At 39.2% G+C, this 72,089-nt stretch overlaps 1 long non-coding RNA gene across 1 annotated transcript; it reads left to right on the plus strand.

The window, feature by feature from the left end:
- The first annotated feature begins 30,010 nt into the window (after positions 1–30,010).
- Positions 30,011–53,108, plus strand: LOC130071979 (uncharacterized). Its single transcript, XR_008804060.1, has 4 exons — positions 30,011–30,246; positions 40,251–40,394; positions 48,493–48,564; positions 52,886–53,108. It is a non-coding gene; the product is annotated as an uncharacterized LOC130071979 (long non-coding RNA).
- The last annotated feature ends 18,981 nt before the right edge of the window (positions 53,109–72,089 follow it).

The following is a 72,089-nucleotide window of genomic DNA, read 5'->3' on the forward strand; positions in this document are numbered from 1 at the left end:
TGTTACTCGCAACCCCAATACTTTTCTGGTTTTTATTTAGTTATTTTTTTTAGATAAATAAATGTAATTTTGATGTTTATTTAATGTTTGTCAAAGTCACACAAATCATAATAATGAATAGCAAATACAAATACAACAACATTTATAATATTTACAATACTTCTTTTCAATTGTAACTTGTTAAAATAAATCTATGTATACATATTGTATAAACAGAAAACAAATTTAAAATATAAAAATATATATATATATTTGAATTTTTTCACCCTGTTGGTAGAAAGCGTCAAATTAATTTGTTAGAGAATCAAGAGTGTGTTATTGTGAGTGTGATGTGTCATTCCAGGCCGTAATTTGTAAAGCAAAACATGTGAACCGAATGAACCTCCAGTCTTTCTCACCACCGGCTGGCTGAAAGAATGGCCGGTACTTCTACGTCTCATCTCTGTTTTGTTATGAACGAAATAGTGACTTTTACACCCAGTTAACGACAGTTTCCCAGCAGTGGCCGCATGACACTACCTCCTCAACCACGGCCTCAACGGTTTTAACCACTTCCACATCCTCTCTGCATGCTCTACCTCCCCCCAGCCTGCGTGTTTTGGATGGCGCCTGCTAGCTCAACGCAGCTGCCAGGACTGATAGCATCGTGCTGGGTAAAAATCGCTGCCAGCGTTTATGCTAGGTGGCTTACGCTTCACATGCTAGAACGTGTTTGGGGGTTTGTCGAGTTTTAATAATAGTAGACAGGCGGCAAACCAAGATGAGGACTTGCGTGTGGACTTACAAATAATCTGGTTGTCTTCTTAATCATCTAGCGCTAGTGAAAGTGAGGGCTAACGTTAAAGTGAATTGTTTACATTTCGGTTGACGTAGTAATACAATAAAGAAGCCCTCACAGAAACAGCTAACAACACCTAAACAACTGTTTTCATGAAACACAGGGACGTAAAATGAGCTAGCAAATCAACACCACCTCCGTTTATCCATGAACACCCTGCAGTTATCTCAGTTAGTCTATTTGCATTGTCATGCGAAGCAGACATTTCTGAGTAAGCAAGTTTGGAAAGATGACTAAGTTCCACTTTACTGCAATGAATGATTCACCATCTTGTTTCGTCTGAGAGTGTTAAGCAGGAAAGAAACTGATATTTTTTATCCGAATCTAAATTCTCTTTGTTACTGGAAACATAAGTGTAACTAGCATTAAATGGATTATTTAAAAATTCAGTTTATGTCCCATCTCAATACAAGTTAAGCTCAATCGAGGTTACGATGACGTCGAGGTCACGATGGCGCATACAATAGTCAATTAGGCCAACATTTGCAAATTTAAATGAAGAAATATGAAGTTTGTTATTTTATAAAAGCACTTGCATTTATTCTTCTGTTAAAACTTTGGAAGCTGGGAAGTTGTTCTCAACAATTTTATAATCGCTTTTTAGGTTTTAGGCGTTAGGCGTTATGTTGTCATGACACCGAAACAAAATCAAATATAACTACACAGAAAATTTTTGTAAGCATTCTTTTTCAATGTTAACACACATATTGTTTACATCTCGTGACTGTACTATTGAAACAGTGAGTATTTTAACGTTTATAGTTTGGCCCCTTTTATTTCCATTATAAGTGCCTCACAGTAAAACAGATTCAAAAATAAATTTAACCACATTTTACTTCAAATGTTGCTGTGCTACATTGTGCACTGTGCTAATTAATGGCTATTACTTTACCACATTATAAAAATATTAGAACACAATTTTTTATTTCATTTTTTATTCCCAACTCTATTTTATCAGGAAAATTCATTAAGTACAAGCCTTATGCTAGAAAATATATAGTTTCTGACATGTTAAACTAAAAGTATGTTTACACAACAACAATGTACTCAAACAGAAAAGTTTTTCCTTTGCATTCTTGAAAAGTTTGCGAAAACGATTGAAAACGCTGTATTATTCATGCCAGGCCAGTAGATGGCGATGTTACTTTGTAAAGACACCATGCGTCTATAGACCGAACACTTTAAATGCATGCGGTCACCGTTTTCACAAATTACCGTTTTTGTAGTTTCCACAGAGACGTAAACGGTATAGTTTTTTGGGGTTTTTTATGCTCTTTTAAACCCATTTTCAGCCTGCGAAATGCTATTGTCGTGTAAAGGAATGGACAAGATGCATAAAGTTTTCTGTTTTTAGTTGAAACGATAGTGTAAATGGCCCCTATGGTTAATAACACATGTATTTAGCATGATAGCTGTTACCATATTACGTTTTTGGCATATCCACTTTATTTTTAACATAAGAGTGGGCGTGGATGATTTTAACTTGAATGCTTGAATGCTTTCGATTTCAGTCGCTTACAGTTATTTAATCTGTTCAAAAACAGCCAGTTATGCTGATAGATGTTGCAAACAGGTACTGTATGTGTTATATGATTTTACATTTATTATCATAATCATAAGCACACTGGTTCGCAGTGCAAATAGTATTTTTTTATAACAACTTTGTTATTCTTCTAGTTAGCGGCTTATGAAGTCTCGCACATTCACAGCAAATCGCTTACTTACATTGAAAAATAAGGTGGATATAACTGATGCTAAACCAAACAGCATTTAGAAGGAGAATTACACATTGTATAATTAATAATATTGTCAAATCCACTTGAATATCACAAAAAATGTACAGATAAAGATTACTGTAACGCATCATGCTTGACAATGAGTATATTTTTCTGCACCACATGTGATTTTAATTTCTTCGGGGCGCAGCAGACTGAAATATTACATTACTCTGAATTTCTCAACTTCCCTTTATTGCCTCTCTGTTTTTTTTTTTTCTGTGGTGCTTCCTAAAGACCACAGATTCTATTTTTGCCCTCCTATTTACTTTCATATATTTTAAATGGAGGCGCCCAGAGCCCCTCCCTGTTAAAGACCCAGCCCTGGTTAGCAAACCGGACGGCGTGACACAGTGCTTCCATTCTTCAGGGGAACTGTGTGTGTGTGTGTGCGTGTGTGTGTGCGCCACGACCCCTCCTTAACCCAAACCCCAAAACCAGCACTGACTGTATCCAGGGTACGCTGTCATTTCCTGTCACGGGAGCCTGTCGTTCAGTTGGTTAGGGTTGGGATAAGTGATCTTTCTTCAATATTGATGTGGATCTGAAGCAAATGAGCTCCATCATTAAATTACTTGTACTGTGTGATTAATTATACAGTATGAGGGAGCTGGGGTCTTTTTGTTTTCATTTTTGATCAGCCACTTAATGTATTCACCTAATGGCAGAGACATACTGAAAATTCATGAAAAGGAGTCTTTGATGGTCAGGTCATTAAAAGTGCATGTACTTGTATTCTATCCAAATCGACATCTTTATTCATTTTTATGAATTGGTTAAACACTATCAGCTCAAATAACGCTTCGGCAAACCACTTTAGCTGCAGGTGCTATTTGCTAAACATGGCGATTATTCCATTGCTAAACAACACAGTCTGTCGCTCACGCTAAAAAAACATAATGTTTAGTCTCACGTGTCTACGTTATATAAAAATTCTATATTTTATCTGTATTTCAGACTGACTAATCATAGATATGGCATCATGACAGGAATTCACGACTATTACTGTTTCCTCATATTTCTTAGACTGTCATCGTTTCACACCAGAACTTTTTGTTTGCACAGAGGGGGGCAAGAGAAATGGTGAAATGAAATGACAACATGTACTTGAGTCACATAGCGCCTTGTATATGGAAAGTAATTGCAAAACAATAGTTGAGAAGAAGACTATCTGTATGAACACTATTTTGAACTGCTCTCAGCTTGTGGTGAAATCAATTAAAACTCACGCTGTTTATTACCAATTGACTGAAATTAAGTGTTCTTGCAGTCGGAATGCGAGTCGATTCAATTTTTGGGGAATGAACATGTGAAATGAGGCATTACTTTTACAACCATCTGATGTGAAAGAGGCATCTGGCTCCTTCAGAAAAGAGATTTAACCAGAGTAATGCTCTGCCATTTATCTACTCCTCCACTTTTACCATCAACATTATGCTAATAGGACGACTCAGTTGCTCGTTACACACTCCTCGTGAAAATCCGTGCCGCGAAATCCATAGGATTCGTCGAGTTCCTATTCTCCGGATTGCCTGTGCTCACTCTCCGGACGTATAGATCTGCTTTGAGGTTCTTATCTGACTCTCCCAGCTCCCGGCGTAATGCGTTCACTTACCAACCGCACACACTCGTTCTTCAGGGGGAAAAGACAGAAAAGAAGGACTGACACTACAGTCTTAACTTCACAGTCAGCTCAGAGGAAAGCACACAGCTCTAAGCCGCCCCTGTTGCTGCCTGCAAGGTGGAGATATTACAACTCTGTGTAGGACAGATGCAAAGATCTGAGCAGCACTAGATAACCTGCGCCTGTCGTGCTTGTTTCCACACTTCCAAAATATTGAGAACATGGGCTTGATTTGAAACCAAAGAGAGACATATTTTGCTAATGTTGGTTATTGTGACATAAGGATTTAATGTCATTCAATGTCTTGACAAAAAAGTTTGTAACATTGGGCCAAGAAGAGAAGACAAACCTTCTGATATTTGTGGCTATTGGTTTACAGTGTTAGCTTTGAAGCTGTCTATATGCTAGTCTATAACTTAATAATAAGGCCTTTTCACACTTGAAATGGTTAACAATGGTTCATTGTAAACCTCAGGTAAATCAATGGAATCCTGGGTTATCTTCACGTTTCACACAGTGGTTAACAATTAATCCTGGGATATTCATAAACTGACGTTTCACAACGGACATTCGTAAACCATGGGTTACTGTCCTTATTTGCATATATGCTGTGTCATTGTGACTGATTGGACGAACGGCGTACGTCATGTTTACATATTGGCTCTAGCATTCCACATCCTCGCCTATATATTGCCGACTGTACTATCAAGTTTATTCTGAACTGACTTTTCGGACTAGGCTATATGAAAATCATTCTTCACTCCAATTGTCGAGTTTTCTTTCACCATTTTACATTTTTCTCCTCAAACGCTAAAAACTACGGTTTATTCAGTGTGCGGCGTTTCTGTGACTGTTCAAAGCATGTGAAAATGAGGCACGCGATTGGTTTCGGTCGCTAAGCATCTGCCGTATAACTGTCACGGTTGGTAAATCCTATGTCTGCTCCTTGTCTCGTGGTTCTGTTATTGTATGTGTTGTGTGCTGATTAGAGGGGCGTGGCCGCTCATCAGCGCTCGTCAGCAATCACCCATCATCAGCTGCAGTCTATCATTCATGTGTATATATTCTCATCAACTTCTCATCTCCTTTGTCAGATCGTTGTTTGTGGTTCCCGGTGTGTGTGTTCCCAGTCTCGTTCAGTCGTGTGCTTCTCTTGTTCCGGTTCTTGTTCGTTGGATGTTGGATTACTGTTCGTCGTTGGATTTTCACCACCACTACCACTACACGCTGCACTCTCTTCTGACCATTGGAGTCCCTGCGCTACTAACCTGTTTGCCTGGACTTTGGACTGCCTTTCTATTCCATCATTTCAATAAAAGAGTTAACTGCAATTGCTTCCGTTTGATTACTCATGACAGAACGATCTGACCAAAGCATGGAAGCAGCAGGAAACTCCTCGAGCTCACTGGACGATTTTGTGAGTAGCAGTATTCAACGAATGGACATTCAAGAAGATAATCTCAACGATACTGCTCGCGCTGTCCAGGCGTTAGTGGCGCAGGTGTCCGGGCTCACCCAACAGCTTCAACATCTTCGTGTTCCCACCGCGCCACCCCCGCCGCTGATTCCCCCATCACCACCAGCGGACCCATCCCAGTCAGAGCCTCGTCTTCCGGTCCCCGAGCCTTACTCAGGTGAAGCAAACTTCTGTCGAGCATTTTTACCCAGATGTTCTATGCATTTCTCCCTGCAACCCAGGACGTTTCACAAAGAACAGACCAAGGTGGCATTCGTGCTGACGCTTCTGACTGGGAAAGCGGCGCTATGGGGAACAGCGGTGTGGGAGAACCAAGACGAATGCTGTTCCTCGTTCCAGAGGCTCTCCGAAGAGATGCGGCGAGTCTTTGACCGGGCCGCGTCAGGAAGAGAGGCTGCCAGGGTACTGGCGGAACTTCGCCAAGGAGAGAGGTCCGTATCTGACTTTTCTATTGAATTCCGAACCCTGGCAGCCAAGAGCCGATGGAACGAGGAGGCGCAGTGGGACATGTTCCTGCATGGGCTGGCTGACCGCGTCCAGAAGGAGATCTACGCCCTGGACCTGCCCACCGGACTTAACGATCTCATCGTGCTGGCTCTGAGAGTGGATGCACGGCTGTCTCGAGTCAGCAAACGTTTTCACCCTGATCGTTTTCCTGGAGGGATCGAGGGGCAGCGTCCAGGAGGCGAGGGCGCGGTCAGCCCCATCCACGATCACGAGCCCATGCAGGTGGCTCGAGCCCGGCTTTCCCGGGAGGAGAAGGAGAGGCGGAGATCCCTGGGCCTTTGTCTATACTGTGGTGGAGCGGGACATTTCGCTTTCAATTGTCCGATTAAAAGGCCCAGCCCGGCAGTAAATATGAGGCTACTGTCGGGTGGGATCTCTGCCGAGAAGACCTCATCGACATCTACCTTCCTCCCGGTAAGGCTCCGATGGTCAACTCACCTCCACGATTGTCGGGCACTACTGGACTCAGGGGCGGAGGGTAATTTCATGGACCATTCATTTGCACTAAGATTTCAAATTCCCCTCAAACCCCTTTCACACCAGATCGTCGTTCACGCCCTCAATGGACAAAGACTCCCCACGATTTCACTGATCACCGAAGACATCACACTCATCACATCCGGCAATCATTCTGAGACTATTTCCTTTTACATTCTGGACACTCCACTAGCACCCATCGTTCTTGGTCACAACCCCAAAATAGACTGGCAAATCAAATCGGTGGCATCATGGAGCAGTTTTTGTCATAAGTCCTGTCTTGTGTCTGCCTGTCCATCTGTTCCTGTTCATGTGTTACAGGAGGAGACAGTGGATTTATCAAACGTGCCCACGGAGTATCGGGATCTGAAGGAGGTGTTCAGTAAGTCTCGGGCTGATTCTCTTCCTCCGCATCGTCCCTATGACTGTGCTATAGACTTACTGCCAGGTACGTCTCCGCCTAAGGGCAAGTTATATTCACTCTCTGTCCCAGAGAGAGAGGTCATGGAGAAATACATTTCTGATTCTCTAGCAACGGGATTCATCCGCCCTTCCTCTTCTCCAGCGGGGGCCGGGTTCTTTTTTGTGGGGAAGAAAGATGGATCGTTGCGACCTTGTATTGATTACCGGGGGTTGAACAACATCACGGTAAAGAATACTTATCCTTTGCCGTTGATGTCTTCAGCTTTCGAGAGGTTGCAAGGAGCATCTATCTTCACAAAACTGGATTTAAGGAATGTTTATCATTTGGTCCGCATCAGGGAGGGGGATGAATGGAAGACCGCTTTTAACACCCCTAGGGGGCACTTTGAATATTTGGTTATGCCGTTCGGCCTTTCCAACTCCCCAGCGGTCTTCCAAGCACTTGTCAATGACGTGTTGCGAGACATGATCGATCAGTTCATATATGTCTACCTGGATGATATATTGATTTTTTCTTCGTCTCTCCAGGAACACGTGCAACACGTTCGACAAGTGCTTCAGAGGTTGCTAGAGAATGGGCTTTTTGTCAAGGCGGAGAAATGCGTTTTTCATGCACAGTCTGTTCCTTTTCTAGGTCACATCATCTCGGTTGAGGGAATGCGCATGGATCCTGACAAGGTTAAGGCTGTGGTGAATTGGCCAAGTCCAGATTCCCGTAAGGCCCTACTGAGGTTTCTGGGGTTCGCCAATTTTTACCGGCGTTTTATTCGCAATTTCAGCCGACTAGCCACGCCTCTGACCGCCTTGACCTCCCCCAGAACGACGTTCAGGTGGTCCGACGCAGCAGAAGCTGCGTTTGCCAAACTGAAGGGTTGCTTCGTTTCAGCCCCCATCCTGATAACCCCTGATCCATCACGTCAGTTCGTGGTGGAGGTCGATGCGTCAGAGGTGAGGGTAGATGCAGTGTTATCCCAGCGCTCTCCTTCAGACGACAAGATGCACCCTTGCGCATTTTTTTCGCATCGTTTATCCCCTGCCGAAAGCAATTATGACATTGGCAACAGAGAATTGTTGGCGGTCAAGTTAGCTTTGGAGGAGTGGCGCCACTGGTTAGAAGGGTCAGGGGTACCTTTTATCGTCTGGACCGACCACAAGAATCTGGAATACATTCGTACTGCTAAAAGACTTAATTCCAGGCAGGCTCGGTGGGCTCTTTTTTTCGGACGTTTTGACTTTACTCTCTCGTACCGCCCGGGTTCCAAAAACATCAAACCCGATTCTTTATCGCGCATTTTTGACCGTTCCGATCGCCCGTCTACTCCCGAGTGCATTTTACCAGAGAATCTATTCATCTCTACACTCACATGGGAGGTCGAATCGAAGGTCAAGATGGCCTTAGAAGGGGTAACGCCTCCAACTCGTTGCCCACCGAACCGTTTGTTTGTGCCGGAGAGTTTACGGTCCAGCGTCATTCAGTGGGGTCATTGTTCCAATGTGGCTTGTCATCCAGGAGTCAATTGTACTATGTTTTTGGTTAAGCAACGATTCTGGTGGCCTCTCATGGCTCGTGACGTTCGCAGTTTTGTATTGGCTTGCTCAGTTTGTGCCACGGGTAAGACTTCCAATCAACCTCCAGATGGGTTACTCCAACCGCTGCCGGTGCCTTCGAGACCCTGGTCCCATATCGCGCTAGATTTTATCACCGCCCTCCCACCCTCCCAGGGTCACACAGTAGTTTTGACCGTGGTGGACCGGTTCTCGAAGGCGTCCCATTTCATTCCCTTGCCCAAATTACCTTCAGCCAAGGAGACAGCGTTGGTTGTCGTCGACCACGTCTTTCGGCTTCATGGCCTCCCGACAGACGTGGTTTCTGACAGAGGACCCCAATTTGTGTCCAAGTTTTGGCGAGAGTTTTGTAAACTTCTGGGGGCGACTGTCAGTCTGTCCTCTGGGTTCCATCCCCAGAGCAATGGTCAAACTGAGCGAGCCAACCAAGATTTGGAGAGAACGATGCGATGTTTAGTGTCCAAGAATCCTTCCTCCTGGAGTCAGCAATTCTCTATGGTGGAGTACGCCCACAACACGTTGCCAGTGTCATCTATTGGCCTATCACCATTTGAGTGTAGTGTAGGTTACCAGCCACCAATTTTTTCTAGTCCGGAATCCGAAGTCGCAGTCCCCTCCGCCCACGCCTTCGTCCAGAGGTGTCACCGCACTTGGACTAGAGCCCGTGAGACTCTACTCAAAGTGGGGGCGCGCACCAAGGCCAAAGCCGATCGCCACCGGCGGAGGCCTCCCGTATACGTCGTCGGTTCTAAAGTGTGGCTTTCTACCAAGGACATTCCTCTCCGCTCCGTTTCAAATAAGCTCGCACCTAAATTTATTGGCCCATTCTCTGTCACCAAAATCATTAGTCCGGTGACAGTCCGCCTTAATCTTCCTCCAGTGTACAGGAGGATTCATCCCGTCTTTCACGTTTCCAAAATTAAGCCCGTATTTTTTGCTCGTATTAATCCGCCTGTCCCGGTTCCCCCCCCCCGCCGCGTCTCGTAGACGGGGAACCTACTTATTCGGTCAATCGTGTTCTGGACTCGAGACGGAGGGGGCGCGGATTCCAGTACTTGGTGGACTGGGAAGGTTACGGTCCGGAGGAGAGAAGTTGGGTACCGGCTAGAGACATCCTGGATCACTCCCTTATCGATGATTACAATCGGCAGGTAAGGGAGTCTGGGAACGCCAGGAGGCGTTCCTAGGGAAGGGGGTACTGTCACGGTTGGTAAATCCTATGTCTGCTCCTTGTCTCGTGGTTCTGTTATTGTATGTGTTGTGTGCTGATTAGAGGGGCGTGGCCGCTCATCAGCGCTCGTCAGCAATCACCCATCATCAGCTGCAGTCTATCATTCATGTGTATATATTCTCATCAACTTCTCATCTCCTTTGTCAGATCGTTGTTTGTGGTTCCCGGTGTGTGTGTTCCCAGTCTCGTTCAGTCGTGTGCTTCTCTTGTTCCGGTTCTTGTTCGTTGGATGTTGGATTACTGTTCGTCGTTGGATTTTCACCACCACTACCACTACACGCTGCACTGTCTTCTGACCATTGGAGTCCCTGCGCTACTAACCTGTTTGCCTGGACTTTGGACTGCCTATCTATTCCATCATTTCAATAAAAGAGTTAACTGCAATTGCTTCCGTTTGATCACTCATGACAATAACATTCTAACACCGCATCGTTTCACACTGTACATAGCAAGGTTACCAGTGCAGAGGAAGTGCAAAAACCCTGCAGGGTTTCATAACCCCGGGTAAAAAGCGGCACTAACCCTGCTTCTAAATGAGTGTGAAGTGTGAAACATTCCTTAGAACGACGATAACCTGGGGTTAAGCACACTGTGAAAAGCCCTATAGAGTGCAACGGTTGCTGTGATTTTGCCAAGTAAGACATGTTCCTGTATCAGCATCTATTGTTGATCCTGAAATGACATTCCTGTCCAAAAACATGGCCCCAGCCCTATCCCTAATTCATCCATAGAATCAGAGGAAATTGATGGGTGAATAAGAATGGTGTAGAATCCGCTGGTTGTAAGCCTAAATTGACTAAAAAAATATCTATTTTTTAACTAGAAATTATTATTAACCTCTAAAGACAGACCTACTGTGAGGTTGTTAATCAATGCTATATGCTTTTGTTGAAGTCGTCAGTATGCATTACTTCAGCAGATGTTTTAAATCGTGTTTAACAGTAGAATTCCTAGTGAAGAAACCATGATTCTGCAGAATAATCTCCACTAATCAGAGAATCAAAACAAGCAGACTATGCCAGATTCACCAATAAAAGCGTTAAGTACACAGTCTTGTACTTTTGCCTTTTGGTCGGGTTTTCAAATACTTTTTTTAGTTCAAATCAAAGTTTGTAATGTGATTCACCTCAGCTGGTTGGTCTGGTTCATGGCTTAACTTTTTGATGAAGACTTTTTAACAATCCTAATGGAAAAAACTTTGGGAACCAGTGGTAACCACTTGGGAACCAGTGGGATCGCACTGTTGCAGTCTATATCACCTGATGCTGACTAAGGGTGTATTCACACCTGCCTTGTTTGGTTCGATTGAATCGAACTCTAGTTCGTTTCCCCCCTTGGTGCGGACCTTTTGGGCAGGTGTGTGAATACAGCAATCGAACTCGGGTGCGGACTAAACAACCGAACCGAGACCCAGCTGAAAAGGTGGTCTCGGTACGGTTCCAAACGAACTCTGGTACGGTTCGTTTACGGTGTGAACATGAACCGACCCAATTGCAAGAAAGCACTGCGCCTTTGAGTTAACAGGCTTCCGTAGTCGGAGATTTTGGCATAATGGTTTGTGTTATTGTTGTTCAAGTGCGAAAGAGAATTCCATTCCGGCGCGCTGTCTGGCCACACGATACTGTTGCGCGTCTTTCTGCGCGTCGTGTGTGCATCATTGGAATGGAATGAATGAATGAGTGTGTGCATCAGGACATTCACATACAGAGCGTTCTCTTTAGTCTAATCGCGCATAGATGCAAAAAAGCTTTTGCAGTTCATATAATGTAACGATAGTTACAATACAAGGATGATTCTGCGTTAAACTGGACAAACGTAATCGCAAGCTTTAACATTGACAGCACTTGTTAGCAGTATATACAGGTCCTTCTCAAAAAATTTGCATATTGTGATAAAGTTCATTGGTGACCGGACCCTGAGGAAGATTGTGGAGAAGGACCGATTCCAGACCTTGGGGGACCTGCGGAAGCAGTGGACTGAGTCTGGAGTAGAAACATCCAGAGCCACCGTGCACAGGCTTGTGCAGGAAATGGGCTACAGGTGCCGCATTCCCCAGGTCAAGCCACTTTTGAACCAGAAACAGCGGCAGAAGAGCCTGACCTGGGCTACAGAGAAGCAGCACTGGACTGTTGCTCAGTTTTGCATGTCATTCGGAAATCAAGGTGCCAGAGTCTGGAGGAAGACTGGGGAGAAGGAAATGCCAAAATGCCTGAAGTCCAGTGTCAAGTACCCACAGTCAGTGATGGTCTGGGGTGCCATGTCAGCTGCTGGTGTTGGTGCACTGTGTTTTATCAAGGGCAGGGTCAATGCAGCTAGCTATCAGGAGATTTTGGAGCACTTCATGCTTCCATCTGCTGAAAAGCTTTATGGAGATGAAGATTTCATTTTTCAGCACGACCTGGCACCTGCTCACAGTGCCAAAACCATTGGTAAATGGTTTACTGACCATGGTTTTACTGTGCTCAATTGGCCTGCCAACTCTCCTGACCTGAACCCCATAGAGAATCTGTGGGATATTGTGAAGAGAAAGTTGAGAGACGCAAGACCCAACACTCTGGATGAGCTTAAAGGCCTGTTCACGCCGACGTTTAACGCCTCGTGACTAAACAAAGGGCGCCAATGTGAGTGTGCACACCGACACGAAAAACGGCACGCGTAAAAGCGTCATTTTTTAAAAACCGCCTCGGGTTCATTTTTTTAGTTTGACGCGCCGCATCTATATCCGACCAATGAGATTGGCGCTTTTGCTCACGTGTCTGGAGCTTCTGAAGTTACAGTAAAACACAACTTGGGGGCGCTCAAACACAAAACAGTCTTGCCGAGCACACATACGTAACGGCGAAGAAGATATACGCCAAGTAGCGTCTACACTGCCGGGAAGAAATAAGACGAGGAAGATGCAAGGCAAGATTAATGTAGAGCTGCTGGTCTCGTTGGTCTCGGAACATAAAGAACTATATGACAAACGCGACAGCGACTACAAAAAGAGAATGTTATGGAGTGGTATTGCAGAGCAAATGGGCGCCATCTAATATCAGGGAATGAATTTGCATGTTCACTCGGCTCATCGTCAGCGAAAATCGCTTGGGTGTGAACACAAAAAACGCGTTGAAAAACGCTGCCGAATAACGCGCGCCGATATTCGTCCCGGTGTGTCGTCCCGGTGTATCGAAGCATCCTGGGCCTCCATAACACCTCAGCAGTGCCACAGGCTGATTGCCTCCATGCCACGCCGCATTGAAGCAGTCATTTCTGCAAAAGGATTCCCGACCAAGTATTGACTATTGAGTGCATAACTGAACATAATTATTTGAAGGTTGACTTTTTTTTTTTTGTATTAAAAACACTTCTTTTATTGGTCGGATGAAATATGCTAATTTTTTGAGACAGGAATTTTGGGTTTTCATGAGCTGTATGCCAAAATCATCAGTATTAAAACAATAAAAGACCTGAAATATTTCAGTTGGTGTGCAATGAATCTAAAATATATGAAAGTTTAATTTTTATCATTACATTATGGAAAATAATGAACTTTATCACAATATGCTAATTTTTTGAGAAGGACCTGTACAATAAGAATCTCATTATTTAAAATGTGTGAACATAGCCCCACTCTCTATGAATGAAAACTTTATACCTTATCCGTCTTCTGCGCAGTTTCTTCATATTGCGTTTGTACAGAATAACACAAAATTAGTAAAATAACAAATATTGCAGTACGAAATATCTCCATGCTGAGCCTTTTTTGCACTTCCTGATTTCCCTACTTGAGAATCCTTGTCCAATGAATGAACAACCTTAGCACACGTGTGGATTTGTTTACAAATTTTGGTTCACTTGCAAAAAGAGCAGTGTGAAAGCGAACCGTACCAAAAAAAAAATAATAATAATAATATTTGGTCCGGACCAAAGCAAGTGAACTATCGGACTTTCCTGGTGTGAATACACCCTAACATTAGCATGTAGCAAATGGCTTAATTCAAAATAGTGTATTACTTTTACTACTATATGTATGGCAGATATGGTAAAAGTAGTATGTCAGTACTATGCTCATTGGAATTCAGCCTATGTGCTACTTGCTAATGTTAGCATAAAAATAAAAAAACCTTCGATATGCCTCATCAAACTTCGTGTTCCAATAGAAAATACGTCAACACAGTAAACAAACTTCTCTTGAGTTTAGGAATAAAATAATCAAATGACTTGGCAAGCATCATCAAGAATTTTTTATTTGCATTTCCAAATGAATATACAAAGCAAAATAAATCTAACATTCCAGGTGGTTCCGGCAGGCTGAATCTATAAGGAGATCATGACTTGATTTCAAATGCACTTTCATGTGGCTTGCCATTTAATTATACATTAGTTTAGGGCCTCGGAATGAGACCCCGTCACTTCACAGGTACAAACAGTTGAATTATTGAGCAGCGTACATGCTGGAAATGCAGCAGCGTAGCTGTTTCGGTTCAAAAACGGGAAAGACTGCAGGGTGATGTATCCCTTTATTCTTACACTTCCAGAGTTACTCTCAGCTCTTTGAGTCAACTGAGCCGCTTTTCTATCACATTCGGCTCTGGAGGGGTGCGATTAAACTTGGTCAGACAGCCTCACATGGATTTTTGTCGTTAGCATTTTGGTCTTGTTCTGTGTTGCCTGAATATCCAAGAATTTTCAAAGCACTGAAGCAGAGACTTCGAAAATGTAAGACAAAGCCTTTTGACAGATCAATTATGAGGGTACAGCTTGAAGTGGCTAAATGTGCCACTGACTCTAGCGAAATGAGATTTAATTCAGTTCCACGGTACTATGTGAGTGTACAGCTAAACCTACAGTAAATACAATTAAATACCCTGGGTATATATCCTATTGGATACAGACCTCAAGGAACTGTATGCAGAAAGCATTGACATGGAATTTAAGGATATGAAATGTGGAATGTAAATGTGTAATTTAAAGCTGAAGTGTGTAATTATTTTTTGATGTTTAATACTTACTCCTACCCATATGTAGAGACAACTATAAGTAAGCCATTTGTAGGTTGATTCACACTAAAAGTGTAAATGCTGCAGTGTTATCAAAACATTGCACTGTTTGTTTCAGCATCCCAATCAGCCTGGCATAGCAACTGTGGCTGGACCAATGACATGAGCTTGGGGCGTGGCCTTTTGTTTGCAGATCCATTTAGCAAATTCTGTGATAGTGGAGCTGAAATTACATACCGTTAACTTTAGAACTTTAAATGTAAGTTTGAAAATGACATTTTAACTTGCCAAGAAAATTCCAACTTAAATGTTTGCATGCATCTATCAGAAATTCGTGAGCTTAGAATTATAAGGTTCTATCTCCACTATTGGTCGCAATTGAGTTTTTGACATAATCTTATCCATTAGGTGTTTATTAATGCCTGTGTGGTGTTATTTTTGTAAAAAAATATTTTGTTAATAATTATTAATAAAATAAAAAGGTTCCATCTCACAAAACAGCAGGGATGTAAAAACTTTGATGCTCAATATCTCAGAACTACCCTAAACAGAGATAGAACTGTATAATTGTCTATTGAGAAAATGCACTCTTAAAACATGGTTGACTGAAGCCATTTTTGGAATGTAGCCATTGCGGATGCATGTCTTGAATGCTGTCTCAAAAATATAATCGTAAGTTAAATCAAGGCCATTTTAAATTGCCAATATACAGTGCATGTGCAAATGTGATTTTAAAGTCCCTGTGAATTAGAAGTTGCAACCAATTTTACTTTACTTAGGTATTTCCAAGGGAAACGGAATATTGAATAGAGGGCAGGTTTTATTTTAGCACACCTCCTCTCCATCCCTCGCTCATAGCCAAGCGGCAACCTTCCGATCTCTCTCTTGAAACCAACACGGAAGTGAATTAAACTGTGATTCATCAACTGGCCGCTAGAGATAGGCTCCAAAAGAGAGTCAATCCCATAGACGCCCCATTTTAAAATGCCCTACTTTACAGCAGGAAAAAAAATATGTTTACAGCCTGGTACAAAAAGTGGTTTTGGTCTATAAAGCTAATTTTGTTCTTCATGACAACTGTGAGGGGGGTGAATTTTTTTATAACTTATATTATATATTAAAGTCCCACTCCGATCATATTTTGAGCTATTTTTAAACATTCCCAGTGGTCTTTAAATTATGATTATGCCATTTTTAGCCAAAATCACAAAACCTGTGCCGTTTTCTGGGACTTCGCTTCAGCAGAGCGGCAGTAGCTCATTAGCAATTCGCCTCTGCGTTGTGGGCGGAGATCATTGGTTTGGCTCGTGACAGAAAAGCGCCACTTTGGCCGCACTGTGCTAGCAAACAGGCGTGATCGTTGAACTAGCTCCCGACAGAAAAAAAAAATAAACTTACCGGTAAAGACACAGGCTGTCCAGTTTCAAAAACAATTTACTGACGAAGCCCATTTTTTTCTCCTGCCAGTTGGTGAAACAGTCTTCTGTGAAGTGCTGACCGCAAACCGATGTGTGATTTTTAACATTGCCGTGACCAAGGAACGTAATCCATCTATCTCTCACAGCAACATGTTTTGGTAAAGCATGAAAGCTAATACCACTATCTCTCCTCTTAGCATTGCAACCCGCTACCGCACATAGGTGTTGATCCGCCATCGTCTTCTCTACTCCTCAGAACCTGAGCGCCGAGCGGGCGGGGCGGAGGGGAGTATGAGCTTGTGGCCCCGCCCAGTGGAGTTACTACGTCACAACTCCAGTCTATTTTAGCCGGCATTTTAGCGTCTGCTACTGATTCACAGCCATTTGAATGTAGAAATACTCAGAAATACAACTTTGAGCTTATTTTTCTCAAGATATGTCCTCTAACATCAGAAAAATGCCACAAGAACATGTTAACACCTAGAAAAACATTATTTTCATCGGAGTGGGTCTTTAAGCCTTAAAGTTCTGCATAATTAAGGGCGTGGCCACTTGAGTTACAGGTGGATTGCCGCTGCTTTCACTACCAGCCGTTTGTAGCCGTCACGTCACCTCAGCTAATCCCACCTCTTTGCCCATTTTCGTTTATCCGGGAGTGACGCGTGGTGATGCTCTGCCAAGATGGCGACGGCCAGCTCCTCTCATTTTCTATGCTCATAAGTCTATGCTCACAGCAGACTGATGGGTGGAGGGGAGTGGTTAAGGATATTCAACCCAAGCATTCAAACTGACGTCATCAGAGAAGAAACACCATTCCAGAGCGGAAGCAAATTTTCAGATTTCGATCAAAGATTATTAACAAGAGTAATTAAACAAAGAGTAGCCTATAAACCTTCACCACAAGACTAGTAATGTGTGCTAGCACAAGTAAATGGGGTCCATTTTGATTTCATGCCGACTTTAAATCATTTAAATTGTGTTGTAATGTTTTAATATGTGACATTATTTTGCATTGTGCCTAACTTTTAAAACTGGAATTTTACATTTAAATTGTAACCTCTTAGAAAAAGAATTATGTCAAATTTAAATGTAAAGTACACTCTTCAAAAATTTACTCAGTTGACTGAAGACATTTGTTTGGAATGCAGCCACCCAGGACACATCACTGTCTTTAATTTACACCTCCCGGGCTTCAGATGTGCGATATACAGCTGATTGGGTGAGGGGAAAAATAGAGAGTGAGAGAAATAGAGGGGTGTAACAGAAGCTGACAGACTGAGTGTTTTTCGAAGCCGGATACGCATGAGTGGGCTGGTTAAGTTGATATCTACTGGGGGTGGTGGGTGAGGGGCGTGCGTGTGCCAGGCAGGAGGCCTTATGCCCCATGACAGGTGAAGCCTATTACTACAGCTGAGACCTCGCAGCTGACCTGGATCTACTGTGGATCCTCTCTGCAGAACACATGCCATGTTCCCAGGATTACGACAAGCCCTTTGAGACAACAGTATGCAGCTCATGCTTTAAGAATGATGGCAAATTGAAGTGTGCGTGGTCAGCCCCAGAGCTTAGTTTTAGCATGATGCAATCGTTAATAAAACTACATCTTACTTTGAAGTCAAAAAGTCAGCCTGAAGCTTTGCATCAAGTAGGTCGGCTTTGAGGTGCTTAAAATCTGGAACGTGACATCTTCTTGCACTCGTTTCTCCCGAGCGCTGCTCAGTGTGACATAAATGAGCACTTGAACACCTTTCTATCGTTGACGTACTGTAAGTGCTTTTGAAGGTTTATCCCTTTTAACCGTACCTATCCTCTGACTGTACGACTACAGGTTTAACCTTCTTGGAAATATTCAAGGCTTCTCCACAAGGCATTAAAAAGGAGACCACCGAAAGTTCTGCAGATCAACTCAACATTGAATAAGCTCTAAAATCTGATTGTATGAGCCAGTTCGAAATTGCCATTATAGTCACAGCAGGGATCACCCCTCAAATACATTTTATAGTAATGTGGCAAGTTGCGATATCTCTTTGTACTCTGCTTAAATTTCTTGGAAATCTTCAGGGCTTCTCAGCAAGACACCAATAGATAAAAATAGCAAACAACCCAACCTTACAACTGGTTTTGCAAGGTATTAAAGAGTCTCTTGAATGTGGTCTCAAAAATATGATTGTGTGTTCGAAGCCTTTGTAAATTGTCAATACAGGGTAGGTGCAAACGTGACCTTATATTCCTATTAAATTAAATTGTATAGTAATGTGCCAAGTTGCAATATCATTTTGCATTGCGCCTAACTTTCATGCAGATCTTCTCTGCAAGGCATCAAGTGACAAAAGAAAGACCAACAAAAGCTCTGAAAGCAACCCAACCTTATGGTGTTGAAGGGTCTCTCGAACACTGTGTCGAAAAGATTATTATATGTTCGAAGCCATTGTAAATTGCCAATATACATATACAACAGCTTGGAACATGCATGCAAATGTGACCTTAAAGGGGACATATCATGAAAATCGGACTTTTTCCGTGTTTAAGTGCTATAATTGGGTCCCCGGTGCATCTGACAACCCAGAAAACTTGAAGAGACAACCCAGTAACTTTGTTTTAGTAAGCCTTTATTTGCAAGCATGACAAAAAATAAGCCGATTAGATTTCGCTCCCCTTCTGACGTAGGAAGGGGATCTTATTATAATATTACCGCCCCTTGATCTGCACATTTGCACCCACGGCGGCGCCATTTGGTTTCGCAAGCCACAACAGTGTAACCAGTTCTAACGCAAAAGTATGAGCAAAGCATGCAAACTGTTCAGTCGTTGGCTGTACAGACGAGCACAGAACACTATTTGACCAAAAAATGTCACAGCTGTCTTATAAAGATCTCAGGGAAATGTGTCAACTTGTGTAAAAGTTAAAGATGACAGTACACCGATGAGATGGATTAATGTAACTCCACAACAACTAAATAAATGTATCCACTAACTATTCAGAAATGTCCAGGTGCAGTCTAATGGCTCGTTTCCACTGAGCGGTACAGTACGGTACAGTTCGGTACGGTACGCAATTAATTGCGTTTCCACTGTCAAAAGTTTGCGGTACGGTACAGTTCGGTACGGTACGCAATTATTTGCGTTCCCGCTGTCAAAAGTTGTGAATGGTTCCAAAAAGCCGAACCGTACCGTACCACTTTTTGGGTACCCTTCCGTTGGGGTACCTAGCACAGTGGTACGGTACTAAAAGGTGGAGCTAGACTCACTGCAGAACAGTGATTGGTTGACAGAGTATTGTCACTTGCGCGTGCTACAAGGGCATTAGAAGCGCCATTTTTTAATATACAGTTGAAATATAATACTACTGTTATTGTGTCACGAAATGTAGTTTTAAGAGTTTTTCAGGTGAGAATGTAGTTTTTTAAAGCTCAAATCTGTGGTTTATTTATAGATTTATGATAATTTGACTGAGATCCATTCCAAGCAATCACCGGGCACTCGGCGCTCAAGTACCCCGCCTGGAACAGCGTTTCCCCGGCTAGTAGTTCTGATGTTTGCCGCTGACTCTGACGTCTCTGTAGTGGTTAAACATGAGATATAATTCGTCATGTATAGACCTAACAGGCGATCTTTGGTCTCGTGAATCTATAATTCGTTCCCTGGCCAATAGTTTTGGCAGAAGGCTAAGTGAAGTTTCATATATTTGAGCGCTGAATTTGTTTATTTGACTGAATTGTTTGCTTTATGTTATTAAAGCTTTACTGTATAGCTTTTTGTACCTTTTACTTATACTTTTATAATGGCTATTATTGATAAAACTGAAATTTAACAAAAAGAGAGACGGTTGAGTTTTGTCTTTTTTTTTTTTATTACAAGACCATCTGTAATGTTGTTTATTGCAACATTTGTACCAATGCACATATTGCCTGGAATATGTTTAATATTTTTAAATTTAAACGAAAAGAGGCAGGGTTGCGTTTTATATTTAGTTTTGTTATAAATATAGGCTACATACATGCAGTCTGAATTTAAATCAATAGGCTATGCATTGCCTGAACCACATTTGTGTGCTTATAATGTTTAAAATGTATTTAAATGAAATTGAAAAGAAGCAGAGTGGTGTTTTTATAACATATTTCGTTTTATTGCCTAAAATGTACATACAGAGATAACCGGAATAGCAGAGCGAGCTGAGTGGCGCTTTCAAGAACGCGCTGTTCCATTAGCAGAATTACTGGACTCGCGTCCTCGGGAGTCATTCTTCTGAGTCGGACTTTGCGTAGGCTACTTGGTATTGAGAAACTCCTAATGCCAGCGCTTGTTTCTTGTGACAAACATGCCGAGAAGCAAGAACAAGATCTGCAGTATGTCATCCATAGTTGTTTACTATGTCGCTTTCTTCTTCGCGCGAAAATGACGTCGATTGCTTCTTTCCGGCAAACACCACGCCTATCAAGTAAGGGTACTGTTGGCGGTGGAAACGCTAGCCGGATCATGGTTTACAGACCCGAACCGTACTGTACCGTTCGTACCGTACCGCTCAGTGGAAACGAGCCATAAAAGTTGCAACCTCTACCTGAGTCTCTCTGTAAGGCTGCACTCCGCTACTGGTTATTTCTGAGATTTTGCATTATCCGCATGTTTTGTTATTGCCGGAGTATCCGAAGCTCGTGTAAAGGATCGGCCGTCTTCTGAACGGAGGCGGGACAGCAGCTCATTTGCATTTAAAGGGACACACAAAAACAGCACGTATTTGCTCACACCCAAAAAGGGGCAACTTTTACAAGCTATAATAAATGATCTGGGGGGTATTTTGAGCTGAAATCTCACGGACACATTCTGGGGACACCAAAGATTTATATTACATCTTGTGAAAATGGGCATAATATGTCACCTTTAAATCAGTTAAATTGTGTAGTCATTTGCGCATCCAAGTTGTTGCATCGTTTTGCATTGTGCCTAACCTTCTTGGAGATCTTCTAGGCTTCTTGCAAAGCGGGGGTAGAAAAGTATGCAACATAGGCCCTTTACACCTGGTATTAAGATGGCTTTCGTTTCTGCTCTGATAGACACAAGACCACGGCGGACGCTGTGAGTGTGTGTTAGAAATCAGGAATGGTGTGAGAACATTGTGCTTGGTGCATTTTTCGTCTTCAAACCAAACTTGGGTCTTCAGTCAACAAAGTTTACATCATTTCTGGCTAGAGTGCTTCCCGTAATGTATACGCATTAGGTCAGTAGGTGGAGAGACAGTGTTTTGTGGTTGCTCAAACGCATTCGACCACATGCGAGTGTTTACACTACGAAAGCAATCCGGTCGAATACTTTTCTAACTACCTCTGGAAGTGGTCGAAAATGGACAAGCTCAAAATGTTTTAGACCCCGTTTACACCTGTATTTAGTGTCATCCACTTGTGATCCGATTGACGAAAACGCTTCTTAATACCAGGTGTACACAGGGCCATATGTACTGCATAGGTCAGTAATTTGAAGGGGGTCCAAAATCGTCCAGATCTCCCACTCCATTCAGCTTCTCCCTCAACATATCCACCTGATATTGTACTATTACTGCGCTTGGTGCTTGTCATCAGGATACGGGGACCACCCAAATTTCTGCAAAGCAATCTAACCTGGTTTTGCAAGTTGTCAAAACCTCTCTTGGAGCCCTTCCTCTAAATTACAATTGAATGGATGACTGATGTTGGAAGCTGCTGTAAAAGTTTTTGTCTGAATTGTTAGGTCATTGAAAATGCTCAAAGATCCGGAGAACTGCCCCGAGACATTGCAGAGTTAAATCTATCTGCCTTAACTTTTTTTTTTTCTCATTTGGCCTGAAATTGGGAACACCTTGCGCTTCGACTCTCTGAGAATGATGATTTTCAGTTCCCACATGTGAATCATCATTCGGTGTCTTTATGAAACCTGACTGACCCAAAATGACAACCGAAACCTTTAGCTCCACTTCGTCATCCATCAGTCCTACCGAAATAATTACAGTGGCTGCCTGAGACCCAAATCGAGGGGTCGAATCTAATAACCTCCATTAACTCCTCAGATATCTCAGACGGCAAGTGCTGCGTAATGAGGTTAGGTCTCCTGCGTACCAGATAATGCTCGGTCTCAAGGCATATTGAAGATGCTTTTAAGGCCCTGGCCGTTTTTCTGGAGAAATGGCATTCTTTGAAGGTGTCCACAGGCAAACCCGGGTGGATATTATCAGCATCTCTCAGCTGAACCGTGATGCCTGCCAGGGTCTTCAGTGGGGTCGACTGGCAGGCTGTCGCTCTGAGCAGTAGGGTTTTTCTTTCCTCTTGTTTTGGCACGGAGTCCGGGGCAGATGCCACACTCATCCCTCGGGGTTTTGCGTGCTTATGTGTGGATGTGTTTGTGTGTTTGGTATGAAACCTGTGGCTGCCGTGTCGTAAGGCAAAGGAGGCAAGTGTTAAATAGCTCATCTTTGGCATCGTGGCAGCAATAGTGAGGTCTTCACAACAGATGGAAAGAAAAGCAGACGGTGTAGCAAACCTCCGTGGAGTAGATGTAGGGAATGTTTTGCACTCAGGATTGGATTAAAGCAGACAAATTTGTGTGGAAACAGTGCCATTTTCCTTTCTTCATCTCCGATTTTGAGTGAAATTGCCATGGGGCACTTGCAATACATACTCAAATCTTGAGGTTTGCCATGGAAGTTCTGATTTTGACTCTTGGTGTGTCGGTTTAAAAAAAAAAAACACGATTGTGTTTGTAGGTGTTGGTACGGAAAGTGTGGTTCTGCCACACATACATTTGTTGCCGTTCCGAGAGGCATTGATACGTTCAATATCAACATGGATAGACGATTTCTAATGTCATTGTTGTTTTTAACTTGAGATATGTATACAATATGCGTGTTTCACTTGTATATTATAGCTAGTGAGCTTACATTGATTGATGAACCCCACCTGGATTTCATTTATAAATCAATTTGCCATTTAAAAAGCTCTTCCTTAGACAGAAAAGTTTCTGCATCGTTGTCGTGCGTCTTCAGAGTATTAATAATAACGATTTTTATCTCTCTCTCCAAAGTTTTACATGCTGTACATAAACGTTTGTTTTATTCCCAGTCTGTATGTTGATATTGTAGGTATGTATCCTAATGTACAAAAATGCATAAAAATACCTATGTACAGTCACGGCCGCATTAACAATAGGGCTAGGCGGGGCTAAAGCCCCGGGGCCCGAACAAGGAGGGGGCCCTTGATTGGCTGTGGAGCAGATACTACTACCCTTCTGATTGCCAAAGCCTTACCACGCAACGCCCCCCACAAATTAGCCCTGTTATTTAGTAGCGCTTTGCCGAATATTCCATGCATTATCATGGAATCATTATCATTAATATTATAGTGACCGTTCGCAAAGACCCGCCTTTTTTAGTTACTGTGTGACAAGCCAGGCGGCTCTCACGAGTCACGCACATTCTCACTCATGCACTGAAAAATACATCGCGGGGCAAAGACTAACGTTACACAATTGACTACGAGAGAGAGTTCAGAGCAGCTTACTGTTGATATGAAACAAAGTCTCAACTTTCAAATATTGTAATTTAAATAATTTAAACCATACCGTTTTCAAGTTCAAGTCCACCGACGTTAATCTACTGACAGCTTTGTTGTCTGACAAAATTGCGTATTCGGCGTTATGATTGGCCAGGTCGCCTGTCAATCAAACCCCCGTGGGCAGCAGGACAGGGCATGGTGAAATGAAACGTCACGTTTTAATTTAACATAATACATTTATTCTATATTTAACTTGTGAACGATCGACCTGCTGCTGCACATAGGCCTATAGATGGCTGCCTGGAGTGCCTGCGCCTTATAAGAATATAGCTACGCATCAACCAATAAATCGCCTCCACCCTTCACTTCATTCTAGAGTCTAGACTATTTTTTAAAACACAGCGTCATCGTCGACCCCACAAATTTTCGGTAAGTTTGATTATTAACTTGATGGATGTTTGATCTTGCTTTTTGTGTTTGATCAAACTCTATATTCGCCTAAAGGGCTGGCGATAATATATCCGGTAGAAATATGTAAATTTTGCTGAGACATCATGATGTAAGTTTATAAATTAAACACGTTTTTAATAATTGTGGTTTGGAAGGATACAAATTATTTTAAATGATAACTTGAGGCGGTTTTGCACAGCGCACTTGAGTTCCGACCCTGAGGTCTTAAAGTGACAGTAGCTGCTAATAAAGCTACTGTCGCCATTTGTGTAATGTTAATCAAACATCAGAAAGAAAGTAATTTACTGCCCTTGAATGAATCACTTTTGTAAAATTAATAAGAATGAATGTTGAATTTATACTGAAAACTATGTTTTGTATATTTGATTACTTTATACAATATAATATTATTCAGTGCTTTAAATTTTTCAAGGTCGATTTCTTATGTGCCTTTGTTCTATTGTTATTTGTGACTCTTGTCATCGGTAAGCTTGAGATTCTTTTCTTAAGTTACTATTATTGAAATTGGTCACAAGAATTATGAAATGTTAGTCCCATTAAATTTTGATATGATAAAAAATCGTTTTAAAAGTAATATAACTTAACTGTGAAGTATATCATAGATGGATAAAATGACTCATAATGATAGAACATTTAGCTCATGTAGTTGGTGACCTGTAGTGGTGGGGGGCCCTGCAGTAACTCATAGCCCCGGGGCCCAGTGAGCTCTTAATGCGGCCCTGTGTACAGTATATAAACGAGATCCACCATTTTTTGCATTCATATTTTTAATTCCCTTTCACATTGTTTCCATTGAAAGAACTGAGGTTTATTTGAAATATGAAACTGCTAATTTTAGTTCCAGATATCTAGATATTTCTCAAAGGGAAGATGCATATAGCACGAAACCTATGCTGCAGCTCAAGATAATGCAATTCATGTATGCATTGCCACTGCAAACACACACACACACGCACACACATACGTGCCCGCTTGAACATTAATATTCATAAATATGTGCACTAGTTTTTAAAGGTGATAATCACACATTGTAGAAAGTGGAACATTATTATTGTGCTTCCAAAAAAGTCTAAAAATGAAGCAAGAAATATCTTTTGAAGCCTATGCGGGCAAGGATGTTTTACGTCCTTGCATCAGAGCTAAGGCTAAAATTAGACCTAAATCATCATGCATTAACGGTTCTCTGAATCCTCTTTGCTCTCTACAATTTATGCTAAGCATTGCAAAACGTCAGTCTAAATTTAGGAGTGGAACAAAGATAAGATTTTGCTCATTTGTGATGAGCTGAACGCTTTGCTGCTGATCTTCTTTTATTTTGAATTCTGTTTGTTGATTTGTTGCCCCCTCCAAAAACACACACACACACACACACCTGCATCAGGATATTGTGACACATAACTGACAAGCCGTCATTGAGTGAATAAAAATGAAAGCAAGAAGGCCCTTCCGAGTATGACTGTGATGCTGATTTGAGATTACTGGTAAAATATATCCTTAATAAATTTGCACAAGCCTGTTCCTTGACATGATACATGACTATTAACTGGAAATGATGCTAGCTTAGGCAGCCATTTTAAATGCAGCTTTAAATGTGGCGCTGCTACAGACACTTCACAGGCAACAGCTTTTTCACAGCTTGCCTATCAAAATAATATTTACTCATTTAACAAAATCATCTACTGTTGCTATAAATTATACACTCTCTTTTACAGAAAATTACCTTTTAGTATCCGAATTGTTTCAAATTAACCTTGATGCATCATGTTACAACTGGGGTCCAAACGGAAATAGGCCTAAGTAGATTTCGCTATTAATTAATATAGCTTTATTAGCAGCTGCAATATTGAACTGTATCTTTTTTAAATGTCCTTTTCCCCCATAGGGACTTTGTCTATGATCTATAAAATATGTTTTTTTATCTAGAGCTCACATATGTGGAATATTCTTCGCAAAACCCCCTCCAAAAAAAATCACATTTTCCTGACAGATGCATGTTTATGATGTATGATGCAATAACCTGCACTGGCTCTAATATGCAAAAATATCGCTAAATAATCATAAATCACATAAATTATTATATATATTAGTGCTGTCGAATCGATTAATCGCATATAACATCAAAGTCTGTGTGTGTGTGTGTGTGTATGCATCCGTCAAATCGATTAATCGTGATTAATCGCATCTAACATAGAAGTCTATATATACTGTATTAGTGCTGTCAAATCAATTAATCACATCTAAACCTCTTTTCTAACAGAAACGTTTGTAAATACATAATGTGTGTACATAAACACACACATATATATATATATATATATATATATATATATATATATATATACACACACATACTTATGTTTTTTTATGCACACATACTTTTATCGATTTGACAGCACTAATACACACACAAACACACATATATATATATATATATTATATATATATATATACTGTACTATACTATATACAAAAACTCATGGCGAAGTCAAGTAGTCAGTGAGGGACAGATTGTTAACAGCGGGTTCTTTGTTATAACAGTATGTTAGGCAGAAAATCCAAACATTTGCCTATCATCATCAAAAATGCATTATCATTTGAAACATGTAAGTAGCAACTTTACATGGCCGCTTGCTCTAACCTAGATAAATGTCCGCTATTATTAGGTGCATATCCAAGTGTTTGTGCGGAGTGTGGAAGCTGAAGTATAGCACACATGACATGGAGGCGCCGGCGTGATCACTGGCATTTAACTTAAAATACTCAGTCTTTTTTGGTCTTACATCAAGAGTAGCAGAATACATCATCTGAAAATGACTCATTTTATTTACTCACTCACAATAACTAAACGTTGTGCTTTTGTAAAATAAGGATGCGCTTTCTGCCGTCTCGGCCTCTGTGAACTTGAGTGTGTCCAAAAATAAACCGAAACTCAGCGTGAACTTTCTTCACATGCATGAGAAATGCATCTATCGAAAGCTTGAAATGTCTATTTTTAAATGAACAGATTCAAATGAAATACAAATATTCTAGGATTATGTTATGAAACGTGCATATGTGCGTGCACTGTTCTGTGGAGAACAGTGTATGATGCAATAACCTGCACTGGCTCTAATATGCAAAAATATCGCTAAATCATAAATCACATAAATTATATATATATATATATATATATATATATATATATATATATATATATATATATATTAGTGCTGTCGAATCGATTAATCGCATATAACATCAAAGTCTGTGTGTGTGTGTGTATGCATCCGTCAAATCGATTATTCGTGATTAATCGCATCTAACATAGAAGTCTATATACTGTATAGTGCTGTCAAATCAATTAATCAATTAATCAAATCAATTAATGATTATGTTATGAAACGTGCATATGTGCGTGCACTGTTCTGTGGAGATGACGAGTACGCACCGTCGACCTAATCTCTGCAACCGAAAACATTATCAATAAATTATTAAAATGTTCAGACAGTCTCCTTGCTGTTTTTTTCACAACAAATTCATAATCATTACTTTTGCCGGTGGCCTGTGGCAAGCTTTATGTGTACGCTTGAGCGCTGATTAGGCTGTGTATAGACAATTAATGGCTTATTTATGGCTTATACACGTGCGATTAGTCGACTAATCGCTTAAATGAACAACTAATAGTCGACTAGAAAAATCTGTAGTCGAGGGCAGCCCTAAAATATATATATACTGAAAAAAGTACATGGCCAAAAATAATGCCTGGAAAGTTCTCTATTCATTAGCAGGTATGATGGAGTGTTCATTTTCGACTCTGCTCGCTAACTCTACAGTAGCCTATGTGATCTGTTTAGTTGCAATTTTAAAGAGGCTTAAGTCTTGAAAGGAAATGCAAAGCTAAGTTCTGGTAAACATCTCCAAAGCAGGAATGCTTTTGACACCACATGCTACAGCGGATACCCAGAGCTAACCAACCAACATGAGAAACACGTAATTCTGAGAGTGAAAAAAACAAACACGGATCATCGTTCTGCCAGTAGCAGGTGCGGTTCGATTCAAATGCCTGTCAATGCTAATGTACGCTAATCAGCTGTTGGATTTGCCTTTTTTGGCTGTCACACGTAATGAAAGACAAAAATATGTCATCAGACACTTTTTTTCTTCTCTTGCAGAACTATCAAAGCATGAAGGTGGTGGGCCATTCAGATGAGGGAGAGAGAGAGAGAGAGAGAGAGAGAGAGAGAGAGAGAGAGAGAGAGAGAGAGAGAGAGAGAGAGAGAGAGAGAGAGAGAGAGAGAGAGGGAGGGGGCGTCACAAAAATCAGAAAACAACTGCACAACCCACGTGGTGGATCATGACAGCAGTCAAGTGAATAACTCAAGATGGGGAAGCTTTGCAGAATATTGATTTAATGCTGCATCCGTGCAGGGAGGATGTTCACCCGCATTACGCACGCTCTAATATTCCCAACATACCTTAGGCCTTTGGTTTTCCAAGCCACTCGGAGAGAAAGACAGAGGCTGAAATATTCCTTTCGCATGAGCATTTCAGAGCCGAATGAGCCGCCTGTGCTGGACTGCCAGTGATTAGCACTCGTTTTGTGGAGAACGGGGGTGATATGAAGCATCCCAAAGAATTCTTGGTCAATACTGTGTGTATTTGGTACGTTCACCCAATTAAAAAGCTCAGTGAGTAAAGGTTAAATGTTAGTAGAAGTGCTAGATACACAAATAAAGGGATCTTATAAAGAACATGTCAGTCTTAAGAAATTGATATTATTAAAGTCCCCTTTACTGCAGGATATATTACATCCTTCTGATGCATGGTGACCCCTTTGTTTGACAAAAAGTCATTTTTTTACCATTCAGGAAGTGATGTTTCCACCATGAGGAGATTTACTTTTGAGCCTTTCTGATCTAAACATTTTCTGGGCCTCTTGATAGTATAAATTCAACATTTATGATGAAAGTGGTGCCCCAAATAATATATTATATGATCTTCTATTGCAAATACTGTACATAAAAATGTGATTGTAAGTTATTATATTCTTAGAAAGGTTGTATTCTGTAAAAGGTCATTTTAACAGGGAAAAAATTTCAATCCTAAACCTGTTTTGGTTAACCTTATTTGATTAATTTGCCTTAACATATAATATAAAATTATATTTTGATTGACAATAGGTAATGGTTTTAGAGTTGTCGTTTTTTTTCTTTAAGCTTTAATTTTACATTACATTTCTGGTAATAGTTTTCATTTTTATATTAAACAATAAAATGTATACGGTGTTGTTTTGAAGTAAAAAGAAACGGTTTTTTTTTCCTCAGAGAGTTAAAAGTGTTTACTGAAATTGTCCATGCAAACATCATTGACTATGTTGAATATTTAGCTTATTCCGTTTAAAACATATTGCAAATGCATGTTATAATTTAATTGCTTAATAAATTTGAATACTATAAACACTTGATATGTGTAGCTATTTAAAATGCACGAAAGCAGGATTTTTATCAGTAATGCAGACGATTATCAATAAGCAAAAAATAAACCAAACTACCAATAGCTGATTCTTACTGATGCATTTTTTTTTTTTTTGGTTCCAGGAGCTTTGAAGCAGCGTTGACCTCAGACATCAGAAGACATTCCCCGTTTTTCTTCTCACGCATTCTTGCGCACAGAACTCAGCGAGGAGGAGCGTCTTTCCCTCCGCGTGCGCCCAATGGAACAAAGAGCAGCGTTCTCAATGTGCACGCGTTCAGCCAATAGGAGCGGCTCCCTGCTGATGACGCGACGCAGCGGCTCTGGTCTCTTCCCACTGCGCAGGAAGCGAGACGCGCAAAGGAATCAGAAGTTAAACGCAAAGGTAACGCGGCGCTCTCTCAACAGAAGCAGCAGCAGTTTTTACTGTAACCGCTCGGAGTTTCCCCACGAACGCAAGAGGAACCCGGCGTCTAGAGCAGAATGAATGGTTAGTATCGATATTACTTTTTTATTCTACGAAAAACACTTTGCAAGATGCGTTAGATGTTTATCGTAGTCGCTCAGAGTTTAAATAAGATTTTGCTTTGATGTTTAAAGACGGATTCTGGAATAACAAACCTTTGAGAAAGCTAATTATGATAGAAATTAAAAATTATTATTTTAGAGCACTGTTTTATAGTAGGCTACTGTCGATTTTGTGTATTCACGCATGCTTGAACTTTTTTAATATGATTGTGATGATTCTATTAATTCTGATTCTTGTGAAACACACCTTTATTATATTATAAAACGTATTTTCAACCTAATCTAAATCAGCTTAAAATCACTGACATGTTCAGTTAGTAATTAAAACAATAAATGTATTTCAAAAATGATATTTTGTTGAAAATATTGCATTTTTATTTTAAATATACAAAGATTTATTATCATCCCATGTGAAAATCTTCGACATTTTGTCTGTTTTTGTTAAATTTTTGTTCAATTTGACTCGTGTTGTAAAGTTGTGACAGCCGGTGACCTGTGTCAAGCAGTTGTGTGTTTGGTTTTTTTCTTCATTAATCATATGCAGACTTCCATATGCATGTTTAAATGCAGCTCATAAATATAAATAATGCTTGTATTAATATTAAAATAACATCTTGAGAGCTGGGCTATCAAGAAACCTGAGTTCAGAAAAAAAGACTCATTTAGATTGCAATGCAAGACTTTGATGTCTGAGGGTCTTCAGATGTTTTTAATTAGGACCTGTAAAAAAAAAAAAAAAAAAAAATCAGTCTGTCCTGTTCTCTGGGGCGATGCTTTGAAAAAAAAAAAAAAAGGCAGGAGAACACAGAAAGTCACTTCAGTGGAGGATCGTCTAATCAAATTTTTATAGCGTTTTCTCGTTTTTTTCCCTCTCTCTGTACCCTCCCTCCCTTCTTCGCTTTCTTGATCCCGGTGAACGAGTTTCTCTTTGTCTGCCTCTTTGGTAACCACACCTCCCCCCAAAACACAGCCGGCTCAGACACCTGAAGGCTAGACATAATGATCAACGCAGTCCCCATGAGTCTGGATGCCTGCCAGTTGTTTTCGCTCTTTTTTCACTACTTTGTCTCTTCTTCTGTTTTTTCCCCTTGCATCTTTTGCCCTGCTTAATCAAGGGGCCGGCATGCAATGTTGGGGGCCAGTATGCAGTATATGAGGGGCCAACTCTTCTGCAATGTATGGACCAGGGAGAAAGAAGTCTGGCACACATGCGAGGAGAAGCATGAACAACAATGTCTCCTTGTGTGTGTGTGTGTGTGTGTAAGCGGGAGTCTTTATTCAACCGTGCTGTTCAAAATTGCATATCAGGCTTTACTTTACCGTACAAGACCTGTCAACTTACAGTATTCGTGTGCTTAAAAAAAGGCTAAGATTTCTTTTTAGGCATGTTTTGTGACTCTTGGTTCTGCGTTGGATTTTCAGCTTGTTTAAGTGCTTTGTCTGTGTAAGATTAGGTTTACCTCATCTGAAATTACATAAACTGAGGCGTAATAATGCAAGAATGAATGTTGCGATGAGGAAAGCCGTAGGATTTTTGCACAGTATCCTAATCCTAAGAATTATTTTGAGGACTGTTTAAAGTCAACAGACTTAACATAAATAGCTTTTAAACTAACAAAATTAATTAAAAAAATTGGGGGGCACAATTCATTTTAATGTTTGTTTTGATTTCAGTGCAGGATTCATATATGATTTAATGAGAAGTTGGATACTGATGTGTTAAAAAAAACTATTATTAATTTAAAAATTACATTTTTATATGTTTTGCTGCTTTACACACGCAAAACTCGGAATATTACTCGCACATTTGAAAATCATTACATTTGGCTTACATTAGCGTCTGTTTCCTTGTATTTTCATAGAAACGTGCTTCCTGAAATCAGTTTCCCAAAAAATCGCCATTTTGTCTCTAGCTAGTGCACTTTGATTTGCTCGACGTGCGATATTTTGGATGAAGTCTGCTTGTGTTTTCTCACAGAGCTCAGAGCCGACATGTTGGGAGTACAATGGCACTAAGTAGACGGCAGATCCTTTCTTTCTCGCTCTCCTCCTCTGCCATAAGCCTTTGAAGGGGCGTAATAAAAGGTTCAATAGAAGCAACAAGCTGTTTTTTTCTCTCCTCTCACGCGTTCTTTAGGCATTCTACCTGCGCATGAATAGGAGGCCACAGAGACCCTCTGACAGAGGAAGAGTGTTTATTGAGGGCTAAAGGGCTCAATACAATCAGACAGCCTCACGTAGAGAACTGCACGGCTTGGGCGAGAGGCCATGGGCGCGAGTTCTCCCTAGTGTCACACCCATTGACTCCGTTTGAGCGAACGTTTTTGAGCTGCTGAGGGGAAAATCGTATAGCAGTTCACATTGTAGATATAGATATCAAGTGTGTTTTTAATAGATGTTTTTTTTTTGCTCATCACAAAGACTTAAAATAAAGGTTCTTTATTGGCACAGATGGTTCTATGAAGAACCTTTAACATCCATGGAACCTTTGCATTACACACAAAGTTCTTTATAGTGGAAAATGTTTTTTTTTAGAGTATTAAAATGTTCTTCACATTCAGAAAGGGGGTTCTTTTTAGAACTGTTCAATGAAAGGTTCTTTGGGAAACCAAAAATGGTTCTACTATGACGTCACTGAGAAACCCCACTTTTGGAATTTTTAAGAGACTATTTTGAAGGGCCAAAATAGAAGTTAATGGAAAACAATAAACTCATATCTGAATATTGGCGTGAACATGTCGTTTTAAATGTCTAAGATGGTTAAAGGAATAATTCAGCTTAAAATTAAAATGGTCATCAAACTAATTCAAAATATATTCCTTTTTTTTCCCAGAAGAGGGAAATTCATACAGAATTTGACAGAATTAAAATTTTGGGGTGAACTGTCCCCCTTAAAACTTTAACAAAAATTAAACCTTGACAAGTCAAACAGTATCAGTACCATTAGAAGTTAAAGTAATCCATACGTACATCAATCCCTCCAAGGTATATCATCTTATGTAGCACACATACACAATTTCAATTTGGCATGTATAGAAATACCATCCATTATGTCAGCTAAGCTTAAACCTTGCAGCCTAGCATTAAAAGAAAATATGTAATAATATTTATGCTCGCTGAATTATGGGGTGGAATTTGAATGGAGGGTTCTTGACTTATTCCTCTTGCGCTCAGTGTGAAAACGCGTTGCCGGCTAGAGGTTAATTGTTTTTAGATCTTTATGTGTCAAGAGAAAATGGAGAAACTGGTGCATAATTGAGCTCCTGGTCGTTTGAGTGATTATGGATTAACGCGCCTCTCCAAAGGAAAAAGACAGCGAGGGAAGGAGAAAAAAGAGAGGACGAAAAGATCCATGTTGTGAGCTGCAACCACAGGGGTTGTCTGGCCTTTTCAGAGCAAGGAGTGGAGGCTTGTTTAGTCAGAGTCTCTTGGAGGCTTGACCTTTGACCTGTGCCGTGCTCCTCTGTGCTCCAGGTGCAGGTCGGTTCTCCACGGTGTTCATTGCACACACACACACACACACACACTCGGAAGGGCTGGGGGTAATGTTGCATGATGGCTTTTTTCCCCCATCTTTTATTTTTTGTTTGTAAGAGGTGTGGCTGAGGCCAAAAGGGTTGCAAGGGTGGGCGGAAGAACGTACTTATCCTGTAGTATTTGTTAAAACACCCTTGAAGTTCATGGTTTAAAAACGGAGGGCGCAGCTAAAGATAATGCAGCGTTGTAATATTCATGAATGCATTAATCAGGAGGTTGTCATGTATAATTATTACAGTGTTTGATAATGCCAGAGCAAATCACCTCAGGCAGTGGTGATTGCTGCCTGATGCTATTAATGTTCTTTAATAAAATGCCCGTGTGGGCCGAACCATCAGCGCAGCCCGGTAGTTAAGTGCTGTAAGGTTAATGAGGCAATTTACATACGTTCTGCCGCCATCTGGACGCAGTAAGAGACAGCTGCTTGCTCTTATTTCATACTGTGTTTTGGGAGCTAACCCACAGAAATGTCATTCCAGTACATGCAGAGAGCTTGTTGAACACTTTTGACTTTTGTCCCGTCAACACGGATGAATTCTGGGAGAGATTCGCTATGCTAATGAGCAGTTTTGCTTCTCAGTTGCAGCTTTCGTTTGTAATCCTCCACACAGTAGCTGACTTTCAAAAAGGAAAAAAAGAGGAACTGATTGGTTTTTAATTTGTTTTTTAGTAGTGTATGCTAATAGTTCTTTTATTTTTTTGCTTTAGCATGTGGTATCTGTTATACATACAGTTACTTGATATAATTAGGTATACGAGCATAAAATACAAGAGCTTTATATTCATTGAGCTCACTGTACACGGCATGTACATGCTTAGATAAGTCTTTAATGGTTTTATAAGTCATCAGTCACTGATTAAATGGCTGAAAGTGAAGAATACTGACATTGCGTAATTAAAACTGGAGGAACTTTTAAAGATATGACTCACCATAAACTTAAATTTCACCAGTATCCCATGTTTTTTCTTCTGAAGCTCTTTCACTTAGTGGTTTTCAAAAAATAAATTCGCTGACAGACCACTTAAAACAGGAAAATGGGAATTGCAGATCTACAACACGCTTGCTACCTCAAAACAACTACATACTGTTTTAAGTAGTGTACAAAGTATCCTTAATTTTTAACTTTAATCTTGAAATTCTCTTTTTCTGATCAATAATGTTGCCAGATGGCCATTTATTTCTTATTTCATTGACATTAACTGGACTGCTACTTTTAGCTAATGAGACAAAATGCTAAGCTAAAAAGTTCGCTAGCTTAAGCTTAGAACTTGCGCATGTATAACTGTCAGAAATGAGACAAAAAAAATTATCAGAAATTATTGTTAGCACAATCACTTCATGCTATCAGTTGATTAATTCAATCTTGGTACTTTTCAACAATTATAACTATTTAAGTCTTGAGTAGCCAATTGACTGGCGGACCATTTGTAGTCTTTCACATACTTCCATCGAAAACAGTTTGAGAAGCGCTACTCTACCTAGATGTTCCTAAAGCTTTTGAAACGATGCTGTATCTTTATTTTCTAGGTCAGCCAGCATTTTCACCAAACAGCATTATACCAATTGCAGTCGCTATCTTTCCTTAACAGCGGCAAGAAAAAAGGATACATGGATCATTTCACAACACTTCCTCCAAGGGCTGGACAAAGAACAGCCACTCTGCAATCGATAACCAACGGCCGAGGGCTGTTAAAGATTTGCAGTTTGGATTCGAAGTAGGTAGACACAACCAGAATCCCCTCTGACAGCTGAAAGCAAATAACTGTTACTGGGCTATCCGTAAAATTCCTGAGATGGACCGTGAAAGGCAAAACTGGTGGATTCCTGCTGGCTCCGTTTCAGGCATGGTAGACTGACAGGGGTTTAAGCAACGAGCGTCGAGGGCTTGCCGGTGAAACCTGACTGGGTTTTCAGGCAGGCCGAGAAGAAGGTGGAATTAATTCGCCGTCACCTCTGTGTGCCTATTGAGGGCTTGATTCTTCGAGCTTTGCACAATCTTGGCGATTAAAAAGTGATCCTGCTCAACAACGACTGTGTTAGAGTCAGCGGACGTGTTTGTTCCAGTTAGAAAATCGTGGAAAAAGGAACATGGGAATTAACTCTTATTGTCAGAAGCTCAATCCGAGATGAAAGCCGTTGAATGCACGGTTTTTGCAAATTCAGCATTTGTCCGGTTGTGTGGCTCTATCAAAGCAGAGCAGCACCAGGGAGCCTTTATTTGCCGTCAATTGTGCTGCAATCCCTAAAAGATATAGTATCATTTTATTGTTCGGCTGCTCCTCATTTGAACTCGAGACTCTGTTGTGCGATCCATTCAGTCAAATTCTAGGGACCGTTCCAACTTTCAAGTTCATTTAATGTCTTTGAACCCTATTCATGTGTTTGCAAAGTGAGCTAAAGACCTGCGAGCTGTAAACTTCAAAGCACTTCCATATTGTACTTATTACAAGAAGTGCATCCAAGCATTAGTGGGTCTCGTATCTAAAGCATTTATCCTCAGCTAGCAGAAAGGAAGCTTAAGTTGGCAAGCCATTGGCATCAACAATTTGTGCTACATTTTGCAACCCTTCCACAATAAATAAACCACCAGAAGGTTGCTTTGTGTTATCAATATGGTGGCACAGTTTGATTTAGCCAAGTTTAGCCTTCACCTTCAGTTTTAGGGCTCTCACAGTTGTCCGAGTGGCATCTAATGGTGGATAAAAGGGGAAGAGAGATGGCAATCTCTTTCTGACCTGACTGAGATGTTTTGCAAGATGTGCCTGTACCTTGTTCATACAAGAACGTTGATGGCTTTGTTTGGTTTTCCTTTGGTACTAGATGCCAGTTTGATGGATGTTTAATTGAGACATGGTGGACAATGAACTTGAAGCCCCCAAGGGACCACTCAATTAGTTTAGCACCATTGCCGAAGCCTCCCTGTTTTGTCAATGCGAGTACTGGGACTAGTAATCTCAAGAGGTTTTCATGGTCTGCTTACGAATGCATCCAAACTCCCTGTGGCCCTGCCCTGGTCACCTCCTAATTTGAGTTAAACAGTCCTTTTAAAAAACATTAGTGCTGGAGTAAATTTGGCGTGTGACCATTGTCAAGCTCCCTCCATTGACTTGTGGCATTGCTTTTGTTAGCATTTGCATTAGCATAGCTTTAGCTTGCACCTGAAATCAGACCCCCTTAGGGTTCCAGTTATTAAAGTTGACTTGTCAGTGAAACATTTTACCATTTCAACATTTCTTTCTAGTAAAGGAAAATGGTCTTAGACTCTTTTTTTTTTCTCAGTAGCGTAACTGTATTGAATTTCCTCAGGCCTAAATCTTTATTTTGTTAAAAATTGTTAAATATTTATATCGGGGTTTTTTTTTAGGTAATAATGCATGTATTGATGTAGTAAAATATGATAGATTTGGAAAGCACCAACAATTTTTCACAGAAGTCACAGTTAAAATAATTTTGGATGGGGAAAAGTATGTGCTAAAGATCAGAAACGTCAAACCTGTAAAATCAATATTAGATGTCCATTTTTTTTTTCAAATCCTTCTTATGTTAAATACTTAGAATGTTAAGTACAATCTTGAATGAATTATTCCACTCAAGGTTTATCTAGGGATTGCCTGAGGATTATTATGAAGTTAGCACAGGAGTGCTCATCTTCAGTCCAAATATTTATCTTCCTACTCAGGTGTACGAGTAGATCTGAACAATATGTCTTGAGTTATGAAAAATGCTTGTGATTTAAATATCTGCAAGTACTACATGCTCAAAATGTACAACTTAATATACTAGATGAATGTAGAAGTAGATGAGCGCAAACGCTGCTATGCAATCTTTGCACTCTCGGCATTGCCACAAGGGGAGCTATAGCAAGCATTGGCATAAACTGTCTTCTTCTAATCTACTGTAATATTGGACACATCTCATGTTCATAGCTACTAGCTACCCGAGAGATTTTGTACGTAACTACGTAACGCACATGCCTTGTGGATTTTTCTGGCCTACTCATGCTGTTAGGATTTTGCATGGATCAAATTTAGATTATTTATACCTCAGCGTGTTGTTGAAAGGTCTGCCTGCCTCTTTCCCAAAGTGCAGAACTACTATAAACATGGCCATACGCTGATTTCACGCAGCCGCCATTTTGAAATCGAAAGCCAGGCCCCGGTGGGAAGAACCCCGGAACTACAGATAGACAACAATGCCTTGGACTATGGATATGTCTATACTTCGTTCCTGCTTCTTTTTTTTACATTCTGAATTATATACAAAAAAAAATATTTTACTTATAAATGAATTTCACTGTATATAGTCTAAAGTATGAAAGAAATGTATGTACATTTTTAGAATAACTAATTTCTACATTAAACACAACAATACGCCATCGCATTCGCGACTCTCCTATGATCCCACCGGAGCGATTTCAAAATGGCGGCTGCGTGAAATCAGCGTATTAAAATAAAACAAACCATAAAATGTATACTCATCATTGCCTCAAGCGGCATTACAATGTGCATAATCTTCAAGTGTCGATTTGTTTGCAACTATCTATTACACAGTTTAAAAATTGACAATTATTATCTTAATTGGATCTATACTTATTATCTAGTAGTTATTTTTTAATTCAAGTGTCCTTGTAATATTTAACCAAAAACAATAACTTTTCCTCCCTTCTCTTATTTATGACTTATGAGATCTCAACAATTAGCAAACATTGATCCAATCAAATCCCGATAGACAAAATCAAGTCCCGCCCTACATTTATTCTGGTTTGCTAAGCCATTTCATTAGTATATACGTCACAATCGGAATTTACTTTAATGCCAACGTTAATGGTAACTCTGTCACCCCCTAGAGTACTGAGGTGTGTTACCACTAAAAGTTACCCAAGAATGTACATAATGTATGTACAATGCATCTGCATACTTAGTTTCTGGCCTGCCCTTGCCTTTTGTACAGACCAAATTGATGTTCCAAAAATATAGGATACATAATTAATGTGAATGTTAATGCGAATGTTAATTTGTGTACTGTATAGGTATAAAATGCTCTACATGTTTGTTTTTGAATGTTTGTTGAATTGTTTTTTAACGTCATTTAAATATGTTCAGAATCTGTCTGCATCTTTCCCAAGACAAATGGCTACCATAAACATGGTCATTAAAATAAAACAGGCCATAAAATGACTTTTTAAATTAAAACCAGGGAAATGGTTGTTATGATCTAACGACGAAGGGAACAACTGCCACAGGCACAGAGAGACACATCTATACAGACTAACCATCGTACTTGAATGTCTACCTTGTAAATGGCATGTTATGTATGTATGTTGAGACAACAAAAAAAGGTCCACATTACGGGTTGTAGTTGTCAGCGTAGCATGTTTTAGCCTTGAATGTTTGTTCAAGGCGGATGCTAGTTGAGTTAAGCGATGCATTGCTGAATCCCTGACTCTCTACCTATCTTTCTCTCGTTTTTGGAGGGCTTGTAAACTGGCGGTCGCCTCATCTCCTAACCCCTTTTTGAAGCCCCCTCTGGTATTGCTGAGTTGACAGAAATGCAGGAATGGTAGGAGCTTGAAAACGAGAGACCCTCCCCGTCGCTCACTATCTCACTTTTCACACTGCCTTTCCCTCTCTCATTTTTTGCCGAGCCTGTACAGGCATGCCTGTCAACCGAACGGAGGGTGGATGGGGGCGCTGAGGGAGAGGAGTGGTCTGGGGTGAACAAAGGAGCTCTGTCACCGCTTTTCAGGGGTTCTGGGCTGTGCAGGGTGAACGGAGAGCTGGGTGGGGGGTGGCGAGAATGGCAATTAAATATGGACGGGCGAGCATTGAAACCGAACATAGAGGAGGACAAGCATTGAGTGTTCACACATATAGTCAAGCTCGAAACGGAGACTGTGGAAGCTCTATGTTTGTCGTTCATTGTGCAATATTTGCCCAACCCTTTATCTGTGCAGCTGTGGCCTAAAAAAGGAGAAAGAGCGCGTTGAATAGCCGCACAGCTGCTGGCGATTTTGATGAGCGTCTATTACCACTACAGAGTCATCCTCTTGCGCTGAAGTCACCTCTCCACACAGTGTAATATAGAGCAGGGCAGGGCCAGATCAGGGCAAATGTTTGATTTGTCAAGCCTTGCTCATCCTTTCAAAAACAGCAAAAACACAGCTGGTGGCCACACAGTCACGACCCCGATGACTGGGAGGTGTTGTACTGTCGTGACTTTTCTCTGTAATACTCTTGCGGGTGCCGCGGGAAAGATAACGAAAAGTATTTTAATGTAATGATTGGAATCCGCGACCTCGTCTCATCTTGTCAAATTGAGTTTTTTAAATGAAATGCGCTGCCTTCTGCTTTCGCCTGACTTTAGACAGTTCCATCTGGTGAAACGATTTCCTTATCGTTCTTCCTTCCCCCTCCCTCTGCATTTCATAGGTTATCAAGGCGCCAGAAACAGAGCGAGGGAAGCTGTTAGAAGATGCAATGCTGGGAAGTCTTTTAAACCCTGGTTCTTCTGGTGACTTGGCAGAGCTCAACCATGGAAGTCAGACTGTTGCAGGCCGAAGACGACCGATAAAGGTAACAAATTTACCTCTGAGGGTTTTTGGTGAAGTTGAAATGTATGTTCTGTGTCCTCGAATGTCTCCTCGGTACCATCTGCAAACGTGTGTGTGTATGTGTGTTGGGCATTTTGCCATGTGATCCAGGTGCAGAACGTGTCGTTTCATCTCCAGCTCATCCTGCACACTCAGGCGTCAGTTCCTTCACTCATTATCTGTGCCTTCATCTAACCTCGTCATGTTAAACCGACATCTGAGACTCCCTGTATTTTACTCACTGCAATTACCTCACCGCAAGACACTATCACTGCTATTATGAGCGAGTCTGGAACAATATGTCATCTTTAGGGTTCAAATATAGGTATTCCACAACCTTTGCTGACTATGAAGATGTCCGTTATGATGTAAAAGTTGGTTTTCAGGTAGTCTGAAAGAGCAACAGTAAAACATAAGCATGCAATGATTTGTAATTATCGACAGTTCAGCCCAAAATTTAATTTCTGTCATCATTTATTGTCCTTTGTCAAACCTGCATGCTTTTTTTCTGCCGAACACAAAATAATAATTTATGAAGAACGTTCATAATGAACGTGTCTTTTGAACTCAAAGAACACCATAAAAGCCATATGATTCAGAAATTTAAGCTGTAATTCACTTAAACTTTTGTCGCTGGTCTGAGGTATTGACAACAAACAGAACTAGATTGCTTTTATGGTGTTTTTGTCCTTTTTTGAGCTTGACTTGCAGTCGTTAAAAATGTGGTGTTCCACAAACAAAATAACAGCGTGACGGGTCTGGAAAGACATGAAGGTGAGTAAATGACAGAATTTTTGGTTTTCCGGTGGACTACTCGTTCAAGTTTAAATGTTGCTTGTGTACATGGTTTTTACAGCTCTTACCCTTAAATCCACAAAGATCAGAGTTACCGATCAGCCGTTTCATTCAAAGTGTTTGCTTTTCCCCAGGGCCAAAAATGTTGCATTGTGCTGCCAGTTAGTATTCCCAAGACGAACTCTCAGCCACTTAAACTAAGAGCATTCTTTATCCTTACTAAAAGCTTGAGTAAATGATCTCTAGTCTGTCAAGTGGTCAGACAGACTGGCCCTGTAGGATTATAGGTAACACAGATGTAAATGCTGAATGGCCGGAAGGCTATAATTTCTCCTTCCTCTTCTATCCCCCATCGGACCCCACCCTCCCTCGCTCTGGTCTGTTGTAAAAGTCCCAGCAGACTTTGTCGGGAGACTAGTACACTGGCTGTCTCTTTTCCAGTGGACACTTGCTACATTATCCTCGCTCCGCCCTTTTGTAGACCCCCACACGCCTCAACGAGTGTTTAAAAGCTACTTTTATTCCCTCCGGCGACGACCTCTCAAGCTGTTGTCTTCCTGGAGGTGATTCACTCGGCCGTTTGATTCCTTTTCTCTCGCACCTCAGCCTCATCCTCTCCTGCTGGGTTAACAACGCACCTCCGGGCTTTGACTACTGTCGCATGGCAGGTGAATCCAGCAATTTCACGTGGACTTGAAAGCGGGGGGTGGGGTCTGTCATTGAAAGTACCAATTGAGAATGCAATTTTAGATCTTTCTCAGTTAGCATAATCTACCCCTTTTTTGTAAAAGTTTTCCCTCATGTCTCCACTCCCATGCTGGGAAGTCCCAAGGTCCACTCACCCTATTCTGTGTATGCAGCAGGTGGCTAGTGGCTAGCATGCTAGCTGGTGTTTGCGAACCTAACAGTCCATTACATGCCGAATTAGCAGACACAGCCCTCAGAGCATTTATAAAGTCACACTGTGGAGGGATGGCTAACATTGTCCTTTGGTAATTGGCACAAGCTTGGTGGGATTTAGAACTGTCAAGGAGGATTTTAAGGAGAGTTGAACTATATGGCAGAGTGCTGATAGATGAAAATTGTGTGAATTTATACTCGCATGATTACGGACAGTCACTGGTTCTTCGCATTTGCCTGTAGTGTAGTAGTATGCTCTACACAGTCTTCGTCTCTCTGTCCCAATTTATGTGATACAATGCATAATTGAATATTTAAATTATAAAATGTAACCTCTGAATCTTGGAGCAAATGCACAACGTTGATGCAAATTGTAGTCTGATTAACATTTACACATAGGCTACTGGGTGAGGCTGAGGTAAAATCACATTATCAGATCTGTTAGTCTGACTTTGTGAAGTCTGACTGGTATGATTTCAGTCTGTCATAACATTTGCTTTAGTCTGACTAAAATCATGCATGTAAATTTACTGATTTCTACTTGAGAACAGTATAGAAAAGAAAGGAAAGGCTGAGGAGGAAAGGAAGGAACAGCATTGGAAAATAACGCAAACCAGACTGGTTTTGAAACATCCAATCGTTGCAGTAGCTCAACAGGCTAGCATTGCGCTAGCAATGACAAGGTCATATTGTCAAATGTATATCTTAAATAATGTATGCAAATGTCATAACACACCGATAGGCTAGGAAGCATATTCATAATTCAACATCCTCTCCTCGCATTCTGTAACAAATCTTTCCCTCGCGGGTCAAAATGACCCGAAGCCCTAATTTTTTATTTTTTTTTCAGAAAGCTTGTATCATTTCATTTCTATAATCTTTTTAATGCGATTTCTTTGGAGATTTTTTAAAATATTTTTTTATTTTATGTACCTTAAAATTAAAAAAAAAAAAATATATATATATATATATATATATATATATATATATATATATATATATATATATATAATTTAAGCACATTCCTCACATTCTTTCAACTTAAATTCAAAATAACTCCAATACATGCATAACCAGCCGATATCAGCTCAAAATATATCACATTGGGTCAAAAAAAATGAGCTGTTCCGCTGGGTCCTAAAGTCAGTTCTTGAGTTTGTCTTTTCAGTATGCATTCAGATACACATGTAGACATTATAAAATCATTTTTTGTAAAGTTTTAGCATTTTTAATTTTCATTTTGAGCATTTTTCTATGTATACTGAAGCATTCCTCACATTCCATTCATTCCTAAGGGATCGAATTGACCCGCGAGGGAAGGATTTTTTATTTATTTTTTTACAACCACATAAACTCCTTGAATCCAGTAAAAAAAAAAAAATGTTTTTTTTATTTATTTTTTTTATTCGTGGTTCAAGTGTGACAGAAGTCCTAAGGTCGTAGGACTCCTCTGATGAACACTCAATTTAAAAAAAAATTTAACAAAAATTAGTTTCTGGTCAAAATGACCCGAGGGAAGGATGAGGGATTTTTGAGAAATTTAATTGAATATTGTCCGAAAATTGTGTGCATTTACGTAAATGATGGGATAGTTTACCTGCTACTTCACAGGATGCTAAATGAGCGTGTTTCTATGGCCCATGCTAATTATGTAGCTCTGCTATAGGACCTGAGTGATAGTTACCGGTATGAAATCTGGACAGCTTTACTACCTCTGAGAACAGTGCCAGGGCCACGGGCACTTGACCAGAGAGAGATTATCTGTGGGCTTTCTTTCCTCCCTGCCTGCCAATATAAGCACAGCCAGCCATTTCACTTATCACCGGAGGTTAAAAACTACTGGCTAACCACATTGTGTGTCAATCTTCATGGTTCGTACTGTAGAGCTTGAAATGATCGTAGCATTTCAGGGAAACCTGGATGGAATTTGAGAGCGTTATTCCTACTGGGTTCATGAACTGCTTGAAATCCTTGGCTCTGTGGAGGCTTGTTTTGGACACAATGGTGTTCAGTACATTCTCCACTTGTTTCTTTCATAAGGTGCTGAACCTTCAGGTGGACTGAAAGCTCTTTAGAGCCCAGGGTTTGCGAGGGGACAAAAGACTCTTCACATGACTGTATTGATAGAAAAGACCTGGGAAATCTCCTGCAACGGCGTTCTTTCTTTAGGCAACATGCACAACTCCACGCACATTGCCATGTATTTTTGAACTGAATATTAATAATCGGCACATAAATTAAGTGATAAGTCAAGATTTCTGGCCCAAACAAGCAACATTGTAATCCAAGATTGATATAACAAGCAATGTTACAACAGGCCCTACTTGCCCGTAATGTATTTTGAGAGATAAATGGTCTCAAAGAGATTAAGTCGGTACAACCACGAGCCAAAGCGGTATAAAATGTGCTCATCACACTCAATTTGCCTAGCAAATTTGTAGCCGTTAATGCTGCTGTGGGAAAATATATTGAGTTACTTACCACCTTGTGTCTTTGCTGCCCAGGAGCTGCTCACGCGAGTTCAGGGTCATTACCCTCGCTGTCAATGACAAATGGAGCTTGATAGCATCTGCGCTTAGCTACAATGGAAACAGATTAATACCTCGGGGTGAAACTTTGCATATTACGAGGAGGAAGGAGGGGGGCGTTTGCACCCTCTCCTGTTTTCTTTCGGCGTCCCGTGTTTTGCAGCCCGAATAGTTGTTGCTCTCAAATGAGATCGTTTTAATGGATCATTTGGAGATTTCGAGGGGAAACGGTTTGTTTGGATATGCTAAGAAGATGAACGCTTCTGAGACAAAGGATGAATCATTAAAGTAGGAAAAAAATACAGCTATGTTCTTCTCCCGCTACCCTGCACTTTGTCTCCCGCTTCGTGACTGTCCCTGATATTGTCATTGTAAATTACAGACTATCAGGGGCCACGGAGCGTCTTGTTTTAGGAGACAGTCTTTTATTACAGCGTCTCAGTATTTATGACATCCTTTCATCTTAAAAACTTAACTCTGGATGCTCCCGCTTACAACCCATAACATTTTCTACCTCAAAGGTGTTTACATTTGCATGTAGGCCTGTGCATTTCATAGATGATTTTATCCAAAGCGACTTGCGTTCAGTGCATACGTTTTTTGTTTTTGTTTTTCAGAGTGTTGCCTTCAATCATAGCCTTATTTTTAGTTTTGAGTCTCTCTTTTGAGTCATCACCTGTGTTAGCTAAAAACAAAGATGGTAGTCATTTTGTCTTGGTTAGTGTAGTTGTAAATGTTAGAATTGTCCATTTTTCGATTTAAGTTTTGAGTGTGTAATGGCTGGTTTTCAGTGTGGCGAATTTGTACTCTGTATAAATCTCAAATGAGGGAGGTTACTGCTGTTATGACGACGCACTTTCAAGTCGATGGCACACCCTGAGGATGGAGACAATTAAAACATCTAAAGCCTTGTTTAGACGGCTAATCTGGGTGGTCCAGAGCTTGGGCGACAAGTTACAACTGGTTAGCGCCACAATAAAGTCTAGAAAAATGAAGGCTGGTCTGGAGAAGTCATGCCACTTTGGAGATATTTGAGGTTTTGATGTTGAATGAAAAGTTAGAAATTGGATCAGTTTCATGCAGACATTGATATTATTACATTAAATGTATTTCTAGTCCGTGGTGCACTGTAAGACTTTTTAAGACTCCAAAAAGGAGTTTGTGGGTGGTCCTCATTTAGGTCTCTGACTTGTGTATACATTAGCTTGTTGAAGACACAAATTGTGAGCCACATGGAAGTTTCTAAAATAAAAATGTTCATCAAGTTGTCAAGTAGGAGCAAGACTTGGAAAATGAAACTGGATGACTTAACATCGTGCAATTCAGTGCATTACATCGGTGTTAGGGTTGAAGGAATCTATACAGATTTTGTAAATCTTTATTCAAACTGAAGGTTTTCATATTCTAAAATCTGGATTTCGGTGTGCCTGGAGAACCAACATTCCATATGTAATTAGATTCTCAAATGTTTCTCCCAAACAGCAATGAAATTAAAGCATTGAAGTCTTCCATTGTCTTTTATTTTTTATCCTTTTTTCCCCAAATGTCTCCTATAGAGTTTCAATAGAGATCTCAGTAATGTCACAAACTGTGCTCAAATTTGTCAAGATCCCAAAGTCTGCTGTCAAACGTCAGAACATTTCTTAATTTAAAATGATCCAAACTAATATTATAGATCTGTTCTCTCTCACAATATGTCAACAATTGTCTCATTTGTCTCTATTTCTTCTTCAAACAATTTTTAGAAGAAACATTTGTGACGGCATTTGTGGGAGTTCCATTTAATCTCCTGAGCTCTGATATGAGCAATGCAATTTTCCTCTTATTTTTTTTATTAAATTTATTGGTCAAGGTCAATTGATTACATTTATTTTTCAGACATATTTTTGCTAAAATGCAGAATAGGCTGACTGGATGCGCAACATTACCCGCTAGCAACAATAGTCATTATTATTACTGCTGTCCTAACTATGCTTACATTTTACATTTTTAACATTTAGATGTTTATTCTTAAATTAGAAAACATATGAAATATATTGGCAACTCCTCTCTACAAATTTGACCTTAAACTGTCTTCAACAGAATTGCCATTTTTGTCCTCAGTATTTCAAAATGAATTGATTTAGTTTCAGCTCTTGTCTCTTTTCTTTTTTAATCCAACAGCACCGTAGAGACTTCTGCGTTTCACGTGTTGTCAGTTTCCTTGGTTCCTCTCTTTTCATCTTCTGTCACTGCTCCATGTGAGATTGGGCGTCACAGTGTTCTCACATGTACCTGGCCTTTGAGATATCAAAGGTTGACTGCCATCTGTCCTAGCAGGCTAACACAGACGCGTGAGACAGAGTTTCTCACTCAGGTGAAGCCGTCTGGCTACAACCAGCTTTATCTGTTACACACAGAGGTAGAATGTGTTACAGGAACACACAAGAAAACAGTTCAGCACAATGAATTACCTTTATCTTACAGATAAATAGACATATATGACCAACAGAGACACTGAGAGAGGCACGTCACCCACAATATTCAGATTATCATAGGTTTTCTGTGACTTTTAATTTTTTTTAAACATGCACACTTCAACATGCGGTTGCAATTTCTTAAACAATTGTGTGTAAGTTTGAATAAGGAAATCCATCCATTTGAATTGCAATTGTGTATGCAAATTTTGGTTGAATCGGTGGAACTTGCAAAGGATACCGTAACCACATTGATATGAACAGATATAATTTACCACTGCTACCTAGAAGCATTCAAATCAGTCATGAGATTCAATCCAACTGGTTATTTTCAAACTGCCTTTTATATTGGTCTGTGATGAATTAAATACATTTGTTAGACAACTAGTCTAACAATTTATGGTCTCAAATTATGCTGCAAAAATTTTTAATCAGTATTTGTTTAATTAATTAATTATTAATTCATTCATTTGCATCTTTATTTTCTACGGAAGCTTGTTTTTGCCACGGAATAAAAAAAATGAAAAGATAATTGCGACTTTTTATCTCGGAATTGCGAGTTTATATCCCGCAATTCTCACTTTTCCCACAATTCTCACTTTTTTTTTGCAATTGTGAGTTTAAATCCTACAATTCTCACTTTTTTCTCACAATTGCGATTTTATATATCGCAATTCTGACTTATTTTCTCTGAATTGTGAGATATAAACTTATAAAGTCCGATTATTAGGGAAAAAAGTTTATATCACGCAATTGCGCGAAAAAAAGTCAGAATTGTGAGATTAAAAAGACGCAATTACCTTTTTTATTTTTATTCAGTGGCGGAAACCAGCTTCCATAATTTTCATTTCATTGTATCTTTTATATTACGTTATATTATATTATATTTGTTTTAAACTTTATTTTTTAACAAATATTATCTGAAAAATGCATTTGCATAAGAACCAAAATTGTGCGAGATATTACGACTTGTTTTCAGAGATTATATCCTTTTGAATGAAGTTTACTTTTCTTGCCCCATTGGCAAATTGTTAAAGCATAACTCTAACAAAACGTAACAATTTAGTAAAGCAGATCTCCTGCCAAGAGACGGGAATCACGGGCTACCCTCACACTGACCCCTCCAAGTGTAGAATTTGTACACACTGTGAGTGTTTGCTAAAGGAAGTCCAGAAATCTTTCAACTTCCTTCCAAAGTGCTTGGAGAAATCCTTCACGTCCTACACACCCTTAAATAATTTGTTGGAAAAAGAGAGATGACCCAGAATGTTCCAGCTCTGCAAACTCCACATGCACTTTTCCCTTTAAACTACAGATATGGGGCTAAACATTTTGAAAGAGATTTGATAAAAAGTCAGGCATTTTATTTATTTTTTTGGTTCTCTCTCCCTGTCTCTCTCAGGTCCAGACATGAAGGAGACCGCGTCTTGTCTGTGGCATCTCACAATGAGAAGAGCTTTCAGCGTGTCGCGAGGTAATTACTCTCCTTGAGGGAGGAGGGCGAAAGCTGTTTATTGTAATTATGTCAGAGAGATGAAGAAGCATGCTTGTGAGATGCTCAAACATTGTCTCAACATATTTGGGGGGGAATTTACCTGAGTTATTATGTGTCAGCATAATATCCCAACATCACATTCCCAGCCAGCTATAACATTCAGTTGTGTTTAGACCGTCAGGATAATGATGTGCTAACGCTTGTGAAACCGTATCGTGTGTGTGTGTGTGTGTGTGTGTGTGTCGTCTACCCTGAAGCCCTTGGCCCAATACACTCGACAGTGACCGTTCCATCCACACAATAGAAAAATATCCTGCTTCTCTCCATAACAACAGCTCTGCTGAAGTGGCGGGATTAGAACATGCCGGCCCCGGCCAGGGGTTGCCATGGGAAAGAACCTCCCTTCTCCTGGATCTGTTTTTCATTTACCCCGCTGGTCTGGGATCGGGGTTTTATGTGCTTACACTATCAGTGTTTGGCCCATTAATTCACATCTGCAATTATAATGTCCAATTAGAGCCCAGGTTGGCTCGCCTTTTTTGTTATGAAGTCAGAGGGGGTTGGAAAATAGTGCAATTTTACACTGAAAGGGGTATTTGTTGATATTGCGTTCCTGGTTATTTTATGCCCGCAGGCTAACAGTTAATTGTGAGTAGGTGATAGTAGGGTAGTAGAGATTGCAGAAAGAAATGGAGGAGGAAATCACAACAGGAACCGATGTATTGAGGCACTTGAATGCCCCATGAATGTAATGGCTTGCTAGATCGACCAGTGCAACATGCAGAGAAAATAACTGCTTTTTGTTGAAAAAGCATAGTAACTACAGTATACAAAAATATGTATGTATTCTTGCATTAAAACCATGATAACTTACAAAATTAACCATGGTTTTACTACAGCATTTGCAGTAAAAGCACTAACTATAACACTATGGTTTTGGTACAGTACCATGGTGGGTTTTTTTTGTGTGTGTGTGTGTAGAAAAACCATAGTAACTACAAAAATAAACTTGGTTTTACTACAGCACCAGAATCTTAACAATAGAGTTTGTAGTAAACCATAGTAAAAAAAAAAAAAAAAACTTGACTATGGTTTTACTATATGTCTGACTCATTTATACGTTGAGGGAGAACATTTTGTTTACAAAATTAAAGAATTGGATTTTATTGTCACTGTTGAAGTCACATCAAATTATTAGTAGCACCATTATTAGACTTTGTGAAACCTTATAAAAACACAATAAAATATGATGTAGTACGTCTTAGGATATGTCCAAATGTATGAGATCACACTGAAAACCTAGGTTTTATTTAAGCCTTGCGGGTTGCCCACATGCTCTCTCTCTCTCTCTCTCTCTCCACATTACCTACTGTATGAATAAAAATAGCCAAAAAAGCGCTAGTGTGTATAATATCTCTCATCTGAGATGTTAGGATCGCAGCGGTAGGGGCTGTCTAGCCATGCGGTGCAGGCCTCTGAGGAAACCCTCGGCAAATGGATGTTCTCTTTCAGTGCACAGCAATAAATAATCCAGAAAAATGATCGTGTCTACGGCAGAAGAGGTGGGAGACTAACGAGCCCGCTGTTACTCATACTGTCATTAGCTTCCTGCTCTCTAAGCCCCACCCACACCTCACTTGAGGGAAATTTAAATGCTAGTAACACAGAACACATATCCTAGTGCGCCTGCTGCTCTGCTAGCTAAGCCGCTAATGTTGTGTTGTAATCTTAGCTCTATAGCCAAGGCTAATGGGTGATGCAAGCACAAGTAGACTCGTTAAAGGTAGTGGGCTTAATGGTTAAACGAATAGCCTGTATCTTGTATAAACCTTGCATTGGTCTGTTAGCATTTAAATAGCATGCTGCAACTCTTCAAGATAGCATGTTGGAGCCAGCATGATACTTCTTATGGTTTTCTTTACGTTCTTGTTCGCATGACTACTTTTTGTGATGAGCAAACAAGCAATTTGTCTTCCAGCTTTTAGGCGATATCGGTTTTATCGCTTTTTCGCATCAAAAGACAACAGTACAGCTGTCGTATTGGACTATTAGCATAGAAATAGCATGGCTGCTAATCTTCGAAAACATTTGATCCATTATGATTCTTTTTATTTTTTCATATGCTTTCTGCGTGACTACTTCAATTTGAGATTTATGACGATTTTTTAGATTTAAGTTCATTAGCGACAAGCAATGTGTCTGTTCCAATTAAAGGTGACCTATAATTCAAAATTGAATTTACCTTGGTATAGTCAAATAACAAGAGTTCAGTGCATGGACATGACATAGAGTGAATCTCAAACTGGACTGTTTTCGCGTTCTCATTTAATTCACGTTTATGAAAAACACCCCTGAAAAATGGTCGGTTCTCCACACAATACCGACTGTGACGCAATAGTCGGGATCATTAATATGTACGCCTCCAAATATTTGCATATGCCAGCCCTCAATGCCAGGCGGAACTGCGCAGCCGAAGCATGGCAGTTGCTCAGTGTGGATGTACACATGAACACAAAAGTATTTTTTAGTTCCTTCATCTGAGCCTCTGAAGAAACAATGGGTTAATTTTATTTTCTCTGGAAATTTCCAAACATTTCACCGACTGTTTCCTCAACTTGGGCCAATACAGAGCTGGCCTCGGATCGAGCTACCAAGCAACACTTTCTGATGTGTAATTGTTCAAGTTCAGACAGGTAATCTTTCTCTCAAAATCTTTCAATACTGTTTATGCATCAGTACGTCAAGCCAGTGACTAAAATATCAGCTTCACATCGTTTCTTTTAGTAGGATGAAAATAATCGTATTTAAATTGTGAACAAATTATATACAGAAAGCGATCAAAGAACAATCTTTCCACACAGCGCGAGTTTATCTGGACACTTGCCAAACTCGTTATGAAATCAATGACGCACGTTACTGCACAACGAAGCTCTTACTGTATTTACATCATCGTGTTTGCATTGGTGAAAGCATTAGAGAGAGTGCAGAAACTGCTTTGCAATGATAAGATCTTCATTCTCACGATCAACACACTGTCATCTGCTCAATGCTCATCACGGCAACATTTTATGTGATGGGAATAGATCTAAATACTTTAAAAACATCTCACGATTCGTTAATCTCGATAGCTGTTATAGTAAAAACGTATAATAGCAGTAGTAAAAGTATTCGGGAGAGAGTTTCACATGTAATGCGTAGCTATTTCATATGCAAGCATGTCAGCCAATCACAGCAGTGGCCGCGGTTACACTGAATCCCACAGCAGACACGCCCCTTCAAACAGAGTGTTCAAATCAGAGGCTAAAAGCAGGCTAGGAAAAATGCCATTTATTTCTAAATTATGATTATTTTTTATCTAAAAAACATACTAACATTATAAGGGTAACCCAGGAAACATTATAAAAAAAAATAAAAAAAACATTCTAGGGCACCTTTAACATTTTGAAGATGGCTTTTATCACGTTTTGCTTTATCGCATCGTGGCCAAAGTAAACCAATTATCAAAAAGCCGGTTTTCAAAGGGGCGCTTTTAACGTAACGTTAAAAGTTCTATTCGTACAGTAAAGCTGCCATATTATCAGTTCACGTTCTTTTTTGTTGTTTTTGTGCACGTTATATTTCACGATGGTTTTTTATGCTAGCAGCCGCATTGTCTCGTAATATTTCACGATCCCAAAAATGTTTAAACGTGCAGACACACACACACGTCATGGTCTGTAATGACATTCATGACTTCAGATGTCCACTATCGACTGATTTTCATGGTTATTGAGAGGCTAACCTCACATGCTTTGTTTGAAAACTGCGCGCTTTTGACAGGCCTGCGGTCTTCCTGCCGGTCAGTAAGCTTTAGTTGGAGCACTCATCCAAACACACACACACCATTTGTTTGGTCCTCAAGGGTTTTAAAAGGCTGCATGGCTGGTGCACATCAGCACAGATACTTTTGTTTGCCTGATATGTGAGGAAGCTATGTTTTTCGGTATCACCAAAGCATGCAATTAGAAACGGTGGCATATGTGTGTGTGCAATGTCCTCCTCCTTCGTCCTGATAGAGGCCCCTTGTGTGAAGATCTTACAGACCCAATTACTGTAATCACGATGATCAAAGGGAGGGTGTTGAAGAGAAGAGAGCAGCAGTCAAGTCAAAGTCTGGCTAAGTGTGTGTGTGTGTATCATTTGCGTGGGGGTAGGGGTGCGGTTTGCTGTTCGATTCACATCCATCATCTGTTTAATGTACGGATTCGTTTATACAACTCTCAATCTCTTTCTTTTTGTGTGCATGTGTGTGTCTTTGCAGTTTCCAAAGTTGGTACAACAGATACACTGGATGAAGTCGGAGGCCAAATCCCTCCTGGGCGGCTGACCCTCTCCTGCACCACGGTAAAGGGTGAGCGTCGATGTTCGGGTGGCAAAGGCAAACGGGTGGACAATTTGTCTTCGGCCTTAAAGGTGCACTCAGGAATGTTTCCGTGTTAAAAGTTTACAGAACCAGAAATAGCACTAAACAAAAGTAAATGTGATTTTAAAAGTCGGTCATATCAGTAGCCTAATAAAACCGGTTTTATTTTACATGGAATGGGTCGCCTCATGGAGGCCACCATTTTGAAACTCACTTAACCGTCCTATTATTAAAAACTTGTGCTTGCTAAATATATTATTCAATAGGACAGCAAAAAAATTGCATTTCAATCATGTTTTTGCTAACTAAATGCTTTTGGTTTTGCATCATTCTGCATCCACACCACTAGGTGTCAGTATGTCATGTTAGGCATTGCAACCAGCACAATATAAACCAAAAAATTACTGAGTGCTCCTTTTAAAGTGTATCTTTTAAATAAGATTTCCAAGATTTATAATGCCCTATAATGAATCCTGTTCCATGTTTATTTAACTATAAATTACACATGTCATATGAACATGCAATGGATCTTCCATATAACATCTGTTCTCTTTTCTTGTTTCCTTTTATTTATTTCTCTGTTTCTGTTTATCGTGTTATGCTTGCTTACACTTGGATTAAGGCCAGGTTACTGTCTAAGACTTGTGGACACTGAATCTAATCACCTTTTGTTAGCAAGACTTTGTTTGATTTATAGAGAATTTTATTTTATTAGGCCATCAAAAGAAATGAACACTTTTACATTTTGTATGTTAATTGTATTTTTAATTATTTGTATATGAATTTAAAAACTTGTGTATCGTATTTTCAAGTGAAAAAGAACATTCATCTAGAAGTAATGGAGCGGGGGGGCTTGAAGTGATAAACGTGTGATAGTATTGGTTAATATTTTTGCCCCGCCCACATGGCCTTGGTTACATCAGCGAGAAATTGATGCACAATAAGACAAGGGGCAATCATGGAAAAAATAAATAGTCGATTTTTTAATATATTTTTTTATGTTGTGTAAAAATGTCCAAACCATCAAAAGGTCATAAAGTTTGAGAGCAGAATTCAATAAGTTGTATTTTTGGAGTAGGTGACCTGTGATATGTCCTTTCAGCATTGAGAGGTGGGATGCACCCGCCCGCTGCTTGCCTTGTCTCCACAGCGACCTCTGCGCAGACTGTCAAGTCGACTCACCATCAGGCCATGTTTGCCTCAGTGAACATTCAACGCTGTCGGTGAGTTTGAGCTAAATAGAAAAAAACCATCGACCGTTGATTGTACCCTGCGGCCGAGCCCTACCGAGCCTTGCCTCTCCCCACCATCGGCTAAAGAGGAATTTGAGCATGGACTCCTGGAGACACGGCCGCGCGGTCTTCCGATGCTAGCCTCGAATGACGCCGGAAAAGTTTGACTTTGAAAACTGCAACAAAGGTCACAATCAACATTCATTGCTGTCGGTGGGTTGGACTGTAAAAGAAAGCTCACTGAACAATGAATGCAACTGTGTCCCAGATTTCCTTCTCGCAAAGTGGCACCGGCGATAAATATTAACTGACAGAGCTGGATATACTCATTTGCTCGCCTCTCTGAGTTTGTTTGTGGCTCTTCGTGGCAAAGACGCAAGTGGACTGAGAACACCATGTCAAAGGCCCCTTTAAGGCTGATGAATGTTTCCTTTGTATAATAAATAAAGACAAGACCTATCCAAACCCAGTCTAATCCTGTGAGTCTAAAATGTATTAACCGGAGCTGTGGTAGAGTTGTTAAATTATTTTCATGATTTGTTATCACAAATTTGTATCTTTTGGTCAAATCAACTTAGATAATTAATGTGGTTCAGATAACATAATATTTAGAGTTTCTATTTATTAAATCAAACTCCTTAGTTGTAAAACCCCAATTTTTTTTATTTCAATGAACTCAAAAATTTTAAGGCAACCAGGTAACTTGCTTTTTTAAGTTAAACCAACAATCATTTTTTAAAGGACTGTTTTATGTCTTGATGCCTAAATATTTTCTATCTGCAATAATTGTAGGCATAGGCCTACTATATAACTACAGCCCCCTATATATATATATATATATATATATATATATATAGAAAAAAAACATTGAGTTCATTTTTCATTTAAATGAACTCAAAAATTTCAAGGCAACCAGGTAACACTTTAAGTTAAACCAAATCTTTTTTTTTTATATTTATTATAATATATATATATATATATATTATAATAAATGATTATACATATGGTACAATCAGTGACATAAAAGTGTGCCCCACAGAGTTTTAAAATTTTCATTTATAGCCATTTTTTTTACACAATGACCCAATATCCTGTCTAATAAATGCCTGATGGAAACGTAGACTGAGACTATGTGGTTAGGAACTAAGTAAACAAGGTTATTTTGAAAACATCTTATTAAAGAGTTCTTGCAATTCACCAATAAATCCAAGGCTTGTGAGATCATAGGCTATACACGTCGCGTTTGAGCTGAACTAAACCGATCACGGTGAAATCAGAGAAGGATAGCGCTCTATCTTAAGGATAGAGGCCGTATCTTAATTAGAGGCTAACGGTTTTACTGTCCGTTTCTAGGCCAATCCAAGATTATGTCACATTGCTGGTAGTTTATGAAAAATTAATCCAAATTAAATTTGTCAAGAAGCTGCAGTGGCTTATCGTGTCGGTGTGGGTGAGAGCCCCTCGGCACCTCGGTGACATTGCTGACAGAGATTATTGACTCCCGCTCGCCGTTGAGTTTTTTTTTAAACGACAGTCAATTCGCGGGATTAATTAACATCAGATTACGGCTCCATCAGAGACCTGCTGTGTGTGATTTCTTAAGGCTGGGCTACTTTACTTACTGTGGCGGTGAGGACGCATGGTCCTGGGATGATTATATAGGCCTACTCTTAAGAATTATTTGATGAAAACTGTCACATGAAAGATATTTGGAGGCTGCATTAACGAATGCGAAGCAACCTTGTAAAGTAATGCTGATGGCCGTCATGTTGTGAAGTCTGTGATTCATTTGATTCCTGTCATAAACATTTTCCCATTTCATCAGGCATATAAACGACATCAAATGTAATAGGATAACCTTAAAAGACATTAGTAGCACTGTAAAAAAAATATTTTCATGATTTGTTGTCACAAATTTATATCTTTTGTCAAATTTGGTTCAGATAACATAATATTTTGAGTTTCTATTTATTAAACCAATATCCTTCATTGTATTAACTCACATTTTTCATTTAAATGAACTCAAAAATGTCAAGGCAACCAGGTAACTCTTTAAGTTAAACCAAATCTTTTTCTCATTCTCACTAAAGTGAGCTTTGATTGGACAAAAATCTGTGCAGGACGATTAACCATGTTGTCCAAGAAATCAAGAGATCGTTACAAAACTTTAATATTTAAAACTTTAACTGCAAATATGCAGTGCAAATCAATGTAAGAGTTTAAAACTTTTCCATTTCTCAAAAGGTATAAAATATAAAAAGAAAATATTTGATTTATTTTGAATGTTTAAGCAGTTCAAGGCAAACCTAATCGCAGAAAATTATAGAGAAAAACAAACAGAATTACATTTATTTTGAAGTATCTGGAGTCTTTAAAATTTTGTAACACAATGAGCAAGGCTATGGGCCTATATAAGGTAACACAACATGTAATTGCCTTAAAAAAACTTAGTATGTTATAAGTTTCATTTAGTTTGTATTTGTACGTTCTAACTCATTGTGGTGTTTTAATTATTGTTGGTTTAACTGAAAAACTAAGTTACATGGTTGCCTTAATTATGAGTTTATTGAAATACATTTATTGAGTTAATACAACAAAGGAGATTGGTTTAATAAATAGAAACTCAAAATATTGTTATCTGAACCACATTAATTATCTAAGTTGATTTGACAAAAGATGTGATAAATCATGAAAATATATTTTTTAAGTGAGTCTTATTGTAGGCTGCTGGTTTTACAGGCACTTTGAATAGGCCCATTTGACCCTCATAAAATGGCCATGTTATAATAACTGGCCAAATTAAATAATCATAAAAACAATAAAAAGAGGTAACTGAATTTCAGTCCATGAAATCACAATCAAAGAACATGTGACACATTTCCGAGCTTTACTTTAGGCCTACAATTCCTGTTTCTTGTTCTCCTCGAGCCCCTGTTCCCATCACAAGCTTGTTGGCTTTTGTATAGGCCTAATAAACACAGAAATGACAATTCTGTTTTACCGTCGCCTCCTTTGAAGCCCCTCATTCGCTTATTGTGTGGGTATCTATAATTAAAGCCTTGAAGCTTTTCAGCTCTTGTTTTTAAAGCGCCAATTCAAAGTTACAGACCTCAGCAGTATTTTGGGATAGACCGTGTTCTGTTTTTTCCGACTTCTGAATGTCACTGTGGTTTCCTAACTGGCAACAGGAAAGGCGAAGAAGACTGCAGGTGTTTGAGAAGAAGAGAGCCGAGCATCAGTCAAGACAAGAGGATTAACTCAAGCGAATATTCGCGGTTAGACGTTTCGACCTGTGTACATACCCGGCCGTTTCCCTCAAATATGACACTATTTTGAGAAATACCGCAGTGCTTTTATATTTTCCTCCTGCTTCAATGGCTTCCTTTTGTGGAGTTGAGGAACTGAAAATAATCGTGACACCTATCACCACGTAAATTACATTAAAGTTGACGTTCAACTAAAATATCAACCTCCCTCAGATGAATTACTGAGTTATTGCACTACGGTTTGACGAAAATGGCCGTGTTTGCTAAATCGTTATGCTAGCGAAAGCTCAGTGGAAATTAAAAGGTCCCTGTTCACTTTCTGCCAACATTAACATTTGTCAGGTGTTATTAGCATGTGTCAACATTTGAGTTGGAAAACGTAAAGGTTCAGCGGGGTCCTACAGGAACAATGTATACCAACAGCAAAATGAGTAAATAAAGAATTAGATTTAAATAGCACCACGTGTTCTGAAGGCGAAAACATGTCTGGTGTTTTTGGGAGAAAAAATAACACTGTGGGAAGTCTTACATTTCTTCTAACTATTAAATATTTAGTTTAGGCCTATTTTTTAATGTTAGTAATTCCACGTGGATCTTTATTAAGTGTATTCAATTTTATATGTAGGTCAATATAAATAGCCTAGCTTATGGTTATGGTTTATTTAATGTAAGATAGACTAGTAGAAAAAAAAATAACTTTAATTTTCACAACTTCATTTCAGTCCTTACTTTTTTATTTAAATCCACTATTGTTTGACACCTAATTTATTTTTTGAATAATAGTATGATTTTCTGAAATACTTCATAGGTGAATTGTCTTATAGCAGATTAGAATATTGGCCTATGATACATTTAAATTATATATTATTTATTTTAAATAATAATAATACCACTTCATATTTGTTGTCTAATAAACTGTTCAGAATATTCAAATAAACATATTTTAAATAAATATACAATATATAACAGCATGTGAATGTGTACAGTTGATTAAAACTAAACAAACGCTGCCACCTAGTGGTTATACTGTGACCTCGGTGAGTGACGTCAGCGACTGGTGATTTGTCAAACATTTATAGCCTACTTATCAGAGTATCAAAGAGTTTGTTGCATAATTCACAATTCGACTGTATAAAGATGTCCTTTTTTAACATTATTATATTTTTTTATTATATAATAAATAGTTAAATGAAATTTTAGGGCAGAATAAGAGATAGGCCTAATTTTGAATAATGTTAAAAGGAAGAAACGTCTGAAGCTAAAATTCTGCTAGCAATAAGTTTTGATAATGTAGTTTGTCTCAATGATTTTATCAGCATAGCGGTTGGGATGTGATTGTTTGAGGGGCGATGACCTGATGATGACCCCCATCCCGAGGTCAGTCGTGTCAGGTTCCTCATTTGTAGACTGTGTGTGTGTGTGTGTGTGTGTGTGTGTGTGTGTGTGTGTGTGTGTGTGTGTGTGTGTGTGTGTGTGTGTGTGTGTGTGTGTGTGTGTGTGTGTGTGTGTGTGTGTGTGTGTGTGTGTGTGTGTGTGTGTCTTATTAGCCCTAATGATGCAGAGGGGACAATCTCCCTGTTCCAAAACACTGAGTCTACGTGCAGTCGAGCTGATTTACAGGGCCTTGCAGAAGCACTCAGGGCTGAACGATTGAGGGTTTTCACTCATGTTCTGTCCTCTGTCCTCCTCTGTCTGTCTTTCATGTTTTGCATGGCGTGACGGGAGGCTCTATTTTTGAGATTAGAATATGAATACTTCTAATGCGTGACTTTAAATAAAACTGTCATAGAACAAACTATGAGAGTGTTCAGTAATAGACATGTGTAGCCTAACCAAATAAAGTCGTTTTATTGTTTATTTTTATTTACTGTTTTTGTAAATTGATCGTTCATTTAATAATAGCCTATATATATGGTACAACAGGGCTAAAGGCTCCACGGGGTAGAAGGCTCCTTAGATTTGATTTGTAAACCACTAGATGGCACAAACTTGCCGCAGCACCTTCCAAAACATCCGCTTTTCAAAATGTTGTAAATTTAAGTAGCCTATCGATAAAATTATTGAATATATTTTGAGAAAAGGGTCTTGTTAATGATTTTCAAGGTAATTAAAGCAACAGTTTTTTCCACAACAGAAGAATATGTAAAAGTATGCTATTTGGGGTCAAATGCGCCCCTGTGCTGTTAGGGCGAAAGGCACAATAATTAACATGATCATAAACAGCCATACATTTTAATGACAGTATTTATTGGAGAAATAAACCAAAAATACTAGCCTACTAACTTTGCTAAAGTGGTTGTTTTGACCAAGCATTAATTTAGACATTATTAAAAAGATTTTGTTTTAGTAGCCTATGCTATATTAGTATATTTAGTATTATTTGTATCAATTCTTTGGGCCTTTTACCCCGTGTGGGGTAAAAGGCCCACATTGCCACCTCATACATTTATAAGATGTTTAAACTTAATAAACCACTTTTATGATTTATTTGCACACAAAATCTGTTGCTTCATAAATGTTCAATACAAACATATATATTTTGATGCAATCACACTATTGGCTAATAGTGAAAAGCAAATTAGCCCCGTTGTACCCATATATTAGTGCTGTCAAATTGACAATTATTTATTAATCCTAACATAAAATGTATGTGTATATATTTCCAGTGTTTATCATTGAGATACTATTATAGATTGTTTTATATTTAGATTTTTTGTGTGTTTTCCGTTTTCATTTTCATTTTTTATATACAGAATTCAACCACTAGGTGGCAATATATATCTGAAAAGGGCATCGCTTTATCAAGACAATGTTCATATCTTTAAATAACACACTGTATATGCACATCTGTTATCAGTCAAAATCAGTTAAAATAAAAGTTCATTACATAGTTGTTACTAAAACTGGTATAAAATATTACAACTTTCTGATTTATTAATATTTTACCAGAAATATAATGCACAAAATTTGTAAATTGTCACTAAACACTCTAATGTGAACTACAATCTGTGTTTGGCAAAGAAATATCCAAGGGAACACACTATTTCGAATTCATTTGTCATTAGTAAACAATGAACTTTTCATGCGTTTTACCAAGGTTGAATCATTTACAACCAAATAACATATTGCCGACAGAGAGCGAAAAAGGAAGATGCTTATATGTGACAAAGTCCAACAAAATCCCTGACCACTGAGACTCATATGGAAAGGTCATCTCACACACTGTGGTTAGTGAGGAAGATGACCCTCCAGTGGTGGAAACATGCCTGTCCCAGCGTCTGAAGCTGCCCTTTGACCCACAGCTTTATTTAGGAGGTATAAATGACGGAGGGATGAACAAAAGAGAAATATCCATCCACCTGGCACTGTCCGAGTCTCCGGTCCCAGATCTGCCTCAGCAAATGGTCAGTGGAACGAGTCCATTAGATGGATCATCCTTCAAAGCTCTGATGCATTTTTGATTTGTCTTTATTAATGCTTTAATTGCAAAGCTAAATTATTAATGTAATATTTGAGAAGTTGAGCAAAAGAGAGGTGAATAAATAATACATAACCCATAGCATCTCTTCACAAGAGTGTTTGGTTTGATTGAATTCTGTGCTATATGACTCGTAAATTTTGATCCATTGATTTACACAGTGGCTTAACACGGCCTGAACCGAATGTTGTGTTCCTCTTTCTGTCTGACAGGTGCATTCTCAATGAAATAATCATCATCTTCTTGTTTACACTTTTGACGGGCCGAGACATATACGAAGGAAGCATCCAAAATGCATGCATGAAATTAAAAATGAAACGCACCAGATCCAAATGAAGTCCCCTGCCTCGAGAAAAAAAAAAAGCAAAATTCAGATGAGAAATATCTGACAGTACTGGAAACTGCAAACAGGACTGCAGGTGAAGAGGTGGTTAATATTTGACTTTCGTCCTGGGAAACAAATTCAGCAAACATTTGTTATGTTTTGCAAGCAGTCATTATCATTTTCAAAGACATGTGTTGCTTGTCAGTTGATGTGTCGAAATCCTTTCACCTTTTAAAAATAAAGCAGCTGTATAGTAAGATTACTAATTGTGAGTATTAACTTTCTGCAAGTTATGAAAGAAATAGGCCCCCTTAGGCTGCCTAGATTTTGAGCAGGATTTAAATAATAATAATCATCATGAAACACATTTAACACAAGGTTAGGAGTAGTAATCCTTACTGGAAGCTTTCACAATCAATAACACAAACATGCCACATAAAAAGCAGGAAATCACTCGTATTATAGCAAATCTCCAGAGAAAAAAACAACAACCTGTTTTTGCTTAAGTGGGAGCCTTCACTGGCTAGCTTGTGCCCTTTTTTGAAATGCTGTTGAAACACTGTCCACACGTATACATACACCTTTTTCTTTGTCCTCCCTTATGGGGTTCAACCCTTTACCGCAAAAAGCAGTAAAAAACACAATAGCCCTAAAGTAACCTGAAGATAAAGTGTTTGAACTGTGAAAAATTATATATTCAATAAGTTATCACAACATTTTTTTTTTTTGCATTGCTTTAACTCATCAATTTAACTCATCAACTAATTTTCAGCTTTTAGTTGAAAGTTATACAAGATTCAAGTTGTTGTTTTTAAGTCAGTTTAATACAATTTAAGTTGAAATGACAAACATCCAAGATGATTGAACTTAAAAATTTAAGGTAGCAACTTTTTTTTACACTGAAGATATCCGAGGCTTTTTAAAGTAGGCCTACCAATAAATTAGTTTCTCATGATTGAACTTTAACAACAATAAAGTAGATCATGTTTGCGGTTGTTAGGTCACACAACACGAAAAGGGTAGCCTACTTAAAGTCAAAGTTTGTATATGGAAAATAAGAAAAAGTGAATGTACCTACTAGAATGTACCTAGGCCTAGACAAACATTAATTAGCCTACTTATAAACAGACATTCTTTGCGCCGGAAAGCTATTGTTTGAGCATTTTTCTTCTTTCTTTCTTTCCTTTTTAATCGATGGTCTGCTTTTTTAATGAGACATACGATATGCACGAAGCATGTTGGACTTGACAGGATCAGTCACCGGTGGCAAGTGTGCTGATACATCAAGGATACCACCTTTTACCCTGACAATTCTGCAAACTCAGGAGGCCAATTAACACCTTCGCAATGAGGGCCGGGAGAAGCGCGTCGGATTCCTCCCTCGTGAGCAGAAGAGCACGCGGCGCGCGGCGGTGCTGGTGCGCGCGTGGCTGAGAATGGAAAAGCGCGGGAAACTCGCAGGTGAAGTTCTCCTCAGGGTAATTGTGGCGAGACCTCAGGCGAGATTCGGCTGAGGCGATGCGTTTTTTCCTTCTTTCTCCCTTTGTTTTTGCTTTTTTTCTGGATGTTTACCCCATTGTGGTTCGAATTAAGTCACATGAATTAAATATCAAACGCACATCAGAAAATATTCATCTAAAGGTAAGATTTGCGTCAGGGGAACCGTCTCAACCCAATTGATATTCTTGGGACTGATGGCTAATACATATTCATTCATCAAAACAATCATTAAATGAAATGATGCGTAGGTACTGAGATTTCCTGTAGTTGATTTTTATTTGAAGCTAAATTAATAGAAACAAGAGCATATTTTAAGATGCATTTAAAAAAGGGATAATATACATTATCACAAAATAAACGTCATTATCCCTACCCTACAGCTACTTATTAATAAATTCATGTAGGCTACATGAAATATTTATTTGAGTTTAAATTATTTTGCCTTATTTGTAGAAATTAGGAAGAGACATTGCAGCAAGTCATAATTCAGAAATATTTGATCAGTGATTGTCACAATTGACCAGGTTTGAACAAATACAAAATCAAAAGAAACGAATATTAAGCTAAAAGAAAATAAACCATGTTCTATGGCTATTAAGGTTTGTTTAAAACAATGATATAAATAAAAAGAAAAATAGGCATAACTGCTCTAAAAAAAAAGATATTGTTTTACATAATAAAATAATCTCAATGGCACAATGCATTATACTCAATAATATACACAATACAGCATTTTAAGGTGGTATTCTAAAAGCTGTTTCACTGTCTGCCAGGTTCACATTAATATCCTCCTCACATCACTGGAGCAATGACAGAAATCTGAGGAAACAGACAAACCAGGACAGGTGAGATATGGGTCAGCTCGGTTGTCTTCTCTATTCTAAAATCTGACGTGGTGTGAGTTGACATGGAGGAGCCATTGTGTCCCATAAAAAGATATCTCAAGACCCTCTGCTCTTTGGATAGAATGTAAATAAGATCTGTACTGGGAGAACGGCATTGGGGGGTGAACACCGGCAGCCGGGGTCACCATCCATCACGGCGACTTGGGCCCGGTGCGGTGGACAAGCTCGGCACAGGCCAAGAAATCTGAGCCACTACAAGACAAACACATGCTCCCTCCAAAATAACAATGGGCTCCAGTGACACACGCTGCCTGCTGTCAGAGCTTCACTGCAGGCTCACGACACCTGACATTGTTATATTGAGCATATAGTGTTACCAGACCCACAGTTAGAACAGACGAAGGAACAAATGCCAAAGATAATCGCAAGTGACAACTTTAGGAGACAATCCTCTGGTCTTTTTAGGCAGGAGCTTGTGAAACTTAAAAGAGTAGCAAATAAGGACATTGAGAGCGGTCTAAATATATGTCAGTATGGGTGTATTTTACACTTCACCTCCTATAGCCTTTATCACATATAAAGGATTCTTTTGTGGATAGAATGTGCTGTCACTTTTGAGATATATATATACAGTATATAAACCAACTTAATACAGAATTTGTTAAAACCAAACCCAATTTAGGACAATGTTACTCATTCACTGGCATATAACTCAACCTTCATGAGCTTAGTCCAAAATTTGCGTCTTCTCTTGGGTGAGGAACTTTTTTGACAGTCAAAAACAAGATCACAGTTATAGACTGATGTAAATCTGTCTGTCCAGTGCCAGTTGAGTTCATTTGACACATCAGGCCCTGTTTACTCTCGGTATTAAAGGAGAACTCCGGCGCAAAATGAACCTTTGGTCTAATAAAACATTGGTACCTAGTCAACCGTTCTCTGAGATTTGTTTTCATGATAATCGAATGTAAAGAGTTTTATCTCTAAAAACTGTTTAGCGTATAACGCTAGTAATGGGGGCATTTAATAAGTAAAAAGAAATCGCTAGTTTATACCACTAACAAGGCTCAAAATAGCCCCACACTAACACAGTAACATAATGAGGGTCCCCATGCAAAACGAAGCATTGAGAACTTTGTAAGTGTACAGACCGTTTAATAAGAAGATATTTTATAAAGACAGTCCACTTCGTGTACAGTCTCGACTAGTCAAACCACGAACGACGTGCTAAGTGAGCTGAACTGTATGAAGTTCTGTGAACTTCTGAACTGTGTGAATGGCGTTCGTGGTTTGACTAGTCGGGCTATTTTGAGCCTTGTTAGTGGTATAAACTAGCGATTTCTTTTTACTTATTAAATGCCCCCATTTCTAGCGTTATACGCTAAACAGTTTTTAGAGATAAAACTCTTTACATTCGATTATCATGAAAACAAATCTCAGAGAACGGTTGACTAGGTACCAAAATTTTATTAGACCAATGGTTCATTTTGCGCCGTAGTTCTCCTTTAAGAAGCGTTTTGGTCGATTGGATCACAAGTGGACGACGCTAAATACAGGTGTAAACCGGGTCTAAAACATTTTGAGCTTGTCCACTTTTCAGAGGAAAAGTGTGCTTAGTGTGAACGCTCATGTGGTCGAATGAGTTCGAACAGCCACAAAAGACCGTCTAATCTCTGGGAATATTACGGGAAGCGCGCTAGCCAGACGGGATTTAAACTTTGTTTAAAAAGACCCAAGTTTGGTTTGAAGATGAAAAACGCACCAAGCACAATGTTCTCACCCCATTCCTGATTTCTAACACACACTCACAGTGTTCGGCGTGGTCTTGCGTCTGTCAGAGCAGAAACCAAAGCTGCGGCTCTCCGTATGTTTTCCCGTTGTCTCCGAGAGCGTACATATGTATATTGCGTGAGCTTATTTCGTCCATTAGATCGAAAGATCTGAAAAAGCCCATACATTTACCCGCCCATAGACCCTCCCCTCAAAGAAATCAGGACAGAAGTGGATGAAAGTGGACAAAAGAGACGGATTAAAACACCAGGTGTAAACGGGAAAGTCTCCCTTGTCTACTTGTGATCCGATCGACCAAAACGCATCTTAATACCAGCTGTAAACAGGGCCTCAGATGAACACATCCAAACCCTCGCAGTACACATGAGCACTTTAGCTAGATCGTGTGGGTGTTTCCAAAGCCATTCCCTGTTCCTGTTCATCCACCCCCATCATTCCTCAATGGTTGTGTCTGTTTTGGGGGGATGTGAGGGAAGGTACTTTAGGGTCCCTTAGTGCTAAGCCGCCGAGGTCCTCACAGCTGCACCGTGAGACCACAGATTTACAGGTGCCACTGACCCTTTCATCAGAGGAAGTCTACTCAGCCGGCTGTTCCTCTCTGTTTCTCTCCGTCTTTCTCTTTTTCCAGTAGGGGCCGAGAATCTTTGATGAATCTTAGTTAAGGGCACAACTTACTACTAATGCTGACTGAGTTCTCTGAACATATTACAGCTAGTGAAAGTGTTTCCTCTTTCAATCATCAACAGTCTCGACGTGAGCACAACTATTCCCGAAAAAGCACTTAACCTAAAGCTTTGTGTGAGTTAGTGCATATTAGTCTAGTAAGTAAGAACATGTTCTTCATTAATAAAACAACTTTGCCTTGAAAATATAAAAAATAGTTTAGGTCGCAGAATGAATTAAATATGAAAGATGAGTTTCAGCTAATCAATTATTTGAATGCACTGCGTTCCTGACAAGGAATGCACGCGTTTCTGAAATACCACTAATAAACGCGCGGCCCTGAACATGACAAACTTTGCAAGAAAAATGTCATTATGTCATGCTTTTTGCTACGCTTTCAGTTTGTGTTGTCTGAGTATCCCAAGACTACACGAACTTAAAAAAAAAAGGACAAAAAGCAAGAAATATTTTAGAATGATTAAAATTTTAAACAGTTGGTAATTCGAGTTTGAAATTCTAACCCTATGTAAACCTATTCGCAAGATGTCCTCTATTATAAATTCATTGAACATTTCAGTTAGGACTTTGACTTTGATTTTAGAATGATGAAAATTTTTAAAAAGTTGGTTATCAGAGAGTTAAAAAAAAATACACACACATAAATTCATTTAATATTTCAGATACAAAACATGTACTGTAGGTGATAAAATAGTTCAGATTATTACCTGAAAATATCACAAAGCCACCATAATCTAAAAACACACACACACACAAAAAAAACACATGCATCCTCAGTAGCATCCATCTTTATCCCAGAGACTGTTCTCAAGAGTAATGTGCGTGAAGACCAAGAAGATGGACAGTTACACATTCATATATTTCAGTCCCATCTCAATGGCAAAATAATTAATCTGAGATTGTGCCTCACTCCAAAAGACATGTAGTGCAACGATTAGCTGGTATCGATTGACCCCTAGAGGACGATGGAGAGTTGATTGGCATCCACCTCTATCAGAAAACATGTTCTGAACACCCATATGGGAAAAAAAGGTTGTTCCTCTTCATCCTTTCAATGGGACCAAGGTCCACTAACCCGATGTCTATTTAGGAAAATGAATCTGTTGAATATAAAAATGCTATTAATGCAATGGGCTTTGGTTTAAAATGGGGCCACTTTTTATTGATCAGAGGTCAAGTCCTCCTTCTGGAATAATGTCGAGTGCCATTGGCCTGCTTTATACATGCATACAGAGATGAAAATGCGGTATATGTCTAAATAGACCGATAACCGTAAGCAATATGATACAATAGTAAGGGAACAATCACAATTCATCACATCTTTGGCAATCAATATGAATTGATAATGCACATTTTTTCTTGATTATTGTTATATTTTTAATGCAAATGACAGACTGGCTCGTATGAACACTTGAATTGAAATAGTTTCAAAAGTAAAAAATATTTGTGCCTGCCAGAGGTTAATATGTGATACATATAGCAAGTTCTCACAGTTGCCGCTTTCCATACTTTGTAAAGGCAAGCTTTATCTAACTATTACATACAGTGTGTGTGTATATACTATTATATATACAGCACGTGTACAGTATTGTCATGATACTTGAGCCACAGCTGCAATCCCAAATTATGGTTCAAATCAATTAAATTGAATAATTTAAAAGTATCCATGACAGGAAACATCCAGAAATGTGTGTTATCGCTGTGATGGTAAAGAGGACCAGAGGAGCAAGCTTTGACTTCCCTATTACTGTAAGAAAGAGACACATAGTTAATGAGTGGGAAAGCCTACTCAAGCATTAGAAATTCACTGCTGGCCATTACTGCAGTGATGAAGCAAACCTAATGGAGCAGGACTCCAGGTTTGCTCATCTAAATGAAGAGGTGGAACTAGTAGGTTTTTTTTTTCCTTTACTGGAGCGTCCATAATGGTTACATCTAATAGCCATTACCTCTGCTTTAGGGAGCCCAAATGTAATTATGCCCACTACATGGCAAATATGCAATTAAATGGAATTTGTTTTTGCCAAATAAGGACAATCTGATATGGAAGCTTGTTTCCGCCATGGAATAAAAAAATTAAGAAAGTAATTGTGACTTTATATCTCAGAACTGTGAGTTTATATCTCGCAGTTTAGAGTTTATAACTCTTAAGTACAAGTTTATCTCCAAAATTTCTGAGAAAAAGTCAGAATTGTGAGATTTAATTTAGTAATTGCGAGAAAAGAGTATGGCGAGAGAATTGCGAGATTTAAATTTCTCAGACATAAGTTCGATATTGCGAGAAAAAAAGTATGAAATGTCAGCTGACATTTTTTCTAAGAATTGTGAGATTTCAAGTTTTCAGAATTGCAAGCTTTAAATTTCCCAGACATAAACTCGCAATCGCAAGAAAAAAGTATGAATTGTCTGCTGACTTTTTTTTTCTTAAAAATGTCGCAATTACTTTTTTTTTTTTTTTAGGTGGACACAAGCTTCCATTATCTGAGGACAGAAGTTGGCACAAAACAAAAATAGAAATAATCATAAATCAGTTAATATTCACTCCAAAAACTGCTGGGTTGTTTCAACCCATGTTTGGGTCAAATATGGACAAACCCAACCATTGGTTTTTAAAATTTTAATTTCGATTTTTAAAAGTAATAGTTGGGTTTGTCCATATTTGACCCAAATAGGTTGAACCAACCCAGCAGTTTTTTAAGAGTGTTTTATATGTATATTTTATGTAAATTCAATAGAATTTCCAGGGAATTTTTAAGCCTGGATAAGTTAACAAAATCCTAAAAAGTCATGGAAATTGGAAATTCATGGTTAGACGTATGAGAATCCTTAATAAATAATATAGGAATAAATAATATGTTTTAAAGTAATTAAGCTTAAGTGCATTTAAAAGCTAAATCTTTTTTTTCCCCGTAGGTTGTCCTTCAGTTATGTAACTTTGTCCCTTAGATCCCTTTGAAATTCTGTAACAACAACAGAAGAAGAATCGTGTCATAAACATGTTTTTTATCAGTCAGACAAGATGGCACAGTCCGTCTCTCTGAACTCACAACAGTCCTCTGAAGCCTCTTCCTGGCAAACAGCACACTACGCAACAGCTTTCCTTTCCATCGTAACATCGCAGGGATGGCAGCACAGGACTCTCAGGATAGGACGTAACCATTTTCAACACTTCCTCCAGCTTTGGGCCACAGAAGTCATTTTTGCGTGTTTTTAAAGAGCGGGATGGCGGGGAGGGGTGAGACTGAAAACAAACGGACCTGCTCGGACACTTTGATCTTCGTTTCCTGCCAATTATTTACGTCTGTTTCTCACGAATCTTTTTTCGTTCTCCTGCTCTTGATTGCTGCTCGCTTCCCTCACTTTTCACCTTCGAACACAATGCGATTTCTCTTTAAAGGTTTCTGTCAGGAAGCTATAAAAACACATCAGTTGATGGCTTGCTGCTATTATTTGTTTGGAATATTGTGCTTTGAATGATTGATAACCCACTATAAAACAATATATTGATACATCAATGTAGAAAAGTGAATAATTGGCATTCCTTATGTTTCCAGTACATTTTAGATTTTTAAACAGGAAATACAGTAAAATAAAATAGCGATGATAATCAAGAATATGAAATATAAACATAAGTAAAAAATTAAATAATTAAAAATAATCATAATTATAATTAAATATAAAGTAAATATAAAACAATCTAATAATTAAATTCATTAATTATTATAATTAAAATAAGTCAATAAATAAAATAATTAAATTAATAATAATGATTACAAATAATAATTACTTGTATAAATAATAATTAAAAGCATTAAAAAAGTTGTCTTCTAAATCTTACGCTGTACGGACTTTTGGATAATATTATATGAATTAATTGTAATGTTACATAATATAAAATATCTGATGGATAATGTAATCCCAGACTGAATGTCTTATCTTTGAATATCTCAGAAATGTCACACAATAAAATGGGTTGTAAAAGCCAATTCATGTTGCCTTTAAGACTAATAGTTATGTATCATGCAGAAATGAAATGGCTAATACAACCAAAAAGCTGCAAAAGCAATGCAATGATTTGACTTTAATAGGCTACCCCGGCATCCAAACTATCTTGTCAACATAAAATGTTTGCCATATTCAGTCAAACATTAGTATCCTGGATGCATTGCTTATTCAAAAATGCATGCTAACCTTCATCACCAAAGTGTTTTTTGCTGAACTTTGCTGAAAACCCTTCATGGGGTATGAAAAGAATGATAAAGGGGCAGGGCAATCGGTAGCAGGACCTCCAGAGAGGGGCCATTAATCTGAGGCCTCCAGTCGCACCCGTAGCCTGACCGCCGTGACCACAGGCCCGTTCCCTTGACCCGCACAGTGCAGCGTTCTGCTGAAAAGGCAGGTGGTAAAATGGCCATTTTGAAGGGAAGCAGGAATGATTGTGGCCTGTGTTGCTGGAGCAAAGCAAAAGGATGTCATTTAAGACCCCCACTGCTGAGGGTCACTCCTTTACTTTCTTTTAGTCTCCAGGAAAAGCTGAAGTTGGATGCGTGTTTTCTGGCTATTGCTGTATGTGCATCAGAGCACGATCTTATATGATACAGGGATCAGCAGATTACAGATTACTATATACCTTAAATGCACTATACATTTTAGTAACTAAAAGTCTCTGGTTAATTGTGTCTGCCAAAGGAATGAACATAAATGTAATATGTATGATGTATATGTGTATATATATGTGTGTGTGTGTATGTATATATATTATACATTTTTTAACACATTTTTATTAATTACATTTATTTATTTTTATACACACTATACATTTCAATAGATTTTCAACAGGTATAAATATTTCTAGATATTAGATAAAAATAATTGTATAGGGTTTTTTTAGGGCTGTCAAATGATTAATCGTGATTAATCACATCCAAAATAAAAGTTTTTTTTACACAATATATGTGGGTGCACTGTGTATAATTATTTTATATATATAAATACACACACATGCTTGTATATATTTAAGAAATATTTTCATGTATATACTGCATATAGATTTATATATAATTTATATTATATATAAATATAAATATTTTATAAATAAATAATATTTTTTTCTTAAATATACATGCATGTGTGTGTATTTATATATATACAAAATAATTATACACAGTGCACCCACATATATTATGTAAAAAAAACTTTTATTTTGGATGTGATTAATCGTGATTAATCATTTGACAGCCCTAGTTTTTTTAGACATATATTTTTAAACATAAATATAAACGAAATATAATGACAAAAACATTCATTCTTTAGATCCAGCCCCCTTAATCCAATCACCTGTCGTCAATCAACATATTAAATCCTCATTCATTCATTTCTTTCCGCTCTTATTAGTGTGTTATGCCTATTCCAGCAGACGATCTGCAGTGTTTTGGAGGGGGGTTGGGGACTGTGGTCTGCAGATGAAAGGCCTGTTGGGGCATCGGTGGAGACGGAGGCTGGCCATCGCGTGTTTGGAGGGAGCAGTTGGGAGTCTGATGACAGAACGGTCTTTGGGAATTTAAGAGTAGCTTGGAGTGCGCTTTTTCCCTTTGGATGACAGCTCCAGGAAGGAAGGGTTTTCTTTTCAAAGGCTGTGGCTTTATTTATATTACACATTTTCATCGAAGGGCTCATTCAAAGGGAGATGGCTTTTTTTTCCTTCAGTTCCCTGCGTTTGTGTTTTATCACTGACGGTATGCTTGCTTCCGGGAAAAGCGGCCCTTATTTCTTTAAAACTGTCCGCCAGGAAACAAATACGCAGCAAAATTCAGTTCTTCATATTGGCTCTCTCACGTACACACACACACACTCAGTGAACAGTAAACACTGATTAGCTCTAGTCACAGATCTCCAAACAGCCCATCCGTCATTAGTCATTATCAGCCCAGGACGGCTAAATGATAAATTAGCTGTCATTCAAAAGAACCACATCATTTAGGACT

Source organism: Rhinichthys klamathensis, unplaced genomic scaffold (genome assembly GCF_029890125.1).
Source record: "Rhinichthys klamathensis goyatoka isolate OS25496 unplaced genomic scaffold, OSU_Roscu_1.1 h1tg000467l_1, whole genome shotgun sequence".
Classification (NCBI taxonomy): Eukaryota; Metazoa; Chordata; class Actinopteri; order Cypriniformes; family Leuciscidae; genus Rhinichthys; species Rhinichthys klamathensis.